This window comes from Chelonoidis abingdonii, chromosome 2 (genome assembly GCF_003597395.2).
Source record: "Chelonoidis abingdonii isolate Lonesome George chromosome 2, CheloAbing_2.0, whole genome shotgun sequence".
Classification (NCBI taxonomy): Eukaryota; Metazoa; Chordata; order Testudines; family Testudinidae; genus Chelonoidis; species Chelonoidis abingdonii.
The window spans coordinates 33,702,028-33,774,116 of record NC_133770.1 but is presented as its reverse complement, the minus strand read 5'-3'; the positions used below and the strand labels follow the sequence as shown (position 1 = coordinate 33,774,116).

The 72,089-nt window shown below is 42.9% G+C and overlaps 2 protein-coding genes across 3 annotated transcripts; one reads left to right on the top strand and one right to left on the bottom strand.

Moving 5' to 3' along the window:
- Positions 1–15,252: 15,252 nt before the first annotated feature.
- Positions 15,253–42,650, bottom strand: MAP3K8 (mitogen-activated protein kinase kinase kinase 8). Of its 2 annotated transcripts, none has more exons than XM_032764141.2 (8): positions 42,576–42,650; positions 32,475–32,829; positions 27,769–27,933; positions 25,994–26,255; positions 21,594–21,700; positions 19,206–19,358; positions 18,285–18,531; positions 15,253–16,689 (listed from the first exon to the last, which is right to left on the bottom strand). In XM_032764141.2, exons 2-8 carry the CDS (start codon positions 32,802–32,804, stop codon positions 16,556–16,558), a joined length of 1,398 nt encoding a protein of 465 aa, XP_032620032.1. In that variant the 5' UTR covers positions 32,805–32,829; positions 42,576–42,650; the 3' UTR covers positions 15,253–16,555. The 2 variants fall into 2 exon arrangements, with proteins under 2 accessions (XP_032620032.1, XP_074918357.1); XM_075062256.1 differs by lacking the exon at positions 42,576–42,650 and adding an exon at positions 38,386–38,784.
- A 579-nt stretch (positions 42,651–43,229) lies between these two features.
- MTPAP (mitochondrial poly(A) polymerase) lies at positions 43,230–70,505 on the top strand. Its single transcript, XM_032764139.2, has 9 exons — positions 43,230–43,412; positions 48,343–48,515; positions 49,165–49,398; positions 52,166–52,390; positions 60,036–60,247; positions 64,343–64,569; positions 66,951–67,043; positions 67,124–67,197; positions 69,598–70,505. Exons 1-9 carry the CDS (start codon positions 43,253–43,255, stop codon positions 69,961–69,963), a joined length of 1,764 nt encoding a protein of 587 aa, XP_032620030.1. The 5' UTR covers positions 43,230–43,252; the 3' UTR covers positions 69,964–70,505.
- Positions 70,506–72,089: the final 1,584 nt, after the last annotated feature.

Here is a 72,089-nt window from a genome sequence, read left to right as displayed (position 1 = left end):
TACTGGAGATACCTGAATACATTTCATTGAAAAGTTTTGAGTGGGGTATTTCTAGGGCAGGGTGGCCATTGCTTTACTTGTCGTACAGCCCTGGCACAATTGGGGCACTGATTGGACTTCTAGATGCTATTGCCATATAAATGATAATACAGATCCTGACAACCGTAGCAGTGTAACCCTGAAGCTGTATAGAGGGCTAATGGAAAGCAGGCATCTAACAGAATGTAAACATGTGGATTTCTGGCGGCCAGATTATGATCTCAGCCACTCTGCGTGTCAATTTGGCCAAACTGGTAGGCTGAGACAGCCTGGAAGCAAAAGTCTCCGAGAGGCTCTCAGAACTTGTGCAAAGATCCACATGAAAGATACAGTGTGCGATCACACTAGAGCAGATAATTTTATATCCATCAAATCGCCAAGTCCCCATCCACCACCCAACACACACCCAATTCCCGCCCAAACCTGCCACAAACTCAGCACTTCCCCTACCCTGTCGTCACAAAACCATCAGTCCCCGCACCCACCACCACACAACAGAACCAATCCTGCAAATGTCCACACAAGTAAATTATACGCATATCTATGCCCAGCAATGCCCCTCTGCTATGTACATCGCCAAAATGGACAGTAGATCTACGGAAAAGGATAAATGGACACAATCAGATATTAGGAATGGCAAATGTACAAAACCTGTAGGAGAGCACTTCAACCTCCCCTGGAGACACTTAGCAGACGGCTTAAGGTGGCCATCCTGCAGCAAAAAAACTTCAGGACCAGACTTCAAAGAGAAACTGCTGAGCTTCAGTTCATCTGCAAATTTGACACCATCAGCTCAGGATTGAACAAAGACTGTGAATGGCTTGCCAACTACAGAATCAGTTTCTTCTCTCTTGGTTTTCACACCTCAACTGCTAGAACAGGGCCTCATCCTCCCTGATTGAACTAACCTCATTATCTCTAGCTTGCTTATTTCCACTACATGCATCTGACGAAGTGGGTATTCACCCACGAGAGTGATATAGTAGCAGCCAGTAGAGGATTATATTTCTGTGGGTGCCTCCTGAGGCACTTGTTGGGGAAGAAGAGCCATGGACTGCAAGCACTAAGTACACATGTGAAAGAGACTAGCATAAAGAAGGGAATGGCCCACGGGGACATGCCTGAGTGGCCAGAGACCCAGTCCAAGTTGGGAGAAATTCCATTGAAATCACACTGAATTCATGCTGGTCTGGCTAAAAGCTGAATCTGGCCCCAACCAATGGTGTTCACAAGGATATTGTTGCCTTGGTCTGAGTGGTTAGCCACTATTCAGGCATTGCCAGGTCATTTCTGTTAAGATAATGGAATCTGGTATTTTCTTTGGTGCAATCCTTTTTATTTACAAAGAATGTACAAAGTTCTGTTTCTCTGAACACAGCAGGAGGCAGTTTCCTTGCTCACAATTTCCCAGCCTTTTTCCAGCCAGCCCTCTGCCCAAAAAAAGCTCGCTCTCTCGGCTTCTCCCCAGGGACACATTCACACTGTTTCTCTCACTATCTGATCACTTTCTCTCTTCTTATGACACACTCAGACTCACACAGCTTTATCTATCAGTGCCGCAGTCCCTGCATTTGCAGTCTGTCCCAGGGAAAACCTTCTTATTCTTCATGAGTTATTTTTGTTCAGGCCCTCCCAAGTAGTCCAATTATTTGGGTGGTAGCTTCTGTTGTTTCAGGTACCTTTGTCCATAAAGGAGCTTAATTGCTTCTTCTGTTTAGCCAGAACAAAAAGTGACTAGCACATCCATCAACTTCAGCAAGGTCTGAGATTTTTCATAGATCAAAGACTTGCTTTCTGATAGATAGCAACATTCTCCAGCATAATATGTTAGGAGAGTTTAATTTGCATTTTCACTGTAGTTCTTCCATAACTTCTCAAAATTAACCAGACAAATCTCCAGTCCTGGGTATAGCTCACTTCCCAACCCCAGAGCATAGAAACAGCAGCAGTTTTGAAAAAGGAGAAGGAACAAGGGTGCAACAGTTTTGTTCCCCTCCTCTGTTCTAGTAAGAATTTGCTTACCAGAATTTTCTGTAACACTAGGAACTAAAAATCTCATCTTTCTAAAACAAGGAGTACATACTCTCCAGCTTCACAGGGAGAAAGCTTTATTCCTTTATGCATAAAAGAATGTAAGAACTATAAATCTGTTACAAGTCAGATATTTGGATAGCTGGGATTTGGAAGGCAGAATCAACACACAGATTAGGATCTAACAGCAGAGAGGAGCTCACCTGGTGACAAAAAGAAATGGAGTACTTGTGGCACCTTAGAGACTAACAAATGTATTTGAGCATAAACTTTTGTGGGCTACAGCCCACTTCATCGGATGCATAGAATGGAGCATATACTAAGGAGATATATATACACACACATACAGAGAACATGAAAAGGTGGGAGGTGCCCTTCAAACTCTAAGAGGCTAATTAATTAAGAGAAAAAACTTTTCTAGTGATAATCAAGATAACCATTACAGACAGTTTGACAAGAGGTGTGAGATACCTAACATGGGGAATAGATTCAATGTGTCATAATGGCTCAGTCATTCCCAGTCTTTATTCAAGCCTAAATTGCAAAATAGGGAAGTGCCATCCCCTAATATAAATGTTGAGGTCAACAACAGACTTTGGGTACTTTCATAGCACTTGAAGAAGGGGACGGAAATGAAAAAAGGTGGCCCTGACAAATTAAAAGATGGAATGGGGATGATCGGAATGGGTGTTGCAAAGGGGACACTGGGAATGACCAGTAAGTGCACAGGAGGAAAAGTAGCAAACTATACTTTCACTAAATTGGTAAATCAGAGGAGGGAAAAATAGAGATTAACAGACCAGATTAGAAGAAGGACCTATGATTTGATCGGAAGGGAGTGGATAAAAAGAATGTCAAGGTGAAAAACCAAGAGTGAGAAGGTAACACCTAGAACTGTACATTAATACATGGCTTTGCCCAGAAATGGTTAACAGCAGCAGGAAGGGCACTCCTGCAATCCGTTTGACATACAGACAAGCAACAGACACTGGGGAACAAAATCAGGGTTGCAAGAGCAGGTAACAACCCCACTCTCTTCTCAGGCCTGGTCTACGCTACGCATTTTAAACCGATTTTAGCAGCGTTAAACTGATTTAACTGCGCACCCGTACACACTACGAGGCCCTATATATTGATATAAAGGGCTCTTTAAATTGGTTTCTTGTACTCCCCCAACGAAGGAATAGCACTAAAATCGGAATTACCATATCGGATATAGGGTTAGTGTGCCGCAAATCGACGGATTGGCCTCTGGGCGGTATCCCACAGTGCTCCACTGTGACCGCTCTGGACAGGAATCTGAACTCGGATGCAGTGGCCAGGTAAACAGGAAAAGCCCCGCGAAATTTTGATTTTCATTTTCTGTTTGCCCAGCGTGGAGCTCTGATCAGCAGCGGTGGCAATGCAGTCCCAAATCCAAAAAGACTCCAGCATGGACTGTACGGAAGGACATACTGGATTCGATCACTATATGGGGAGACAAATTCTGTTCTATCAAAGCCTCGTTACAGAAACGAAATGCCAAAGCGTTTGAAAAAATCTCCAGGCTACAAGTGCTGCTGACAAGCGTAACGGGAAGCCAAAGACTCAATGGACGCTCATGGAGGGAGAGAGGGAGGGAGGGGTACTGAGGACTCCAGCTATCCCACAGTCCACAGCAGTATCTGAAAAGTATTTGCATCTTGGCTAAGCTCCCAATGCCTGTAGGGTCAAACACATTGTCTGGAGTGGTTCAGGGAATAGCTCGTCAATTTACTCCCTCCCCCACGTGAAAGAAAAGGGAAAGAATAGTTTCTTGACTTCTTTCAATGTCACCCTATGTCTACTGAATGCTGGTGGTAGATGAGATGCTGCAGCATGAAGAGCAGTATCGGCTCTCCTCTCTCCCCGGCGGCAGATGGTGCAATATGACTGATATCTGTCATCACCATCAGCCCGTGAGTGCTCCTGGCTGGCCTCAGGTGAGGCTGGCCGGGGGCGCCTGGGTAAAAATAGGAATGACTCCTGGTCATTCCCAGTAGATGTACAGAACAGCTGGTAACGTCTTCATCATAGACTGGGGCTGAGCTCCATCAGCCCCTCCCTTTCCTGTGTAAAGAAAAGATTCTGTACTGCCTGGACTATCATAGCAGCGGCATGCTGGGTCCTCTCCCTGGCACCGCTTAATGTTCTGCCTGGACTGTCATAGCCGGGAGGCTGCCTCCCCTCATTTTATCTCACTAACAAGTCCCTGTTTCTTATTCCGTGCATTCTTTATAACTTCATGACACAATGGGGGGACACTGCCACGGTAGCCCAGGAAGGTGGGGGAGGAGGGAAGCAATGGGTGGGGTTGTTACGGGGCATCCCCGTGAATGGCATGTAGCTCATCATTTCTGCGGGATCTGACACGGAGTGGCTATGCTCTCTGATGCACTGGTTCTCTAGTACACTGCCCCATATTCTAGGCAGGATGACTCTTTTTTAGAAACCAGAAAGGAGGGATTGACTCAGGGAGTCATTCCAGTTTTGCTTTTGCGCCCCGGCCGGGATCTCAGCCAGGGGCACCCATGATAGCAGCAGACAGTACAGAGGGACAGATAACCCTCATCTCATTGTCAATTACCCCGCAGCAGATGGTACAGAATGACTGATAACCGTCTCTGTATCATGCAAAGCAAATGAATGCTACTGTGTAGCGCTGAGTATCGTCTCTGTCCGCGGCATCCAGTACACATACGGTGACTGTAAAAAAAAAAGGCTGAATGGGCTCCATGGTTGCCATGCTATGGCGTCTGCCAGGGCAATCCAGGGGAAAGGGTGCGAAATGATTGTCTGCCATTGCTTTCGCCGAGGAATAACTGACGACATTTACCCAGAACCACCTGCGACAATGATTTTTGCCCCATCAGCCACTGGGCTCTCAACCCAGAAATCTAAGGGGTAGGGGAGACTGCGGGAACTATGGGATAGCTATGGAATAGCTACCCACAGTGCAACGCTCCGGAAATCGATGCTAGCTCGGACGCATGGATGCATACCGCTGAATTATGTGCTTAGTGTGGCCGCGCTGGCACTCGACTTTATACAATCTGTTTTATAAAACCGGTTTATGTAAAATCGGAATAATCCCGTAGTGTAGACGTACCTTAGAGCCAGGATAAAAACCAGGAATATAGGCTTCCAACCCCCTGCTTTAACCCATGGAGCCCCACTCCTAGCTCAGAGTTAATATATTATCTCTCTTCTCAAATATTTTACATACCAGGTAAATTTTTCTTTTATACTCTCTCTCAGTTTACTAAATTTGCTTTTGCTGCCCGTACTTTAAATAACTTGACAGAGTTCTTTCTCTTGGCTCATGCTTCTCATAGACTCATAGACTCATAGGTCAGAAGGGACCAATATGATCTCTAGTCTGACCTCCTGCACAAGGCAGGCCACAAAACCCTACCCATACACATTTATAACAACCCCGAACCCATGACTGAGTTATTGAAATCCTCAAAATTGAGATTTGAAGACCTCAAGCTGCAGGGAATCCACCAGCAAGCGACCCATGCCCCACGCTGCAGAGGAAGGCGAAAAACCTCCAGGGCCTCTGCCAATCCAGTTCTTTCTGGGCTTTATGATCTAGGTTGTACTTCTCCCTTCCCCCTTTTTGCTTTGTTTTAAAATTTAAAAGTGATAGTTATTACAGAAACCGCAACTGCTGAAAAAGAGGAAACAACTGAAAACAAAACAAAACAACAAATAAAGAGAAAACAAGGTAAAAACTTTACTTTAAATAAGCCCAGTGAATTAATTATTTTAACCCTTCAGGAGTGCAACAGCTGGAAATACTCCTAATTTTCTTGAAGAGATGGTTGCCAACCAACAGAAATGTAAACTCTACCTCTAATCCTAATCCCTGATTTATATTTGAAATATGGGCTTTTCTTATTTTCATTTAATAACATTTTTTAAAATAATTGTATGTTGTCTTGTTTTGTATATTATGTATGTCACATGACCATTTTTGTCTGTTTGTTTTAATTTTTTTTTACAGAAAAAGTCAATGCTATCCTTTTTTTAAATATAAGTAGTACTGCACTATTTTAATATAATGGTTGCAGTATAACCATGATAATACCAATTAAATTTTTTGCAAAACTTACAATGGTCTCAGTTATAAATATATGTGCATATATTTTTGCCTCAACAAATAATGCAATTACGAACAAAAATAATTCTCATTTATTAATCACAGGTTTTTTATTCAAAGTTAAAAATGTAAAGGGAAACCTCAACATTAATGCAAAGGTAATAGTAACAAAATGTTGATTTCTTGTTTGGCCTTTACTAAATATTAAAATATAGTTATAAAAATGTTATAACAAAAATTTAAAAAATGTAACAATATGTACTATATCTGGTTATTTTGCAAAATGTTAAAGTTAACCAAACAATTTCAACAGGTTTCCACCTTTGAATTCCAAACACAACCAAAAAGTGTCATGAAAGTTTAATACCTTCAAAGCGTTTGCATAGACCTGTATTTAAAATTCACTCTGATGCAGAAACTACAGAACCCAAACCAGCAAAAAAGAAAATCGACCTTCTACTGGTGGCATCTGACTCAGATGATGAAAATGAACATGCGTCAGCCCACACTGCTTTGGATCATTATCAAGCAGAACCCATCGTCAGCATTGAAGCATGTCCTCTGGAATGGTGGTTGAAGCATGAAGGAACATATGAACCTTTAGCACATCTGGCACATAAACATCTTGCAATGCCGATTACAACAGTGTCATGTGAATGCCTATTCTCACTTTCAGGTGACACTGTAAACAAGAAGCTGGCAGCATTATCTCCTGTAAATTGTAACCAGTCTTGTTTGTCTTAGCGATTGGCTGAACAAGAAGTAGGACTGAGTGGACTTGTAGGCTCTAAAGTTTTACATTGTTTTATTTTTGAATGCGGGGTTTTTTGTACATAATTCTACATTTGTAAGTTCAACTTTCATGATAAAGAGATTGCACTACAGTACTTTTATGAGATGAATTGACATATACATTTTTTTTGTTATTTACAGTGCAAATACTTGTAGTCAAAAATAAAGCGAGCATTGTACACTTTGTATTCTGTGTTGTAATTGAAATTAATATATTTGAAAATGTAGTAAACATGCAAAATATTTAAAATAAATAGTATTCTATTGTTGTTTAACAGTGCAATTAACCACATGATTAATTACGATTAATTTTTTTAATCGCTTGACAGCCCTAATTACTGAGCAAAGTAAGTTTATTTCCCCGTGACTTTAAATATAGATGAATTTGGCTACTGTGTAAAAGCAACTGTATTATTTCTGTATACTTCTTTGTTAATTGATATACTAGCATCTTATCGGGATTGTGCATAAGACTCAAGGGCTGGGCAAAAGTCTATAGTGGAGTCTGGTGTCTTTCAAAACAGGAGACTCCAAAATCTAGATGAAATTATTGGGTATATTGCAAGATTATACGAATCTGTAATATCCATTTGGAACAGGGGTGATATGAGAAACATGTTTGTATTTATGGGCATATATATGTATGTAAGCATGTGTGTGTGTGTGTGTGTGTGTGTGTGTTAACTATTAATATTAACTATTTTTACCACCAGGCAGCAGAAACTGTCTCTGAACCTGTAATTCATGGTATTAAGGGCTGCCTCCTGATTAGTGAAGAAACAGTACACCATTTACAATGTGCATGAGATTGTCAAACTGTTTAACCAACTACAAGTAAAAAATAACAAACAATTTAAAGGCAAGGAAAAAAACAAATTGGCAAAGAAAGGTTGAAGGTTGTGGCATATACACAAGACTGGGTGTTTCTCTAAGGCAAAACAATTGTACTTTAGAAGGCCCAGCGTGATTGGTGGATGTGTATGTAAATAAAACCCATCTGTTTTGGTAGTAAATAATAACAACACATGCAATAAATAACACAAAACTCCTCACCCATCCTGAAGTAAGCACCTCTATCATAAAGTCTTTTAAGGTGAGCCAGAAGGGACACTGTGGCAACCTCAGGCACTGACTTCCAGTTTTCCCCTGGGGTGCTCAACCTCTGCTTAGCCCTTTTCCCCAAGACCCTACCTCACCTCTTCCCACCCCCCTCCACGCTGCCTCTTTCTGCCCTCTCCCCTGAGCGCCTCCTGTCCCCGCTCTTCCGCCCACCTTCCCAGTCTGCAGATGAAAGATAACGTGACAGAGGCTATGACACACTGTTACCCGCACAAAATTATCTGTTACTCGCACACTTTAGGGGCACCCATCCTTGCCATGTTTCTAGGGCTCAAGCGTAACCCTGTTAATTTAGGCTCAGGGCTTAACCTTACACTCTGCGGGTTTGAGGGGTCTTTTAACAGTGAAAGAGCCTTGCACAGTAATATCCTTATCCTCTATTTATTAACAATTACCAAGCAGAATACACATGCTAAGCATACAATGCTATACTCACCAATCCTGATCAGGCAGGTGGAGTTTCCCTGTGGGCCAGGCAAGGTCAGTCTCATCTGGATTCTGGTTGTTGCATGTCATGCTTGCGCGGAGGATTCTTAGCAGCTTTGATCTTAGGCTATGCCTTAGAGGTGAGTTCTTTTTCTTCTTCCAGGCCTTTCCTTCTTATTATTCTCCTGTTCCTTCTGCTGGTCTCCGTCTTGGACCCCCGTTTATATAGCGAAACTTGAGTCCTGCTTATCTGTACCTTAACCAATGATTTTACTAAAATATTACTAAACAATTCTCTAACCAATCCTACCATATTGTAGAACAATTCTTTAACAATCATACCCCACCAGCTTAATTGATTTACACCTAGCAAAATCAAAAATGTAACAGAGAGAAACAATCAAAGGTCCAGTAGAGAAGTGGGGACCATAAAGACAAAACAATAAAGAAATGAGGCTTTCACAACCACAGCTATTGATAAGTGATTCCTTGCCACACAAATGCTGTCAAACTAAGTTTTCTTTAATCACCCTAAGATCTGTTCCTTTGTCTGGTGATGGCGGATGATATTAGGACAGGATTGCCTTCTTAACAGCCCAATATTACATTGTTTTAATGTCATTTAGATGGAATGCGAGGATGTGACTTTCTGCTTCTTGGCTAATGGCTGCTGCTCTCCAAATATGGCTGCAGACAAAGGCCTTAGGCCTTACAGTACGGCTACAGGAAAAGGTCTTCTCCTTACAAGACAATACCAAATGGGAGTCACTGGTGACTAATCTTTTTTGCACCCAGACCTCTCTTGTCCATGAACACCGCTAATTTGGTACAAAGGAAAATAGGGCAATTGGTGCCCATTGCCCAACTAATAGCCAAGCAACAAGCAATTGGGGATAATATTGTTTAGGGAATGGAGACACCCTGGTGGGCTGCACCAGAGGAGGTGAGCTTGCACATCCTGGTTCGTACTTTAAGCCTAATATTAATGGTGATTCAAATTATTACAACCACTGTGGTTTTGGGAATGTGCTGCTGGGTAATAAACTTGGAGGAGGGGAGCACAGAAAAACAGGAATATAATGCAAATGAAATGAATACTAATATAAAAAGAAAGAAGCAGAGGAATGTAGCTGTGGCCTGGCCTGACATGAGTAATTAACACATGGAGGGAGGCCTCATTTTTTGGAAGATCGGATTAGGGAAGGAAATAAATGATTAAGCTGAAAACAGAACATTTGTGTTAAATAAAAAAGTAAATAGGTCTGTAGGCCAAGAAGACAGAACGCCTGAGCCAACTCAGATAAGAAGGAGAACACTCAGGGAACTATTTGCTGTAAATTCAATAACTAGGGACAAAGAATGTAGACATGAGGTGAAGAGGAAGTCGAATCATGGTCACTGTGTGGACAATGCATTCCTGCAAAATAACCAAGCCAAAGCAAAAATGTGTGATGCAATGTATAGCAAATGCAATGCGAGGTGTAACATATATAAAGGGAGAAGGCTTCTGTGTAACTTTAGAGCTGTGATGTACCCTGCCTCCATCCCTCCTGCATTTGAATTTGATCAACTCAGCATAGCACTGCTATATGTAACTTGCCATTAATATAAACAGATTACCTATTAGTATCACTCAAAATTTGGGTCAGTGACACTGCATTCTAACTAAGGCACATGTTAGTCAAAACAATTTTGTTCAGTGTCAGGTTACCAATATCGAATCCTAACAGCAATATTTGATAAATTGGTTACTGTCCATTCAGTAGGTCATCTGGAACACAGCATCTACAACAAACAAATGAATCTACTTTAACTACTGGTGTATCAGAGAGCAATGCAAACCTAAAGAGCACCACACCCAGCTTGTTATACCAGGAATGTTGTTAACATTGCAACTCCAGTGTTTGGCCACAATAATTGAGGCCAATCCAATGGAACAGAGAAGCTTTCAAGATGGTAACCAGCAGTAAGGATAATCTGTAACATGGAAGGACAGTCCTGTGTGGTAACTAATTACAATAAATTTATACATGAAGTCCTTATTTTTTATGTCACTATTCCCAGTTCCTATTTTACTTCTCATGTACCTAGAACTGTGGAACATATTGTACTAGTGCCTAGTGCAGTTTTTCAAAATGAATTTAAGACTACACCTCTCAACTAAAGTCGTGGACCTAACATTCCCAGGCCCACGTTATGGGACTAAGATCAAATGACTGAAGAAATCTGTCCACATGTCGTATGAGGGAATGTGCAGAACACTGGACACTTGGAGCATGAATGTATGGCTGGGTAAAGCAAAATGGACAAGAAACACTGTTCATGCATTATGCTTTTCTGGTGGGTAAATGTCCTGCTCATAAAAAAAAAAAACCTCAAAAAGCAGGGGAATGTAGTAGAGAGAAAGAGATCCTGGAACAAGGGCTTGATGCAAGCTTGGAGGCCTGAACCAAAGGCTGTGAACCAGAGTAGGCTTGGCCTAGGCTAAATAATAACACTTGTAAATTTGAAATACATTTCAGAACGCTTCTAGTACAGATACACCCCGGTACAGGATAAGCTGGTTTGACAGAACAAAGAGTAGGGAGGTTGTTGCCAAGATATCAGGAACAAGGGGAGGTAACAAACAGATGTCCTGAAACACGTCAGGTGGTATGTAAGTTGTTTATCTCAGTCTATAAATGTTGGGGTACCTTGCCTTGATCCTTTGTGTGGCCTAGGGCAGAACTTCCCAAACTTTTCTCATTGCATATCACCTTCCAGATCTACTAGCTGCCTGCATGCTCATACCCTTCTCATCACTGATACTTTGTGCATTCTTCTTAACGCTACCTGTCTTTAGCCATCTATCCATATTTCACAGTTACATACTGATATAGTTGTAGTGCGACATATATAACTGGGAAAAAAACAACCCTAAGTTCTAAACTCAGTTAGACTTGACAGTTCCTGGGCAACTGAACCCATGATGTACGCTGATTGGAGGTGAGGGTGCTGTACATCAGCAACTCTATGTATCTGTGTTCTTGTTGGTACATCTTGAAGTAAATTAACTGCTGTATTTTATATAATAAATTCCCACAGAGTTTTAAAGCTTTGTCTCAGTAGCCTATTATGAAATAAATAAAATCCACCATTACACAATTTCTCCTGCATACCCCCGAAAAGCTGTCTTGCATATCCCAGAGGTACATGTACCACAGTTTGGGAACCCCTAGGCTGGGGAACAGCAGAGACTCCTGCTGTTGACTGAGCCACTCCTTGCCTCTGGGCACTCATGGGTTAGTGTATCTGTAACCACGGAGCCAGGGCACTAGGGCTGTGCCTTGAGAGCAATAAATCTGGCCGAGTGCCTTTGTCACCAAACTGGGCCCGTGGTCTTTATGAGTAACATCGAGGTCTGATGAATTAGTAGGCTGCATTGTATCCTGTTAGGACAAAACCACTGAGCAGCCTGAACAGCATTACCAAGGCAATGACATTTCAGCCTTCAGTAATAAACCAATACTGTACCTTGCTTAGGACTTAGGTGTGGGACAGACATCTGGATGCCTATGGGGAGGCTGCAGTGTCCATGCTCAGAGGCTGAAACATAGATGATTAAGGAACTTTTACTGCAAAAACTTGGGCTCTGAGGGACTTTGGGTGGCTACGAAGTTGAACGGCAGCTGAGCAGAAGTTTTGTGGATTGCAGTGATGCCTAAACAGGTGTTTGAAATAGCAGTGTTTTAATGCAGCAGTTCTCAACTAGGGGTACATGTACCCCTAGGTGTACTCAGAGGTCTTCCAGGGGGCACATCAACTCATTTAGATATTTGCCTAGTTTTACAATAGGCTTTTTGTTCTTTTGTCAAAATTAATCCAGTATTCTGAACTCTGTGGGTAACTCCAGTGAAGATGGTAAATTATTGTATATTGTTCCCTTACAGGGTCAACATATCTTTGTTATCTGAACAGTCCAGGAGAGGGCTGGACAGTGCCTACAGAATACACATTCCTGGGGGCGGAATTTGAGACTGGGAGTATGCTAGGGTCACCCTGCAAGTAATAACCCAGGCTGGTGGGAGCCAGAGTTTGGTTGGTGTCTTGCTGACAAACGTCTGTAGAGAGAGTTGCTGAACCAGAACTGTGGCCCTACATGCAGGGTGTGACCTGCATGCTGGCAGGCTGTTTGTGAGTGACCCGGGAGGGAGCTACAACAGCAAAGCATTGTGAGGCACCCAAGCTCACAGGGCAAGGGTGACACAGTCCCTCGCTAGTCTGGATTGCACCTCAAAATGCCACAGATTGTCTGATGGTCATGAACCACTCCAGACAGCATGATACAGAGTAGGGAAATTTTGCATACACCAGCAGGGTCTACATAGGCCAGTTAGTGCACAGCACATTGGTGCGCTTTAGAAATCACACCCCTCTAGCGCATATAGCTGTATTGCACAGACAAGCCCTGAGTCAGTTATACCGACAACCTAATCCCTGTTCATTTTGTTAGCCACAGCCAATATGAATGGGAATTCCCAAAATACCGTCTGTGTACACGAGTTTATTAGTGATGTCACACAAACTGTCTAATGTTGCAGTGTTATTCTCACACCAACATTTAGACGTTAGCAAAATGAACACTGAGAGGAGATATGATTGTTATCTATAAATTCATTAGGGTGGTAAACACCAGGAAGGGAGAGGAGCTAGTTAGACAAAAGGACAATGCTGGCACAAAACCAAAAGGATATAAAAACTGGCCATGGACGAACTGAGGCTGGAAATTAGAAAAAGGTTTCTAACCATCAGAGAAGTTAGGTTCTGGAACAGTCTTCCAATAGGAGCTGTGGAGCAAACAACTGACATAGTTTTAAGATGAAACTCGATACATTTATGAACAAGGTTATAGGATAGGGCTGCCTGCTGCACGAGACTGGACTTGATGACCCCAGGGCTGATGGGGAGGAGGTGAAGGGGAAGCCGGTACAAGTTACTGAGGGCCGGCGGTCCAGAAGGGGGCCCGGCTTCCTTGGCCCTGTTTAGCCGGTCTGCCCTTGCTATGGGGCCCGAATAAAAATTTTCACCGGGGCCCAAACCCGCTCTCAGTGGCCCTGGATGACCCAGGAGGTCCCTTCCAGTCTTGTGCTGGATAGAATAAGAGAGAATGATCACGTGATTTTCTTTTCCCCCTCATGAAAGATCAGAAGCCATGAGTTGAGAATCACTGAGCCCACTACATGGCCTTTTCCCCCCTCACTGCTACCACCCCATTCATCGTAGCTCCAAGCAAAGAAGGGTGGGAGTTTTTTTTAACTACTCTGAAAAGCGAAAACAGGCACCTTCTTACCTAGCAGATCTTGTGCAAGTCCACTCAGTTGCAAAAAAAACCCACCAAGATTTTACCACTTTCTACTCCCATTAGTGCTGCACAAACTGGATTTTGTCCAGATACAAGTTTGTGTTGTTCTCCATTATGGAAGTTCCATCATCAATTTGCCAGAGGTTTGTATTGTTAACATTGAAGAGTGACAAAATTTAGGTAAGGAGTTGGGGGATCGTGAATACACTTGTTATTATGAATGTGTCCATTAGCTGCAGAGACAGAGATATGCTTTTGTAAAGTGACAGTCTGTTGGGATAGTGAAAGGGCAGCTTTTTTCTATGACATCCAAGTGCCTCTGTGCCCCCATTTCCCCTCATTCTTGGGCAAAATCTTCCCTGAGCTGGTATGGAGATTTGACCCTCCAACCAGTTCAGAATTCCTCCATTTCTGGGGCAAACAAAAGTCCAAATGATGAATCACAACTATCCCAAGTCAATCCTTGTCTTCTTGGGGCAGGAGTATCCTCTCTCCACTCCAGGAGGGGCAGCAGACATTTGGGGGAGGCCATAGCCTCCCTCTGCCATGGGTTGCAGCCCAGAGACCCTAAGTAATGAAGCAGCTGTCCATTTCAGTCTCAAACACCAGAGTCACTCTTCCTTTGGGGCTACTTCTTACAAGGGAGGGCGGGGATCCCACACCAATTCGCAGCTGTAGGGTGCAGTTCTGCCAGTACTGCCACTAATGGCTCTAACTCCCTTCCAGCTGACAGCAAGCTGTCTCTGCAGCTGAGCTGGCTCCCAGGCTGAGTAGCCAAAATGTCACCGTCCCAAAGAGAGAGAATTTGATAATGAGAGTAGGCTAAACACAGGATTGAGAGCCACAGGCTCCTGGGTTCAATCCCAGCTCTAAAGCTTGGTGACTTTAGTTAAGTTAATGCCACTGCCTCCAATGTACCATGTGAGAAACCAGAACACAATTCCTCACATACCAGCCCTTGGAGGGGCAGGGTGATAAGCAGTTAATGTTTGTGAAGTGATCTATACAGCTGCCTAACATTCACCAGAGTGCATACAAGACTTAGCACCCCAAGACCTCCCCTATCTCCATCCTCACCAAAGTTTATTTGAAAATTGGTACCTTGGAAACTTTTCTAAATGTTGGCAACTATTGATAAGCAGATGGCAGGAGATGGCATGAAGATCATTCCTTTTTCCCTGGTAGTTCAGAGGTTTGGGAGCACCCACACAACTGTCACACTGATCTTCCCCCAAACCCTCACGTTGTCGCTGGACAAGAGTAATTTATATTGGCAGGGAAAAGTGTAAACAGAGTTCCACAAGCCGACTGTAAGCTCTCCCAGTTGGCTGTGCAATTCAGCCAGAACTAAATATCCCGAAAGAACTGACAGAATGAACACTTCTTAACACATCGGATTTATTCATCCAATCATACTGGTATCAAAGTGAAAATAATCAGTTTAAGATCAATCTCTTGGATAGGCGCCATCAAATAATTTACATCTAAAAATGAGGTCTTGCTTCATAAGGGATTTGCTATACAACATACATAGTATGCCATCTTTAACAAATGTTTAACAGAGATATGATCCTAAGCATTGAAGAGTTTTATAAAAGTTTACATTCTCATCCCATGGGATGTACAGAACTATGTAGTTTACACAGTTTTACTATCATCCAAAACAATACGTTTTAGATACATTAGGCATAGCGAGAACAAGAGAAATTGTTTCCATAGGAACGTAAACACAGCTTGTCACTATTGACATGCTTTCCCATACATAGTTATTAAGTCAGTTCAACATGTACAGTTTTAAAGCATTCTGTTCAGCTTATTAGTGATTAATACAACAATCAGGAATTCTCCCAACATTACTGGCAGCAAACTCATCACTGCCCTAAATATACTTGCATTGGCTCTAATGTACAGAACATTCAGAATCACATGCAGGTTCAGGGCCAGGATGCTTGGCTTGCGAGGGGAGGTTGCATTGCTTTAATAGCACAAAGCTGGCCTAAAGCCTGTGGAGGATTCTCCCTTCTCAGAGAACCTCCATGTGCTGTGGAACCACCTCAGAAACTCCTACATACCCCCCACCTTTTTCGTGGTGTGGTAAGGACAAAGACAGAGTGACCAGTACACCTCCGTGCCCCAGTGATACATAGCTCCAAGGCCCACTGGTGGCTAGCATGGTTCACATTGATCTGAAGGCTGCCCTAATCTGCCCTGAGAGACTGGCCGAAGGCTGAGTCAGTTGAAGATTGGATAGGATTGCCAAAGATGGCCCAAAGTCTCCCCAGCCAGACTTACAGCGAGTGCAGCTCAGTCACACTGGAGGATCTGCCCCAAAATATTCAATTTTTTTCAGTGAAAGGATTTTTCTACTTGTATAAAATTTAAATAGCCCACAGCATGTAAAGTGCACGTACAAAAAAACCACACAGTGCAGGGAAAGTCTCCAGATAACAATATTCCCAATAAGGTGTTCTTTTCTCCTTCGTATTGTTGGTTTGCTGTCAGGGAACATGTTATTGCTTGTTTGGGATACATTTACCAGAGTCCACAAATTGGTTAGCTTAATCATCTGTGCCGTTAAAAGCAGTTCACATTTTACAGCTCAAAAAGGCACTATTTTATAGACAAAATTAGCTTGAAGAGACAGATTTCCAACTCTGATCAGCAGACACAAGAAATCACTAGAGTCAATCGTATTCTAATGTTGGTGGTCCCCTAACAATGTTAAAGTAGCCAGCTAAAGCGCCAAGGTCTATGTACAGTGACCTTTGCCTTTTTAACAGCTCCGATTCCTCTGAACTCCCCGTACATGAAGATGAATCTGAAAAGGAAAGAGGTGAAATGCATTAATACCTTAGAATCTAAGATAAAAACTCATTTAAAACACTGCCAACATTTTTGAATGGCCTAATTTTTATTTTTACTTTTTTTGGACTTATTCAAAAAAGCTTAAATTTTTAAACAAAATATAGCAAGTCATCAGCATCTCCAGACCAAAAGGGCCAGATTCATTCAGTGGAGGTGAGTGGACTGGAACCGGTAACAACTCCTAGGTTCCCAGAGCCCAGATAGAGCAGAATGAAAATTATATCTAGTCTCTAAAGGCCCATACACCAGATGGGAATTGCCAGAAGGAAGCAGAGCTCCACCATCTCCTGACATTCCCCTAGCCAGGATTCCAAAGGACAGGCTGGCGTAATAGAGGGAGCTCTGCTGGCATTATGCCAGTTGAGGACTATCCTCCACTGGCCACATTACGTCTCCACTTAGGCAGTGCAAAGTGCAGAACTAGGGCTGGGCCTCTGCTTTACTTAGCACATGATTTCATAAATTGCAATGGTTCTGAAGAAGCTATTGCAACCTCAGAACTCCCTCAAGCACTTTTATAATGAGTGTCCTGGGCACTCACACACTGAACTCAGAGTCCCAGATTAATGGCCAAATGCCCCTTGATTGTCAACAGAACCCTGCCTCTGGAGTGCTGTAGCGGCCAAGGACTGTGCACCTAACAAAGGAAACAGCAGGATCCTGCCATTATAGAAACAATTTTATTTTTATTTTATTTACTTTAATGCTGTTGGGGCTTTGTTGTACCGTATTACTGATTACGCACGGGCATAGGTGTGATTTAAATAATTTAGAAAGAAAGTAAATAACAGAACGCGTTTCATCAGGGTTAGGGCTTTTGTTCTGTTGTGTTTTGTTTTTTTAAGTGCCTACTGCCAGAATGCGTCCACCAAATTTTACAAGTATTTGTAGACCACAAATATTTTAAAAGAAAGGAAAAAAAGAGAAATACAGGCTGTTAACAGCTTGCCGGTGCCAGATCTCCCTTCGGATCTGATATTATATTCTTGAACCCTGTAAGATTTTAACTGGTTCATGCCTCACCCTTCATAAGCATGTATCGCACACAGTATGGTGGCTTGGTATGTGCACAATCATTTGCATTTTGTTTTTAAACCGTCCTTTTCAGAGGCCTTGCATGTCAGTGCTGACACTCCTCAACTTCATGGTCAAGGTATAAAGAGTTTTTAAAATAAAACAAAGTCATATTAAAAAACTCCCAAACTGAAACCTAATAATAAAACGGCCTTAGTACTGGAGAGAGTTCAAACAATTCAGTAAAGTAATATGTACTTTTAGAAGACTGTCCTGGAGGACTGCCACGGTTTTCTGGCAAGCTGATTCTTCGGGAATTACAGAATTTAGGACAAATTCTGGTCCTACTGAAGTCAATGGGAGTTTTGTCACATATTTTATTGAGACCTGCATTTGACCTCATCTAGTCAAGATTTTTACTGAGCTCTCTTGTCAAGAGGTCCCGGATTCCTTTAGCTTTATCTGTTTCAGTGAATACAATGTAGATGGGGAATAGAGTATAAAAGTACAAGAGCAGGATGCTTGCTGTTGTACCTGCAATGTTTTCTGGCAACTCCAGCTCCTTTCTTGTCAGCAGCCTTTTCCTTTCAAACAGGGCTGAGTCCAGACTTTGGCATCGTGGCTGGTCCTCTGGTGGAGGATGCAAGGCCTCATGTTTTAGTAAGTCTGCAGCAGAGAGTCTGTGATTAGGGTTCCTTTCCAGAGCGGCTTCCAGCAGCTCTCTCATGCTGGTGCTGCAATCCTCTGCAATGTCCTCTAACGGGGGCGCTTGCTTGTGTATCTAGCAAACAAGAAAGAAAGATTTCTCTGCATTAAGATGATAACTTCCTCATTGCCATTGAGGGTTTCGACAATTGGGAATTCCCCTCTCATAACTCACAAGTTATAAAAACTTGCCACTCTGGCACTGTTCTGAACAGTCACAATGGAACAATCCTGCAAACCTAACCTGCTTTCAGGTTTAAATGTAAACCGAAGATTCAGACTGGTTCAGCCAAAGGCCTGTAAACCTTTTAAGCAAACTGGAGCCCATTTAAGGCATTGTGCATGAGAAATTCACCAGGCTTCAGTGCAAAACTGGGTGAAATTGAGAGGTTTTTAGTTAATTTCGCTCTGGGATTTGTTTGTTCAAACCCCATAATGGCAACAAATGTGAACCCACGTGCACTTGAAATGACTGAGTTTTGCAAACTCTAAGGTCATCCTCACAGAACAGCCAAGTGCCTTAGAACTGTAGCCGTTTAATCTTAATATTGGCTCTTTCTCAGTCTCCTAAGTTATCACAACCTGCTTTTTTACTTTATAATATTTCTTTCAGAGCTGGGCTAATGGCATCATTTCTCTGGCAGCAAATACTTTCAGACTCCTCTGGAAGGTTGGGGATTTACCAGCAAGAACCCAGCGGGGTCTCTCTTTCTTTGGCTGGCTGAGCTAAGCTGTTCTATGGATACTTACTATATAGAGGTACGATGGATATGAGGTGCGAGGGTATCGATTCACCCACGGTGGGCTGCCAGTCTGCATGTGAATGATGGTAGCCCCCATGCTGTAGATGTCCGCTTTTGTTGTGTGGCCTCTGCAGAGTATCACTTCGGGGCTCATGTAAATCTGGGAAGGGCATTGAAAGGAAGGTGAGCCTTTGCTTTTGCCTTCCCCTAGGTTAGGCACCGCAATTACACAGTGACATGCCCCCTCGTCATTTGTTCAACTGTACACCCTGTCCTCAATATGCAGCCATCACACTTTCCAGTTCAGCCTGGAGAGAACTTCACTTGGAGCCATTAGCTCCATTCAGTAATCATCTGGCCCAGCTGCCGGAGGCACTCCCTCTTGCTGGGGGATGAGGATGCTGCCTGCACAGCACTCCCAGAGCTCATGGGCCTGGGGAGTTAAATTTCAACAGGCCATTGCATTGTTCACCCATTAAGTTTGCAGGCCAGTATATTTGCTTTAGTTTACATTATCCCCTCATCCAATGCTCTCTGAACAACTGGTAAAACAATTGGTATTATCCAAAAATCACCCTGCAACAAGAACTTGACCTTGGAATGCTCTATGTGGCAAGTCACACACAGCATTACCACTCAAATAACAGAGCTGTGATTGCAATATAAATACCTGCCTAGACAGAGACTAGCAGTAACCATCCCTCTAGAGCTTTCAGAGGTGACACAGATGGGTCACTGGCAGCTAGGCCATCCACTGATGGCACAGCAACCTTGCAAGCCAAGCAGGCACTGCTGAGGGTGGGGTTGGAAGGAGATGAAAGCCAATAGGAAGCACAGCATGAGTCTTTCCTTCTAGGCTCTAAAATTCATGGGATAGCCTGTGTGTATTCCTACAAAGCTTTACCTACAGTTTGAGTCTCCCCGCCCCCATTCTCCATGTCTGTCATGAAGCTGCAATGAACCAACAGCACAGCAACCACCGAGGACCACTGCGCCCTGAGTGTCTGTCTCCCCCACCACCCCCCCACGATGGGTGGAAGATGTGTCTATGGACTAAGGGACTAGATGAATTTGCATATGCCTTGTGAAGGTACAGGACTGTGAGTATTTAACTGGCTTCACACTACAGAGTCGTTTAATCAATCCTACATAAATAAGCAAGTGTGTTTTTCCTCACTAAGCAGAACTTGGCTCATGCACCCTTGGTCTAATTCCAAGCAAGCCTAACTCCACCTTTCCATGCCACGAACCTAAATATTCCCTATTTACACACATCTTCTCCCTCCCTTGGAAAGTCTGCCTCAGGATTTCCCTTCTTTCCCACCACACAGCTCCATATTCAACATTGTCATACAGAATGAAAAGGCATTTTGTCAGCTTAACGGCAAGGAGCTAGTTATTTTTAGTAAGGTGAAAGTATCTCAGTTCTGAACTCTTCTGACTGGAAAGCCAGAAAAAACGTTCCAGCATCCTCCTGAAACAAAATGTTCCCTGAAACATCAATTGCGTCTTTGAAACGTACTAGTCTGTGCTGCCCTTGCAAGTAGTACGTCATTCCTCTGGAGAGGGTTACATAAACGTCTTCCTTAAACACATACTTAATCTTTGCTCGGAAAGGCTATCAAAATGACAAGAGAGTCAGCATTCCAGTGAAAACATTTCCTGTAGCACAGCCTCTTTGGCAGTACTGAAAAAGGCTATGCTTTCTTCGTCGATCCAAGCCAACTGCCGCTTCTCGTTTGCTAAGCAAGACCCCAGTCCTGGGAAGACTTAAACCTGTGAGGAGCCCCATTGGCTTATCCAAGAGCTTACAGCTATGCGTAATTGGGGCCAAACATATATTTTAGACACCTGTATGGGAGAATGCCAGGTTTGAGGATCCTGCTGGGGCTTAAGCAAGAGCTAGGCACCAGGTGTCCGGATGGAGGTGGATTTGCGTGTGCTCACCAGCAGAAACATAGACACCTAGGAATTTAGATGTCTACAGGATTGGCTGCAGCTGAGCAGGGGGTTTGGCATCCAAATTTTGGATTTGTGGAGCTATCCCTTGGAGTGAAACCTGAGCCCTATTGAGGTCAATGGGAGTTTTACCATTGGCTTTAGTGGGACCAGAATTTCACCCTTGGATCTGGATTTAACCATAGTTAATAAATTGACTAGTTTGAGGATAGATAGTAAATAAAATTTACAAGATAGAACAGTTACACGTTCCCAGTCACTAATCTAAAAAGTCAATTGTAATTATGACTATGTCACAAAATGAATTAAGTGCGAGACAAAAATGATTTTTAAAAAATAAGACATTAATTTCACTCAAGTCTTCTGGAAAGTCTGAGAATCGTTACAACGCAATAACAACGCAATCACAGGGCTTTCCTTGTGCACACATTCTTACCTCTGTTCCTCGGAGGTCTTTGGGGTAGTAGGTGTCGTCTGTCATCTGAACGCTTAGACCAAAATCCACCAAAACGGCCTTAGTTGACATGAAAACAATGTTGCTGGCTAAAAACAAACAAACAAAAAAGACAAGGGTTTAGGGTCTAGCAAGCTGGTGCCATTTATTGTGCAACATAAACATCTTGTACAGAACTAGAATGGGAAAAGGGAAGACAGTCCAAGCTGTAGGCGTATATTCAGCCTATATGTCACATCACAGATCAACACCATCACCAGCAGTAAGTTATTTAGCTCTAAGTATTACATGGATCTTATAGGTCAGACTATTTTCCAACAGTGAAAGCCATAGGGATGGCACCGACCATTCTACAAGGGTCACCTCGAGGTGTTTGGGCTTCATGGAGCAGGTAAATGGCAGAGCCGCCAAATCCTTAGGGATCCTAGGATTCAGAGCAGAGAGCGATTTCACACGTAGGATTTTTCTCTCTGCAGCGCTCTGAGCTCTCAGCCTCATTGGCAGCTGTCACAATTCAGTTGGCACAGTGCTACTGGCTTCCCTCACCACCCCTGTGCCTCACTGCCTCTCCCGTACATCTCAGCAGTGCAGAATCGAACTGAATACTGTTCAGACCAATAACTTCCTGATGATTTTCCTTGTACAGTAACTCCTAGCTTAACGTTGTAGTTACGTTCCTGAAAAATGCGACTAAGCAAAACGATGTTAAGCAAATCCAATTTCCCATAAGAATTAATATCAATGGGCAGGAAGGAGGTTCAAGGGAAATTTTTTTCACCAGACAAAAGACATATATTATAAACACACACTATACACAGAGTTAAACAAACAATTTAATACTGGTACACAGCGATGATGATTGTGAAGCTGGGTTGAGGTGGTGAAGTCAGAGGGTGGGATATTTCCCAGGAAATGCCTTACCGCTAAATGCTGAACTAGCGATTGATTGAGCCCTCAAGGGTTAACTCATTGTTGTTAATGTGGCCTCACACTCTACAAGGCAGCACAAATGGAGAGAGGGAAGACAGCATGGCAGACAGACACACACCGTGCGTGTGTGAGAGAGATGTGCATTACTCCATTAAATACGCTGACCCCACTCTAAGTACATTGCCTTTTTAAGTAGATCAGCAAGCTGAGACTGCAGCTGCTGCCAGGAAGCTCCTTCTGTCCTGAACCCTGTTGTGTGTGTCCCCTGCTCTATGGAAGATGGGGTAAGTAGGGTGCAGGAGCAAGGAGGAGGGGGCCACCCTGACATTAGCCCTCCTCCCTCCCCCCTCCTGCACAGCAATCAGGAGTTTCCGGGGAGCAGCTCTATGGCAGAGGGCAGGAGCAGCACATGGCAGTGGCAGGAGGGACAGCTGAACTGCCAGCAATTGATAGCCTGCTGGGCGGCTGCCACACAGGAGACATAGGGGAGCAGGGAGCTGATAGAGGGAGCTCATAGGGGGGCTGCTGGTCCACCCTGGTTCCAAGCCCCCACCAGCTAGCTCCAACGGGCTGCTCTTTCTGCAAGCAGTGGACAAAGGAGGCGGCTGCCAAATGACGTTATAAGGGAGCATTGCACAACTTTAACAACATTAACTGGAATGACTTTTAAGTGAGGAGTTACTGTAAAAATTATTGGGAACAGAGCGCGGACGAAGTGGCTATGCCCCTGGCCACAGGCCTGCTCCGAGTCTCTTCCATTATTTCCTACACCCATGCAGAATTGTCTTTTAAATCAGAGTGCAGGTTACATGCTACAGTAGTTATCCTGGAACCTGAATGCAAGTACCAAGTAATCTGCAGAATCACATATTTATTATGTAGTTGTATTTTTCAGGGTGTTGAACACAATAGTTTAAGCTGCAAGAAAAATCATTAGTGTTGTTTCCAATTGCTCAAACTCAAAATAAATATATAAATAAAATAAAATAAAACAACATAAAAACAACCAACTCTTTGGGGGATGAAACTTTCCATGTTTAAAAACAACCTATGGGTTGAGGTTGTTTGTTTGTGTGTGGAAAGTCTGAGCTAAATCCTTTCAGCCATTATTCTTTTCAAATGAGTGGCGGAAGATATTTGTATTTTAAAAGGGGATTTTCTGCTTGCCCAAAACTCAAAAACCAAAACCGCATCCAACCTTGTGGTCCCTGAGAATCTGCCCTCATGCAAGTTGAAAAATGAAGCAGACTCGTCATTTTGCACCTTACTGGTTCTTCAAATGAGCTTTCAGCTGTTTTTCTGGTTATGAGTCTGCTGTCTGCTTTCACAAATTTATTAACATCTGTTAGCACAATTGTGAAGACACAGATTAATATAGTACGAAAGTGAACAAGAGAGTGACCCTGCTAGAAACACAAGTAGTAACTGAGATAGGTGCCTGAACCGACACTTATTGTTCCATAGAGTAGATTACAAAGTTTGAGATACGTGCTTGAAATCTTATCTGGGTAAGCTCTAGCACAAGACTTCCAGTAACTCCTCATTTTGGAAGGGCTGCAAATACCAAGGGCCTGATCCTGAGCTCACTCAAGTGAACGGAAGGACACCTATTGACTTCCATGGGCTTTGGATTGGGCCTCAAAAGAACAGTTTCTTGATATCACAGCATCTTAGCCAGGGGTTAAAAATAAGGAGCTCTGAGAGGTGCAGCTGAAAGCCAAGGGGGAGTTTCTCCTCCTGACCCTCGCCTAGTGGAGCTCTGCTCCCCTGAATTTCTCCTCCACTGGGGGATGGTGAAGACAGGATTTGCTGGTAGGGGAATCTGATGCAGATCCTGGAGTTTGAGCTTTCTCCACCAACAGAATCTGGAGGAGAGTCCTTTTTGACCTCTACTCCCTTAAAGAGAGATTCATCCCTTCCACCAGTGCGCCCTCTCTTCTACCTGGAAGGCAAGAGGGAGACACCCACTGCAACCTGCTCCTCCTCCAAAAGGAGACAGGAGACTCCATTGCCAGCTCCAGAGATTTTACATAAATTCACCTCTGAAACTTCAACTTGTAGAATGGATGAAATATCTAAAAGCTCCAGGAAGCAGAGACAGTCTCCTACTCCACCTCCATTATCATTTGGTTTTGCACCAATACAGATTCTCCACCATGATCAAGCTCTTCATTCAGAAACAGGAGGAGGTGACCACCACTGAGATCCCTCTGCCCCACTCAGTACACTGCACACACGTGCTTTTGTCTGGCTAGCTGCAGGCTGCTTGGCTCCTTTCAGACAGAATTCTCCTCTTATCCCCATTCTCTTGCCAATGATGCATCTCATCACCACCACACAGCATCCAGGCCTGTGGGGACACCAATCAAAACTGGTGCTCTCAAGCCCGTCTTTTGATCTACCTAACCAATGCTCCTAACCCAGCCCAAACAGGGAAGTGAAAAGTTGCTGGAAAATTGGGGAAAAAAAAAAAAGACTTTAAACTCTTTCAAATGTCAAATATGTATCACTCATATGTGATGTTTAGAAAGGTTTTTAATTAATTCCATTGTTACGGTCAATGACTGAACAGATCTGGAAGATATTTACTAGAAAAAGACACAAAATGCAACTAGGAAAAAAATGATTTAACTTAATAGTTGCCACTGTTTCAAAGTTTACTTGTAAGATTACCAAAAAAAAAAAATCATATGCACAGATTAAGCAGCTCTTAAACTACTGGGGCCACCATTTTGTGTACTGTTACTCTAACGGTAAGTTCAAATGTTTCAAGTCCTACTTTTAAACCCCCACGTTTAGCAAGAATCAGCAGCAAAACAAATATTAGAGGCTAAATATTAATTAAAACCCATGCTTCCCTGAGAAAGTAGGATTTGACCTCTGTGGTGTTGCTGGGCAGAAGTAATATTTATAGGCTCTAGCATTTGCAGGTGCCTTGACAGAAGGTAAACTATTATCCCCAATAAAAAATTAATGATGTGCCTAGCTCAATTACAGAGTGGGAACAAAGTCTCAGAAACAGCAATGCAAAGCCACAACACAAACACCAACAATGCAAAAGTAAAACAGAAGGGCAAACTGTTTACACTGGGACAAAACAGACAGAAAGAGGCAAAGTTTTGGCCCAGTCAGAGTGTTTTGTTTGAACTCTTCAGGTTCTTTTTTTCATTTTGTGTTGGATTACTTAAGGGGCGCTAATGGTTCCCCCTGGAACAAACAGTGATGTTTCAGCGCACCAGAATCATTAAAGAAAAGCAATAAAAAGATCAGTTTAAATAGCTTCTATTCCGAGGGCCTGATATTGTGAGATACTGAGTGTCAGTCAGCCAATTCCTCTCTAAGGCCAGCACCTCAAAACTGTCCTCTAAAGCAGAAGCATTAAAAAAAAAAGTGTAAGTATTCCACGTGTAAAAGGAAAAGAAATAGCCTTTTAAAGAATGAAAGATACATACGTTTTATATCATGATGGATGACTCCTTTTGAGTGAAGGAAATCAAGTCCTTTGAGGATATGCTTTGTCACCCAAATGATCTCGAATTCTCTCATAGGCCCACAGCTCTCCAACTTTTCCATGACAGATCCTCCCTCTCCTGCTTCCATAAAGAGATGGATAGTCTCATCCCACAGAATAGCACCATATAACTCTGCAATGTTCTCATGGTGGAAGCGGACCTGGATTTCAACATCTGATGGTTTGAACTGTTCCACTGGGACCTAGCAAATTGAGACAAAATGAAGATAGACCAACTTGAACAAAAAACTTATTCTGAAGTTAGCTGTTCTATGGCTAGGTTTTTTATATGTTAACTAAAAACAAAGGCAAATTCAACTATTTACTCATTAAAATAGGCTTATTTTTGCTCTTGAATTGTTCCTCCTTTCTGTTTCAGACACATCCTGTATAAAACAGATACAGCTTTTGGACTTATGCCCAAAGGGATTGTAATGTCCGAGACAAAAGCGATTTAGCAACATCCATTCCCATCAAAACCTAAAGGAGTAGCCAAAATTCTGACCAGACTTCCTGGCTTAGGAGAAAAAAAAAAAAAAGAAAAGCTTCATTTTCCCATTAGCCATCTGAAGTCTCATCTATATGCTGAGAATCACCTGCTGCTGTTAACATCTGTCTGAACAGGTGTGTCTGCCCCTACTTACACTTGAAGCTAAACAAACAAGTGCCAAATTAAAGAAGACCCGGTTTGGGTGTATGGGGCAGGAAAGTGCATGTGAGCCCCTCCTTCCAGGTCTTCTGCACAGGGGAAAGCCAGGTCCACGTTCCCTGAGCAAAGGCAAGGAGGGCACCCACTCTTGGCACTGCTACATGGCCCATAAGGGGGGATGGGAAGACATGGAGCATGGCTCCACCTGAGCCTTAGTTTGGCCTGACGGGTTTATTACTAAAGACAATGTAGTACTTTGAAGATAAATGCAGAGTTGTTTTCATACGAGAGATGGGCCTGACACAAAACCCTAGGCTGTGGAAAATCATGGATTTTTTTTCTACTTATCCTTACAATACACTCAAAGCAAATATTGAAATAGCACATATTTAGTCTCACTTAAGCTGATATAGGAAAGCATTTATACATGAGCTTAAGTCCCAGTGAAATCAATAGCATGTAAGTGTGCTGCTGAATTGGGACGCTAATGCAAGCCTTTCCCATTCAAAAGAGAGTCAGGATGAAATCCTGGCTCCACCTGAGTCACCCAATGAGAATTTTGCCATTGAATTCAATGGGGCTAGGTTTTCATCTCCAATGCTGTGTCATACTGATGGCTGTAAGATTTAATGTAAAGACTTCAAGAATACTAGTTAGGCAACAGGTCTGCACAGCACTGCAGTTACACAAATCATTGTATGTTTTCAGAATGCTGAAGCCGTTACCTTTTACATCCCAAAATGAGGGTTTTCCTCTAAAGAAATGCGCTCTCTTAAAAAATGCAGAATGCAACAGTTCAACTTTTTGCTGACAGTATCGCAGGAAAAAAGCCATGCTTAGTCATTCAAACACTAAGCACTCTTGAAAAAAATTTTTATTAGTGCAAATATTAATTGTAGAACATTTCTCTCCTCCGCCCCCTCGCACGATCTAATCCAATAAAACCAACAGCGATACCCCAAGTGGAACTGAAATTAAATGCAGAAGTATCCTCTTTTAATGTGTTAAATATATCACATTGCACGATATTTACTTGGGGAGAAAAGCACCCAAGTATACTAACATACCAGCTTGCATGCCATTCGCTTTTTTGTCTCTCTGTCTTGTGCCAAGTAAACTTTCCCAAAAGCTCCACGAGGAACAAAATCAGAGCCAATATTCCTGTAAGTCAGCTTCCATGGAAACAAAAGCACATCGGAGTCAATTTGATAGCGTCCGTTTTTCGGAGTGATCTATAAAAGAAAAAAAAAAGCAAAGAAACAAACGTTAGAAAGGTAGGTACTTTAACTTCAGAAAATTCTACATGTGCAGTCATCACTTAAGTCTACTTAATTCAGCATTTCCTGATCAAATGCCTTTGCACACATGTGATTCCTATGATATATTCATTAGTCTTTATTTAGAAACATAGAATGAGAATAGCGTGAGGCCTACTCATTACTGGCAGATATATTTACATTTTTATCTAATGATTAATCATTTATAAGTTGCAATTAATTGCCTGGCAGCACCACTACATGTACTGAGACTAACCATGAGGATTGTGCAAGTTTACCTGAAGGCTTGTTTGTTCTTTACTGGAATCTGGTAACCTGTTATGCCACATAGCTATTACTCACAAAGTATCTTACTGAAGATGAGTAAGACTTTCTGCATTTCCTAACATCACATGTAGTGCAGGGGACTAAGACTTACAAATGATAAAGAAATGAGATTTTCTGCAGCTTACTAAAAGGCAGAAATATGGCTTAAACTTTGCCATGTGTCCTCACATTGTTTGAATTACACCATGAAACAAAGTTCTACATGATTTTATAAATCTGTAAATTTTACTGATGATATACTAAGCACCTCAATTTTTGATGCTATTATACTTCCAGTGAATAAGTTTTCAATTAATTAAGTCTTATTTTACTGTAAAGATATATTCCAGATATGGATAGTCTGTTTTCTGGGATTCAACAAGGTTCTGAATTCATATAAAGAAACAAAAATGGACCAATGCAGTACAGTAACTCCTTACTTAAAGTTGTCCGGGTCCCCTGATGATGATGTTTGGCAGCTACCTGCTTTGTCCACTGCTTGCAGAAAAAGCAGTCTGTTGGAGCTAGCTGGTGGGGGCTTGGAACCAGAGTGGACTGGCAGCCCCCGCCCCCATCAGCTCCCCTAAATTCCCTGTGCCCAGCAGGGTATCAAGTGCCAGCAGTTCAGCTGTCCCGCCCCCCCACTGCTATGTGCTGCTCCTGCTTGCTCTGTGTGTTTGTAAGAGGCAGGGGGAAGAGGGAGGCTAATGTCACCCCATCTCCCTAGAGCTGGAGTGGGGACACACACAACAGGGCGCAGGACAGAGGGAGCTTGCTGGGAGCAGCTGCTGTCTCAATTTGCTGATCTACTTAAAAAGGCAATGTACTTAGAGGGACAATGCACATCTCTCTCTCTCTCTGTGACACACACACACACACACTCTCTCTCTTTCTCTCTCTCTCTGTGTCTCTGTCTGCCATGCTGCCTCCCCTCTCTGCATTCGTGCTGCCTTGTAGAGTGTGAGGCTACATTAACAATGAGTTAACCCTTGAGGGCTCCGTCAATTGCTAGTTCATTTAACAGTAAGGCATTTCCTGGGAAATATCTCACTCTCTGACTTCACCACTGCAACCAAGCTTCACAATCATCACTGCTGTGTACAGTATTAAATTGTTTGTTTAAAACTTATAGTGTGTGTTTGTACATATAAGTATTTTATCTGGTGAAAAAAATTTCCCTGGAACCTAACACCTCCCCCGCCCCATTTACATTAATTCTTATGGGGAAATTGGATTTGCTTAACATTGTTTCGCTTAAAGTCGAATTTTTCAGGAATCCAACTTAACAACATTAAGCGAGGAGTTATTGTACTTTAGTTTCACACCTGTGATGCAAGGTGTCTCACATACTGTATTGCAAAGCATCTCAGTTGCACACTACATAAAATAGCATGTTGTGGAGAGTAATGTTTTTTTAAAGTGTCATTCAAGTAAAAACAAATCTGATCTATCTATGCTTGAAATAACGGAAGATGTTTTTCAACAACAAAAGGATTTTCTCAACTGACAAAATTGGTATTTATGTATTGCACCTACCTGAAAGAACGAGATTATACATATTTAATATTAAACTTGTTTCAAGATGTTAAAATAATGAACACTTTTTGTTTATATTTTTATGATTATGAGCAGACACAAAGATCAGTTGTTATATTTCAAATTACACTATACACACACACTGTGGGTAGTGGAGCAAAAACTAATGCAAAGAAGCATACATTTAATGTCCACCTCTCTGTTCATTCCATATATTATTAGCACAGAGGCTGAAGAATTTCATATTTCTCAGGAATTTTTTCATCTTTTAGAAATTAGCAGATACATTTGTAAGAAACTATTATGGCCTCTCCTTCTGCCACAGATCAACCGTGAGTTTTCTCCTTATAAAATTTCTCACATTTTCCGAGACCAAAAGATATCATCAAGAGGTTCTCTCCACTTCCAGAATTCTGCCAGAGCAAACTTTGATGACCCTGTCAGACGGTGCAAAAGCAATTCTGTATTCTGGAAGACACAAGACTTTTTTATCTTGAAGCCCTAAAAACATAGGAATGGCTCCATGGGAAAACTAAGACCAATGGAGCAATAGGTAATTTCACTTTTGTTAAATCTGGCTCCTGGGTTGTTTAGAAAATGGAGATGCTTTGAAGCAATCTTCGGGGTTCAATGATAATTTAAAAAAAACAAGATGAAACTTTATTAAAAATAAACTAAGAATAGAGGCCTGAATCTGTCAAACATCATAATTTCTTGGGTGCTAACCCAGCAAATTTTGTGAGGGCAATTGATCTCTCACCTCAGTGGAATGAGAAACTGAACATGTGGCAAAACATGTTCCCTAAATTATGATCACCGTCGGATAATTTATATTTAATTTAAAGTGGCTTGAACAATACACAGGTAACTTGGTTACTAAAACACAGGGTATGGTAGTAACTAAAAAACATAAGCCCTGTAGCTTTTTCACTAAGAGAATTCCTGCATCCCAGAATGAAGTCCTTGAGGCCAAGCTATGTAAGTGAGTGCAAAGGAATGGGATGGGAGGGACATCTGTCCCACCACCAACTGCATGGCAGGGGAACCACTTTGCTTCCACTGCAGCAGACCAAAGATGACGATCTTTCTGGCACCTTCCCCACCTCTCCTCCACTTTTCAGTGGTCAGATTGGTGGATCCACATAGAGGTGACCTGTTGGCAATATCCTGGGCTCCGCTCCTCAGTTGCCTAACTGGTTGCGTGCACCCACACATCTGTCATCTGCATAAATGATATGCACATAAAATAATCATGTACCTAATTGAAAGTCTATCCAGGTGCGTGACAAACACGCAGCACAATATTTTCAGTAGTTTCTATGTATAGACTAAATAAGCAAAGCCACACTTCAGTGTCATCTAGTTTAAAAAGTGAACATATGTTCACAAAAATACTGCACAGTTTGCAAAACTTAATCCCAATTGTCTCAAATGTGTATGACTGCGCTAATGGCTTGCCAACACAATGGAGAGAACACATCGAAAAGGAGTGTTCTGGTGATGGGGGCCATGCTAATATTTAGATTAGGACAGAGAGGGAGAGAAAATTTTGAACTAAAGAAAAGCAATAGTCACGGTACAGTATACAATAAACAGTGCATTTGAGGGTTTAGATTCATTTGTTTTTCATTCAGGTTTAGAACTAGTCTCTGTTATTTATATATGCTCAATCTTTAACGTGAAAGTCTCCTGACAGCTGGAAGACCACTGTATTAGGAGATTTAAGGATGAGAAGAGCTTTGAGTCAACAGAAACAAGTTCTTCGTATCCCATGACCTAAAGTCAAGAATTAGTGAAACCACCAGCTCTCCGTTTTAGATTTCCACCAACTTCCAGTGAGCTTTTAATTTTGTATCTTAGAACAGGTAATAATAGGACTGCTCTGAAAGCCATCACTCATAGTTATCATTACTCACGGCTGTGAATAAAAGATAGGCTCAAGTCCAGAGTTCAAATGTTCCCAAAGTTCAGATCCAGGGTTTTCAAACTGGGGGCATATATCAGGATAACAAACTTACCTCTCTACCTACCAAGGGTCAAAATGTGGGATGCAAAGTGTGGCAAAGATCCAAAATGAGGGAGACAAAAAAATCCTTCCTGTAAACTTTAAATGCTCTGGGATTCATTTGTTTTGTGTGCACAACTCTTTCTACCACTCTGTTCCATGATGGTTTATTTATGGATATAAGTAGTTTTCAACAACAGACTTCTATGGAATGCAAATAACTTTGGGACCAAAATGAACAATGTACCTCAAAAAGGGGAGCATTTGAGAGTTACGGTAATAAAGCATATTGTAATTCATAAACATTCACTGCATTGCTGACCATTCCTTATTGTAATTTTCTACAGTCTGTAAATAGACTGTGTATATATCAGATTATCAAATTTTGTACCAGTAAACACTAAGAGGGAGAAGTAGTTCTATTGAGAAACACTGTTCCAATATTGAATTTAATCAAAAAGCATCCCCCACAAAAGTCAAGTGGAATAATCTTATTGATCACTTTTTTCCTACAATTACAACATACCTCCTATTGTTATTGTTGGGTGTCACTATGTCAATGTGTGTTTAAGAATTTGCAGGTTTGTTTTTAGTTTGCAGTAATTACATTCAAAAATTTCTATTCTCTTTTTCATGCAAAATGACATACCATGTTTAATAGGATTCCAGATTCTTGTTGTCTCTGTCCATTAATTTGCTTTGCAGTGTTTGACACCTGATTTGCAAAAGCGAGCAAGTCTTCCTCAGTCCCGTACCTGACACATGACAGCAAAGAAACCTCTCTTCTACGGAATAATAAGGATTCTTTACATCCCCCATTTTGATTTGTTTCTTGGCGCATAGTAATCAGACTTTCTTCATAAACTGCCAGCTCTCCATTTGGGTAAAAGTTCTCCATAATGTCTATCACATCAGACATATTTAAGTGCGTTAGCAACAAGTCAATCTCCTTGTCACTATCAGTGCTCATATACTCCATTACTATCCGGTTTTCTAAACTTCACCTGTAAAAGGCAAACAAAAATAAACGTTAGAAGCATTACTAGCATCTAAACAAATAGTTTTGGCTAAATAGGCACTTAAAGAACAGGATGAGGAATGTGTATTTGTTATACTGTTAGATTTTAAACTGAAATCTTTTCTCCACATATAATTAGTAAATCTGCACATAATTAGCAGTACACTGAAATGTTAATAATACACCTTGTTTTTACATCACAAGCGAACAACAGCTTTACAAAAAAGTGTCATTTCTCCTTCACCACTATGACTCCCAAAGAACAAGAGATATCCCATAAAGCATTCAATAATCAAGGATATTGATCAGCAAACAATGAGAGAAGCAAAATGCAGGTTGTGTAACTCCATGGTACAGATTAAATGGTGTATCACCACTGGTGCCTGCCACAGGATAATCTATACAGTATAAAAAAATATGGGGTTTGACTTTAAGAGGCAAGTATATATATGCTACAAAATGCTCAGTATTCAAACCTGTAAGAGCATAAAGGGATACAGAGGAGCCAATAAAATGCTACAGTTCCGCAGTCTGAAAAAAGTATGTCTGTCCTTACCATCCTCCTCTTTATTCCAAGTTTATATATTTTTCTTCATTTGTTTTTCAATTTATATAGAGCACTTTTCCACTAACAAAAATTCTTAGCATTAATTTTAAATTTTTGTATTTCATCTAAATTACTCCCCAACACACAAACACTAAGAACCTTCCTACTCAAACTGCATCCACACACCAGCCTCCTTAAAATCCATGTTAAGTAAGACTAGGGGGCTCTCTTTCATGCAGATATCATTAGCCAATGAACTCGTACCTGAAATTAATTCTGGTTGCACTGCACAAAACCATTACAAAAACCCCCTAATATAATGAGTTAAATCAGATTTTTCTGTATATTCAGTCCCTCTTCACAGCTGACTGCCCAAAATTCTGCACTTTTGTTTGTTCTTTTCAAAACACTCTGCAAACCTGTGCAGAAGTGACAGACCTCATAACACTGAATGACTGCCCCATGCTCAAAGATCATTCACTCCACTGGTCTCATGGAAAGAAAAGCAGAAGATCATAAGGTTCAGATAAGGGGAATTTTTGAAGAAAAAATACGAGTGCACACCAGAGTCAAAAAGATCTAGACTTCCAAGTAGGGTAGGAAATTAGTCCTGCAGTGTTGACTTCCACGTTTTAATTTCTATGCCTGCCATTTGGAAACACAAGAGAAAGGGGATCTTGCCTTTCCCCTAGAATGGAGTAAAGTGCATCCCATTCACAGATGTTCTGTTTGCCTTTTCCATAATCTACCCTGAGTACGTGGTTGTATTAGAAGAGGAAAACCAGAAAGTGACACCTAAACGGACATAATCTGCTAAGACTGTCAGGAAGTGCAGTATGCCTAGCTGTAGTTTCTGGTCAAGATGTTATCTTTGTTCCCCTCCCTGTGAGGTCATGGAACCCTTCTGGCACATATTTCTCAAGTCACACATAGAGAGCACTTACATCAGAACCAGTGTTGGAGAAAAGTAAAGAAAATGACATGGCTGACTTGGCTGATAACTCCAGACCACATGCTGCAGGTCTGAGCGTAGGTCAGGAAAATTCAGCAGATCTGGACCACAGAAAGGGAAGTGGCAGCTCTGCAACACGCTCCCCCGCTTCTCTGCAATCCCTTCAGGCTCCATGGCTAGAAAGAGAAGGGGGCAGAAAGCAGTAGCATCTCCCCATGCCCACATGCAGCATAAATTAATGTTGCTGCATTAACCTAGACCAGTTCAGATCACCCTGTGCCAAGTGAATGCAAGCACATATGCCCCTGGCCTTAAGAAGGGGGCTTTTGGGGAGAGAGGAAAGCATGGCACTAGCAGGAATTACTAGCATTATAAGGGTGGGAGGGACACAAAAAACCCAGCATTTTGTAGCAGACACTGACTAACCAGAGGCAGATATGAAAGAGGAGAGGGAAGGCACATACCAGAAAGGCGGGAGGTAATGCACTGGTATGAAGTTTACCCCAATTACTACCCCAGCCATTGGGGGAAAGGAAAGAGCACTGGGATTTCAACAACAGTGCTGCTATCCTTAGACCTTACTTTGGGGTCTTTCTTTTTGTATCAGACACTGGCAAGAAGATATATACATTCCAATCCTCTCTCCTGCCCACCCTTAAACCGCTAGAAAAGAGAACAAGCTTTCTGATCCTTCCTCCCTGCTCAAAGCTTGCTGGCTGCTACAGATGGGACAGGTCTTCTATTGTAAGGCCAAGTCTTTTTTACAAATCTGTACTGTGTCTGAACACACTTGCCAATCATGTAAACTGGCATTCAGCTAAGACAATTATTGACAGCTATCATGTTCAGATATCATGAAATCTTACAGAGTAGATAAGACCTACCTCTCCAACAGCCTTGGTTAGAAGTAACTCCACTGCCGTTTCTCAAGACTTTCCCAAGCAGCAGCATTTTACGCACATTGACAGTTCTGCTGTTGCCCACAAAGGTCTGAACAGCATGAAAATGGCCAGAATATTGTCAATTTTACTTATATATGGCTTGGGAAAATGCAGACTGCATCAGAGACTTGGGAGTTTACTGCAGGTGGGGGGAAGCAATGAACGACACTTTTTTTTTATTTGGAAGATATTTTCATTACAATAAGGTTTAGAAAGTTTTTCTTTTAAAAAAGGAAAGCTAAAGTTCTGCAGAAATTAGCATCTTAAGCACCGCGCAACAAGGATGGCTCCCATTTGTCCCTGGCAAATTTACTATTTTCCGCCCACGCCTACTTAGTACTGCATATATTTGAATGTGCAAAATTGGGATCAAGTCACTGTCACTTTAATTCAGCATTGTCCAAATATTTGTAGAAATCAAAAGTCTGTAAATTGGTTTTACTCATGTTTTTAAATAGAATTCTGCTTTCACCTACAGAAGCCAAATAAAATAAAATGTATGCATTTATGTAAGCTGACTAAAGTTTAAGCATGAGACTTCCTTTATTGTCTGTCATCACTTGATCATCATCATCACATGAGCAATTAGATGATTTTTCAAGAGCAGTTTTTAGTCACAAGCCTCCTCACGAAACAAAAAAAGAAAATAAGAAAAAAACTGTTGCTTTAACAACTTCTGCATTTTCAGTCATAAAAAGAAACCCTAAACCCTACACACAACTGGAGGTCTCAATTTTCTGAGTCCCCGGGGCACCTGCATCCATGCAGGATTCCTTGCAGAATCAGGGCCTGAAAATGAAAACTAATTGACTCAATGAAAAACACATCTACTTATCTTTTTCCTCATTTAAAAAAAAAAAAGCCATGGTATTACTGTAGTGTGACTGGCCATCAATTATACATAAAAGAGTAAATCCTGTATTTTTACTTTAAGTGCTTTCAAGGAAAGATTGACAGGGCTTGACAAGTACACTCTCCCACCATGGAAGAAGAAGAAACTTTCCCTATAGAAAAGCCTATGCCATTTATTTCTACAAAATTTAGGCTCTCAACAGGGAAAAAAACTTCTAGCCCTAATGATTGTAACTGATAACCTTTCAGATGTGAACCAATACAACTATATCTCCTTTAGTCTGCAGACAGACAGCTCCCACAAAACCAGAAGAAAGACACCTGCAGCAGTGTAAAAATTTAAATGACTCTAAATTGTCTTTAGGGCTGTTCAGACTGGGGAGAGGAGCCATGAAATTGACAAGAACCATGTCAATTTCAATCTACAGTTTAAGGAACTCTAGAGGGGAAATTTCAAACTTAAACAGACTGCTGCTAGACACAGGCTAATAAGTTAGACAGAACCCCTGAATATGGACAGTGCTTTGACAGAAATCCCAGCACCTTCTAAGCAACATCCCTAGGCTTCTTATCAACACATAGTTCCTGGACTTTGTTAGTACCAGCTCATTCCCCCATTTTTATATTTGCTACTAGTTACTGATAGTGGGCCAAATTCTATGCTGAGTTCCACAGACAGACATTTGGTGTTACTTCATTAAATTCTGTGGAGTTATACTAGACTTACATCCATGTAATACAAAGCAGAATTTGTCTGTGTTTTTATCCCATTAATTTAATACAGACAGTGTGATGGAATATTTTCTGGACAGTAATCTTCATTAGGAGACAGGGATCCCTTCAAAAGGGTTTTCACCAGCAAACTAGAACATACCTGCACCTCACTGCTACTTATACAATGTCATTAAATAATATGACCTGCTACAAATGTGGTACCTTGAACGGCCATTTGTTCTATCTATATTTAAAGTGGACCCTGTTTAGAGTTTATGTAGCCTTTAATAACGATGCTTAACATAGTGCTTAACTAATTCGATGGGAGGTGGAAAAGGTTCCTGGGTATCAGGGCTTTATCAGCTAGTTAAAACACAATCCTGGCCAACTCAAGCTTTAAGTGTGTGAGCCACAGACCCATTAGGAGCATACACAGGCATACCTTCGAGCATTACATCAGCTGTGTTCCTCTTTAGCAGGGACATAACCTAATTTTGGAGGAATATGTTTTCTGACTACATCTTTCCAATACCTGATCGAAATACAACTCGCCATAGTAAAACACATGACCAAAGCAGATAATTCATGATGGGGCCATGTAAAGACCTAGAACACATATTTCAATGTGGATCAAAGGAATATTCTTTTTTCCCTCTCCAGAAGACCTTTAAAAAAGCCTTCAGACATTGCCATTTTCCCCTCACAACTGAGGAAAACTGATGCGTGCTAACATGGTGTGACTGGAGCGTAAAGGAAGAGATGTATTTCAGTTGTTTACAGGAAAAGTCTTTCATACGAATTTGGTTTTGAATCCCCATGCTCGTAGCCAAGGAGGCATCGCGCAGGGAGTGCTAATTTGTGAGCAATGCCTCTGCTGGAGCCCCAGGAAATAGGTTGTGTTACACTAAACATTTCACTTCAATAGAAGAACAAGGTCTACACTACTGTCTGCCACACTGTCTCACTCACCACTTCTTCTATCTTTACATGCGTGCGTCATTAAAAGCCACCAAAAGTGTCATGGGGAAAAAGCGAATACTCCATCCACTCTCCTTCCTTAACTTCCCCTCCTCCCCAAAATTCATATTTTTTACACATTTCCATTCTAAGCAACATTTCTTTCCTACAGCAAGGAGCATCCCACTCCAGTACAGTGACCAGCTTGTGCACATATCGTTTCCCCTCCAATTTTGGCAACAGCTGCCAAAGCATTTTACAAACAATACCGATTAACTGCAAATTGGGTTTGAACAAGTGAAATCCCATTGGCGGAGACGCCAGCTCCAGAGATTCGCAGCGTCTGGGAAGCCTCAGTCTCCTCTCGAGAGCAGTTCCTGGACCCAGTGTGTATGGAGGGCGATATATAGGAATGCCCACCCCAAGAGCAGTTACATCCCCTAACACAGGGGCCGATGCTCTCGCCATGTGGGCCGCTATAGGGAGCTCAGGGCGGCCCCTGAAACCAGCGGCTCCATCGCCCGAGGTGGGGATCCCCCCGCGCACACATCGCCCAGCCCCGCTCCCAGCCAGCGTTACCTGCCACTATGCACCCCCGCGGGAGGCAGGGCTCCAGGCAGCGGGGCGCCAGCCGGGCGCATCCAGCGGGGCAGTGACTGGCGCATCGGCAGCGCGGCGCTCCAGCTGACAACTCGGCGAGAGGCGGAAGAGCAGGTAGCTCGGGTGCCTGAGAAGCCGCCCTAGGCGCCGTGACGCACTCGCGGGGAGGGCCTGAAGTAGTTTCTACTTCACTTGCCGGAACCCGAAAGGGAAAGGCCAGCGCGGCGTGAAACTGGCGGAAAATCTGCCACCTCCCACCTGAGCTCTGCTGGGGAAGAGTCTTTCCTAGCCCCGAAGAGGGGTCCGCGGGGCCACAACGCCACCCTTTCTGGGCAACGCATGGCAGGAGCAAAGTCTCCCGTTCCCTCCCGCTGTATAAAGCGCAAAGGAGCTGGAGTGGAGCTGTTCCTCTGTGCGACCCTAAGAACATTGTCCCGACTCCCACCCCGGTGCAATGCAAGAGTGCTAACGGAAGAGGGGGTGTGCCTGACCAAGGGTCGGTGCAATGCGAGAGAGCAGATGGGAGAGGGGGGAGTATTTTCCTGACCCTCAGCCAGGGGGAATCTCATTCCTGACTCCCACCCCAGGGCAGGGCCAAGGAACTGATAGGGGGCTGTACCCCCTATCCACCTGCCCCCAATGCCATGCGATGCAATGCAATGGAGCTGATTGGGGGGTATATTCTCGCCCCCGGGCCTGGTGCATTACAAGGAAGCTGATGTGGGGGTGTAGTCTCATCCCAGTGCAATGCAAGGGAGCTGATGTGGGGGGGTATATTCCCGCCCCCGGGCCTGGTGCAATACAAGGAAGCTGATGTGGGGGTGTAGTCTCACCCCAGTGCAGTGCAAGGGAGCTGATGGGGATATATATCGGGCCCCACCCGAGTGCAAAGCAACGGAGAAGGAAAGAGGCTAGTCATCCTCCCCCATCCACAGCGGAAAGCGCAGATTGTTCTTGGCTTTTGCTGACCTAGTTACCAGAAGTCCCCGCCCAGCTGCCCGGCCGCCGGCGTGACCCTTTCGCAATGCCCGTCCCCGTGATACAAACGAGGAGAGGGAGGCGTTTCAGAGATCCATCATATACACGGGGACCAAATAGGCCAGGGCTCCTGCCTGGGGGAGCACCTAGGTCTGGAGAGCCTGAACAGCATAACCCAGCAGCTCCTCTCCAGCACCCTTAGCTCACAGAACTCCACCCACACCTCTTAACGCAGATTACTAATTAAGTCTCACAACCCCAAATGTTCAAACGTCATGAATCAGGCACTCCAAAAATCATAAGATTCACTTTAAAACAGGGCTTTGGAGCTGAGCTCTGGCTCTGCTCCAGCTCCAGGGAAAAACCTGCAACTCCACTCCAAAGCCCTGCTTTAAAATAATAGATTTGCTGTTCTTTTTATTTGCCTTCTGCTTGTTGAGTCTTTAGGGTGCACCGGGGTCACATTTTAAAGCTTTCTCCACAGCCATGAGGGCTAGAAACTTAGTTTCTCTTTAAGAATGAAGGCTGAAATTATCACATATCCACTTGACTCAAGCAGTGGGTGCTTTAAGGAAAACAATAATTATCATGAGACTCATGACAAAATCATTAGAGCTGGTAACCATTTCGGTTACCACTGAAATGCAGTCACCTATTGGTGGACCAGAGGTGCCATTTAACAGCAAGACACTGGCACATTTAGAGCAGGAAGTGACTACCCTCTTTAGCTGAAACAAGACAGTGTAAATAGCTTAGAATTTGGTAGAAGCCCTGGAGTGAACTACCTTTACTCTTGGAAATCACTCCAAATGTTCAGGATTACAGTTTTACATCTCATCCAAACATAGCAATGCGTAGAGGGGCCATGCAGCATCAAGTGCTCCCCAGATTTCTGCTCAGCCTGCAGGGGGGAGGCGGGAAAGGCTCTGTCCTGCAGCGCCTTTCCCTCGGCTTGTTCAACTCATGTCCCTGGCAGCTGGACCAGCCACTTCTCAGGCTGCCTAAGGGCGGCCGCTGCTTTCTGCTGCATGGCAACTGTCTGCGAGAACCCAGCTGGGGAGGCAGTTTGGGCCTGGCTGCTGGGGACAGGGGCCAAGCGAGCCAGAGGCCTCCCTTCCCCCCCCCCCCTACATTTTTGGCTTCTTCTGTCCCTGGCAGCCGGGCCTGGACGGAGTGTAGGCGGTGGGCTGCTGCCGCCTTCCTAGCCAGGTGCTGTCATACAGCTATCACGCTGCACAGAGTCAGCGACCTGGAGCGGCCATCTTCAGCCAGCGTAAGAAGCAGCTCCCTCCTGTTCCCCACCCAGGATTTGCTGCCAACGAAGTGGTCAAATATGGGGGCAGGGCACAATGGGAGAAGTACAGAGCCCTCCTCCGCAGGTAACTCTGGTGGGGTGGGGAAAGTGCAGCAGGCCTGGGCTGGTTGCAGGGGTTACCGGGGATGGTACCAGGAGTAGGTTCCCTGGCTTCTGGTCAGCCAGATGTAGGGGCATTCCCCAGGCCCCTCCCCCTGCTGAGGTGTCTAAGATTTCCAGGCAGACCCTGGTGCTATGAGTCTCCCCAGGCCAGGGCTGGCCCCAGCCAGGTGCAGAGGCACATGCTCTCCGCTCCTGTGGCCCCAGCTCCGGAGGAGCTGGAGGAATTGGCAGCCCTGGCCCAGGGAGGTGGGGCTGGAAGTTCCCTCCAGAGGAGACTTGGGGGGGTTACATGTTCCCCCCTTTTACATTGTGCCCCTCCAGTTACCAGGACGCACCAGTTGTCTGTGCATCCAAAAGGCAACAGCTCCAGCAGCACAGCTCCATCTAACACTCTGTTCCAGTAAGTTAGCACTTGGTTAGTTAGAGGGAAGAGAGATCCTCCAGAATTACAGACTGCCACCTAGCAAGCACCTAAACCACTTCCTGCAACACTCAGGTGTCCTCTAAGACAGTGGTTCTCAACCAGGGGTACCTCTGGGGAGCACAGAGGTCTTGCAGAGGGTACATCAACTCATCCAGATATTGCCTAGTTTTACAACAAGCTACATAAAAAGCATTAGTGAAGTCAGTACAAACTAAAATGTCATACAATGACATGTTTATACTGCCCTATATATTATACACTGCAATGTAAGTACTGTACAATATTGATATTCAAGTTGATTTATTTTATAATTATATGGTAAAAAAAGAAAGTCAGCAATTTTTCAGTAATAGTTTGCTGTGCCACTTTTGTATTTTTATGTCTGATTTTGTAAGTAAGTAGTTTTTAGGTGAGGTGAAACTTGGGGGTACACAAGATAAATCGAACTCTTGAACAGGGTACAGTAATTTGGAAAGGTTGAGAACTACCGCTCTAAGAAGTGAGAGCTGGGGTACCGAAAAGGGTGGAGTTGCACAGAGGCTAGAAGTGGGGAGGATGAGTTTGAATAACACAGTTTTACTGGTGGGTTATGTACCAGCTATCATGCAGCTGGACCTTAGCTATTATTCAGGAACCTGGTGGGTTTGTTAGTTTTCTTACACCCACAATTAATTTTAGTGAGATCATTTTTCTTTTAGACCAACCTCACAGGAAGAAGAGGAGGAGTTTTGCTCTTAATGGCTTCAGTGAATTTATGAGGAATGTGTCATAGTATTCCAGAGGAAAAAAACACAGTTGCTACATATAGGTGGAGTACATGGAAATGTTCTGGTCACATGGAAGAACAATTCTAGAAGTAATCTTTAAAAGATCTTCTTCCCCCAGTCCCGTGTCATCCTAAAACCAAGGCTAAGATTACAAAATAATTATTTACACTGATATGAATGTTCATCCATGAATTTCAAGGTACTCAGATATTTCCATTTGATAGATGAGGTAACTGAGAATGAGACTGGTGGTGTGACTTGCTCAAAGTCACACAGTCTTATCCCAAGTTTCTGATCCTACAGCCACTCATATGCTTAACTTTATATACCTGTGCAGGGCCAAATGAACCCTCCAAAGAGACCTCTAAAAGATATAACAAAAGGGAATGAATAGCTGTAACGATTCACTATGGTACGGTTATACCACTGACAAAGGTAGGCATGTTGTCATGGCTGTACTCCAGTAAAGGTACAGAGTCTGTATACTGACTTTATTGCAGTAGCTCATCGTGTGTTTACATCAATAACAAGAATAGGGAATATGCAGTATTGTTTCACCTTATCAAATAATCAGATCACTCACAACGGGGTCCTGACTGCACCTTCCCCCAGCCTAGCTGCTTCCTCAAACCCTTGCCCGGCTCGTCCCCTTTTCTTCAGCGTCTGTCTCACACCCGCCTTTGCTTTTGTGTCCCGGGAAGGAGGAGGAGCCCGTGGGCCCGGTCACACTAGGCAGTGACAGGCTGCCCTACCCCGCCCACGGGAGGGTTAGCACGTGGGTTATTGTTTGCAGGACCGGGACCTTCTCTTGTGCCTCCGGCTGGGGGCTGGACCCCAGCGAGGAGCCCCTCGCAGCGCCTCCTTCAGCTGAAATGCCTGTTTCCAAGCCCGGCTCACGCCGGCGCTCTCGCACAGCGGCAATGCGCCGTGCATGAAAGGGGGGAGCGGCTCTTTGTAGGGGACGCCGCCCGCGGGATGCTGAACGCCCAGGGGAGCAGGGGCTCGCAGCGCCCTCCCCCTGCAGGATCAGGCCCGAGCCCGGTGAGCCGAATGGGTCCTGGCCCACAGAGCGGGGCTGGAGGATCGGATCCCGCTCCCACTGAGCCCGGCTGGAGGCTCCTAGGCGCCAGCCAGGGCTGGACTCCGGTAGCCAAGCAGCAGAACTAGGTGCGAGATTTGACTCTCGTGCCGCTCCGTCCAGCGCGCGAGTTCGCGCCTGCGCACGGCGGTTTACCCTGGCCCTCACCTCACGTTCCCGTAATGGCGGCCCGCATGAGCCTGCTGCTGTGGTGCCGGCTGCGCTTCCCTGCGCCCGGGACAGGCCAGACGCGCCGCGCTCCGGGGAGGCCGCGCCTCAGCCAAGTCCGGCTCAGCTGCAGCGAGGCGGCCGCGCAGAGGGCCCCTGGCCGACAGGAGGCAGGTGAGGCGGCGTCCGTGGCGGGGCAGGGCCTGGCAGGGGGGCGGCTGCACTAGGCCAAGGCGGCAGCTCCCGGCTCCGGGGCTGGGTGCTGTCGGGAAATGGGGCAGGAGGCTGCTGGGCGCCGGGGTCTGGCTGGGGCTGCGCCTCCGTCTTCCGCGGGCCAGGGGTGTGATAGCGCCGAAGCCGGGCGGGGCTGTAGTGCCCTGGCAGCTCGGGGAACCTCGCGAATAGCGCGCAGCGGGCTGTGACCCGGCTTCTCTGGGGAGCGGCCGTGTCCGCCCCGCCGCGCAAGAGCCGGCCGCGTGGGAATCATTTGCCAGCCCCTGTGGCTCTGTTTAGGGCTGGGAGGGGCCAGGCTCTGCCCGCTCGAGGGGCTGCGTTGGCAGCTTGTGTACAAACCGGGCGGGTTGCAGCCTCTCTCCGAGCTACCATCGGGAACAGTGGCCTGCAGATTTAAAAGTTTATTAGAAAATATTTAAATAAAGATAATACAAAGAGTTCGATGTGTCAGTCATTAGTCATCGGGGGCAACATATAGAGTATGGGGGGAGGCTGGTATTTGGTTATAGGTTAGCATATAGTACATACAGTCTGTAAAGTCCCCAATGTGGGGTGTACGGTGAGTGGGGTCAAAATATAGTAGAGGAACTGTGAGGGTACATCACTCATATAATGGGTTCACATAGCCATGATAGGGTAAGCGGCCGGGTAATGGGGACGGGGTGACCTCACATGGTGGAATCCAGATCGGTAGGTTCAGACTCAGGGGTATAGTTTAGTAGGGGGTTGTAAGGTTTCCCTTCCCCCCGCGTGGGTGCTGGAGTCACATCGGCTCACTCTGGTATTGGCGGTGGCCGGTGATGTGTTCAATGTAAATGTCTAGACACCGGATAGTGTCCGAGACCATCAAGCGTCTCATGAGTCGCGCTGGCCGCAACGCCCCGCAGCCTAGCACACGTTCGTTCCAGGGTCCCAGGCGCAGCGCCCCGACGATCAGGGCGTCGGGTAAACCTCGTAGCCTTTGCCCGCAAGGTGTCAGTTAAGAGGGTTATTTTCGAGTTACGGGCTCGGGCTTCGCGGAACGCCGGGGTCCTGTTCTCGAAGGGATCGTCACTCGACGAGGTCTTTTTCCGCTCCTCGTCCGGGACGACTATGTCGGGCGCAGGGGCTGTACGGTGCGGGGATGGTGCGGTTGACTGCAATCTCACCGAGGTGTGGGCGATGGCCTTCACTAGGCGGTCCTGGACGGCGTTGTGGCGCAGCTGCCAGGCTCGGCGTGGGCATGCAGCTGCACAGGACATGGGGCAGGGTCCTCCAGGGTACCCGTGCTTCCGCAGCTGCGCCGGTTCCCGTGACGGATGCTCCAGTTGAGCGGCACGACGCAGTTCACGCCGGCGGCAGTGTGAGTGAAACCGCCAGTCGCGACGCGGATGAAGCTCCCGCGGGGAGGAAGTGGGGTAGTCCACTTGCTGGTCACCTCCAAGGCCTTGCCTGGTCAGGTTTTGTCCTCAGGGTGTCCACGTAGAGCGCGTGGACGCATCTCTTCAGGGACTTCTCAAGCACGCATCTGGCTCGGGCTGACGGTGATGCCGCCTCCGTCCCGATCTGCGGCACCAGAACTCCCAGCTCTGTCGCTCCTCGCTCCATCAGCGGCAGCGCCCAGTCCAGCCCTATCGGTGGCGTGGCGTCGCGGCTGCCGCGGGACACAAGGCGAGGCATTGCCCACCTGTCGTCGGGCGAGATTCGCCGTCCAGGGAGCGCTCAGGAAGGTGGCTACATCCTGGCCGGAGAGGCCTGCGATTCGGTGCGTCGTGGTAGCGTGGCAGGCGGTCGCCGGCGACGCTCTTAAACTGTGGTTGTCCGGGCAAGTCAGGAGGTGGAAGGCGTGCGGATGAAGCGATGTCAAGAGGTCTCCCATGCGGGGGGTTGGGCTACCCGTCGTGCGCAATATATATGAGCTCGTTGCGGCTCTCTGAGGCCAGGGACAGGCACTTTTTGACCAGCTCCGGATGGTGTTGTCTGCCTCTGTGAGGGGCAACCTTTGCCAGCGGCGGAACTTCAGGAGAAAGGCGATGTGGGGGATCAGTGGAAGGTGTTTGAAGGCGTGATTACGCTATGGGGCACAAGTGATGCGTCGATCGTTAGGCAGCGTCCTGCAGGATTCTCCGGATGGTGTCCTCTGGGGGTCTCTGCCGGACGCGGACGCTCGCGCGTGCAAGGTGTTGATACTGCTGCCTTACGGCAGGGGAACGACGGGCTTGCCCTGGATCTGGAACTCCGTCGCCAGCACCGAGTCTCTTTTGCTCCCGTTGACGTGGAGGGACGCGCACTTTTTGGCATTGAAGCGGAGACCCATCCAGTCAGCGACTCTCCCGATGGTGTTGAGCATACCCTGGAGCCTCTCGGGGTCGTCCGCGATCAGGACCAGGTCATCCGCATAGGCCAAGACGCTCACCCTCTCGCCGTGCAGGTTGAGGCCGTCAGCGCCGTTGGAGATCGCTTGCAGGAGTGGCTCCATGGCAAGGTTGAAGATGATTGGGCTGAGGGGGCAGCCCTGCTTTACACCGTGTACCTGCCGTGTTGGGGATGGGGACTGCCCTGCCCTGTGAAGTGAGATCACCTTGCAGAATTCCTAGATTCCAAGGCTAGAGGGGACCACTGTGCTCATTTAGGCTGACCTGCTTAACACAAGCCAAGTATGCTCTATGAGTTATTTGGAGGGAGGTATCATTTAAAAAAAAAAACCTAATCTTAATTAAAAATTCCCAGTGATGCAGAATCCATCATGACATTTGCCAAATTACTCCAGTGGTTGATTGTTCTCATTATTAAAAGTTTGATGCTGTATTTCTAGTCAGTGGGCTGCATTCTATGCACGACTATGTTAGAATGTGGCAGAGCTGTCACTGTCTGCCATATACCAGTTCCTGAATATGCATCACTAAGAGCAAAAGAGAATAACCATCCTATTTTTGTCAAAATGGGGGTGGGATGGATATGTGTCCAGGAAAGATGTGGTACTAAGTGTCTAGTTTTGAAGAGCATTGTCACGTGCGTTACTGTTCGTGTTGAAAATTCCAGTGTTCTGTTTCAGACTCTAATCAGGACTTAAATTGTATCGGCTTATATTTTAATAGCTTTTGCCTTGCATACCAGGCAAGTTAAAATATCTAATTCGAATCTCTGCAAACCAGAAACAACCCATTTGAATACATCCTATCTTGACTTTTTCCCCAGAATAGTCATGTTAAGAAACAAAAGTCTAAAAACTGGAATAAACTATTTTTACCATCTAGTGGCTAGGGTTTTTTTTCCAAGATTGACCTTTTTTCTCATTAAGCATATCAGTTGAACTTGTGTAAAGGTTTTTTTTTTTTTAAGTTAAATACAAAAGACTGAAAAAAGTTCAATATACTTCTTCATAGAGTTCTACCAGTTATTCCTAGAAAATTGTTCAGGAATCATTGAAAGTTGAGTTTATTGAATCTCTGGATTTCTCAAAAGAGATGTTTCATATGTTAAAAATAAACAAAAGTCCCTACTAGGAGTAGCTTTAGAAAGCATCACATAGAATGGACAGTGATCATATTTGTCATGTGTTTGCGCAACATGTATTAAGGGTTACTGTTAAAGTTCAGTACCACTTTGCTACTGTGTAAACCTGATAATTTGTTTTTAAACCCAGCTGCAGTGCTGCAGATAGTGGCAGCAACTCAACCTCTTTATTTCTGTGTGTTTTCCCACCAGCTCGTCTTCAGGTGACTCTAAATAGCACTGTAGCCTGCCAGCTCTGTCCAACAGGCACAGACAGTATGCAAGGAGCAGAACTCTCTAGTGCAGTGATTCTCGACCTTTGGGCAGCCCAGTCAACACACAGCTGTGGCCCATGTGTCATCTCAGGGCCATACAGATAGTATATATATTGTGTGGATGAGGCCCACATAACACACAGAGAGCTGCATAAGTATCCCACAATGGTAAATAGGGTAAGAACCACTGATCTAGTGACAGAACCTGCAACAGATAAAAAGTGGGAGAGAAAAATAAGCATAAAGTAGTTGGGAAATGAGGGAGAAAAAATCCGGGGGTGGGGGGGAGAGAGAATAAAAAGCAGAAAGCAAAACTGAAAGAAAGATAGAAAAGGGAAAAAACAAGGACGGGGGGAAAGAGAAATAGTTGGGGCATGTCAGAAAAAGCGAGATGTGATGACTACACTAAGACATAGTGTATTAAGGGGGAGTTGGCATGGGTTTCCAGACCCAGTATCATTGTGTATTCTGTATAGAGTTTAATGATCAAGGAAGGACAGGAGCTACTGGTCCGGGCTGAAGAATGTATCACTATCTGAGTGTTGTGCGTTTGCATGACAGCTGCTCTCAACTGTAATATGCTCTGGCTCAGTTTAAGTAGATGTTTTACATAGAAAATATCAAGCCAGTCGGTAATGTCAACATAACAGGTTCACTATAGAAATACATTTTCTGTGGAATGGGAATTCATTGTTGTGGGTTTTGCCCCCGTATCTGACTTAGTAAAATTGTGGAAGAATTGCACTTACATTTCATATAGCACTCCTGTGGGTTTTTTTTGTTGGTGCTTGATTGGTTTTGGGTTTTTTTGTTCCCAGTTTCACTGTGGCTCCTGTCAGTGCCATTGGGGAAATACTGTGTGCTGAAAAAGGGCACCAGTGCAAACCTCTTGGGAGTGCACACATGGGAGGAGAAGACAAAACTAGAAGTGAACAAGTAAAACAGTAGGGAGGTGAAGAAAAATTGATACAAAGAGGAGAAAGAACCTCTCTTTTGGGGGATTGCCCATTAGTAACTTGGTTTTTAAAACTGAGTTCTGTAGATTTCTTAACATCAAGCTACCAGAATCTGTATAAAACCTACATTTTTATGCAGAATTTTTTTTCTCCCGCCTCCCACAGATTCTAAAGTCGGTACCCGAAAGAAGACATTTCCTGAGGTGCAAGCAGAAAGGCTAGAGCAAGCACAGCGGACTGTTTTAATTAACTGCCCAGCCAAGATCAGTGAGAAAAAATTTCTCAAGTATTTGTCCCATCATGGAAAAATTAATAGTCACTACTTTTATGAAAGCTATGTACGTACTTGGAGTATTTTAATTTGAAATCTTTTGTTAAAAGCTGTATTTGGGCAAAAAGAAATGTCAGTGACTAGTTTGCAAGAAACTAGTTTTTGTCTCTCTCAAAAGTTGGGCATCTTTCTTTGACAAATTACTTGTGTGTATTTCTTTTCATGTTTGTTAAATTTTACAAGATGTTATGTAAATTAAGAATATTTATTCCTACTTCTCAATGTTTCAGTGAAGATTTGTTTCTTTTAATTGAATAGTGACACCCAAAATGAGTTGAAGATAGCACACATTTTTGGGCGAGGCTAAAGTAACTTTCATGCCACATGTTTGCTTGCCTAACAACAGAACATATTTATTTGCACTCCATTCGCTTCCTAAATCTAGCAGTAATGGAAATAAATATTTTCATTAATTTGCTTACTTTCTAATGCAGAAATGTGCTCGTTATGTCAAATGGTATACAGCTTAAATTCTCTTTTTGACAGCTTGTAAAAGAGTATAAAGGTGCTGAGGTATGAATTAGTGTGAAATGCATAGGATAAAAATCGTATTGTAGCTGGACAGCTATGATTACTGTTGCAACGGTAATATCAGTGTAATTGTTTATGCCTTGTACCAACTATTTTACCATGTCTCCATTTTTTAATGCTTTTAGGGTACCTACGATGTGGTAGAATTTTCTGAAAAAGACAGCATAACTTCACTGCAGGATGTTATCCGAACCCCAGGCATTGAAGAGGAATGTGCTGTTCCATTTAAATCTAGACTTTTTACTTTAACGTTGAAAAACCCATCAACTCAAGCTGCTGATCAGGCACCAGTTCACTGTCATAAGCAATCCACCATTCTAGTCAGTGATCTTGTTCAGAAGCTTTGTAGTGCTGACAGTGTAAGTCTATGGAAGGGGTGGGCAAACTTTTTGGCCCGAGGGCCACATTGGGATTGTGAAACGGTATGGAAGGCCGGGTAGGTAAGGCTGTGCCTCCCCAAAGAGCCTGGCCCCTCCCACTTCCTGCCCCCCTCAGAACCCCTGTCCCATCCAACCCCCCCGCTCCTTTTCCATTGACCGCCCCCTCCCGGGACTCCCTGCCCCTAACCGCCCCCCAGGATCCCACCCCCATCCAACCCCCCATATCCCCTGACCGCTCCCTCCCAGGACCCCCTGCCCCTAACCACCCCCCTGAGATTTCCCCCATCTGGAACACTCCCTTCCAGCCCCTTTCGGAATGTGGCCCTACGAGCATGGGCGGAGGACTCAGGAGGAACAGGGGCAACCGCACAGCTGGAGAGAAGCAGCGGTTTCCCCTTTAAAGTACCGCTTCTCTTTGGACTGCTGCAGCTTCCCTGTGCTCCTCCTGAGTCCTCTGCCCGTGTTCCTGCCACCCGCACTGCCCCTGCTCCCCTGAGGCGCCAGATGAACCTCCCTCCCTGCTCTCCCCTGCCGCAGCAGAGTGAGGTGAGCCTGCGGGGGAAGGGGAACAGCAGGGGAGGGGCCGGGGGCTAGCCTCCCCAGCCGGGAGCTCAGGGGCCAGGCAGGACAGTCCCATGGGCCAGATGTACCCCATGGGCGGTACTTTGCCCACCTCTGATCTATGGCTATAGCTCTCTTAAGGGTTTTTTTTTCTTTTTTTTTTTAATTTTGTGTATGGAAATGGAAAAGCCATATTGGGCTTTTACAGCTTAATTCCACTGATCAGAAATATTTATCTGAGCTATTAGGGGGTTTTCTTGGATAAATGCATTTCATAAATTGAAATAAATATGTCAAGTGGTTACTTTATTTGTTGTGACCATTAGTGTGTATGAAGCAATCTCTGAATGAGATGGTCTACTTCTGTTCAGTCTTGCAAATTTTTTTTAGCACCTGTTTGTATTAAACAGTTAACTCTTCAACAAACTGATATTTATTTCCACTATTCCCACACCTTGTTTTGAGGTTTGAGATTTCTGAGCCCATATCAGAATCCATCAGTAAAAACAGGAAAGACTTGGCCTTTCTGATACTTCTAAGCTTTAAAAAGTAGAAGCAAAAATAGTGGAAAGAAGTGGAGGGGAGAGAGAGGTGAATGTTTAAGTAAACTACTCTGACAGTAGGACTGATACCTTGAAGCATAATGTCTGAGTAATGCAACATATCAGGCTAAGACAAGAACATAGAGGACTTGTGCAATTTCACTTCAATTTTTGAGAGAAAAAATTATCAGAAGTCTTACAATACATTAATATTTACCTTTTTTGAGTCTTAGTCCAGAGCACATTTTTTTGCTCTTTATTTATTACTCTAAGTAAAGCTTCTATTGAAGATAATATGAGTGAGGGCTTGGGGAATATTACAATATGGGACCAGGTTCCTAAGCTATAAGTAAAAAAAACACCTATTAAATGTATTTTAGTTTAAAAAAAACAAAACAAAAAAAGGTGGATATATGTACTGATCAAGTCAGAAGTGACTGGTGGACTTAGGATTCCATGGAGGAAAATTGTAGAGAGGGGCAATGTTCCCTATATGGTAGCAGCAGAATTCCTGATTAAGCATTCCGTACTACCCTATCGCAGGAATGCAGGCAGGCGAGTGAAGTTACTCGGGATTTATAGTGGTGTAAGAGCGTAAATCCAGACTAACTCCATTGACTTGTGCTGAGTTACTTTGGCTATACAGTGCAGTAACTGAGATTGACTGCCCACTTTGGTTCATATATGGTGATTAGATCCTTGAATGATGGTGAGCAATGAGTATGCTCGGAGAGCCCCAAAGAAGAAAGTCTTAGCCATAAGCTAAGTAGGACATTACTTACAATGTTAATGTCTGAGAGACCTATGGAATACTACCAGTATTGTTCTACAGCTGAGGAATGTATCCCTCTACCTTTCTTCGTGCTTCTCTTATTTACCTGTGAATTTCTCTTTGATGCACTGCTGCTCTCAGTACAAAGATATTTGGGATACCTTTCAGAGCTGAGCAAATGGCACCCACTGCAGATGACTGAACAGAAATGGGGGCACTCTCCTGCAGTAGGAAATTGCACCAGTAATGGACTGGATGGCTTGATAGGATGAAGGGATCTGTGGAGGTGAGGGGCACATTCCATTTATTCTTCAAACCAAAAAAACACTTCTTTTTTTGTTTGTTTTTTTGAAAAGCCATTACCAAATTGCAACACCACAGGAGAGGTACTCTGGATTAGAGTTAGATTAACCCCTAGTGGTGAGTTGAATAGCCTGGGAATTGGGGCATTCAGGATGCATTTGCATGATTTATGGTGAATACTTTGGTATCTGATAAGAGTCAAAATGCTGGATATCATGGCCAACAGGCTTCATGTTTTCATTTGGATCTATTATCTTCTTTTTTTTCTTTCGGTTTTACTTTGCTGCTCCATAAGGAAAAGTCCTCAATAATATCTCTAAATGTGTTGGGGGGTGGTTTCTGAAATGAAGGAATTGGTGTTTAAAGCTCTAGAGGGCATCTTAATTTGTAAATATTTTATTTACTTCTATAGCAATGTAAGTGACATAGCACTAACATTCATTTTAAGAAGTTGAAGAATAGCCTCTGAGGGGGGTATTAAATTAGCTCAGAAGGACTGGATGCTAAGCAAAGAAATAAATAAGAAAATGGAACTAACGTATTTTGATGTCTGTTTTTTCTTCATTAGGTAAGTAATCAGTTGTACACTCTAATGGATGAATATCAGCTAACAGAGGAGAACATTAAGCTCCGGTTTCTAGCCTGTTCTCTGATTCAGGAAATTGCATGTGCATATTTCCCAGAGTGCAGAGTGAAGCCATTTGGCTCCTCAGTGAACACCTTTGGCAAATTAGGATGTGATTTAGACATGTTTTTGGACCTGGATGAAATTGGGAGGAGCCCTACAAGAGCGGTAAGAATAAACTGCATGTCTCTAACATGTAGGAATTTTTTGACAGATTTAATCACATAAAGATATAAGTAAAACTGGATACGCTATACTGAGGTTTTCAAAAGATTTCTGATAGTCTCTCACAAGAGTCTGTTAAGAGGATTTGGTGTTTTGTGGGGGTGTACAGAACTAGAGACTTTAATGAATTAACAACTGTGATCTGGAAACAGAGTAAGAATAAACAGGTTTTTCTCATCATGGCAAGAAGTAAACTGCTGTGTCCCCTATAGTGTTCACTGTACTGTACAGCAACTGCACTCCATAGTTAATGCTGAGGCATTCAGATGCCACAGTGACAAGCACCAGGACAAAACCCTTCGGGCTTAGAATAGAAGTCTGTACTTTAAACCCCCAAACTGAGCTTGCTGAGTGAAGTAGCCAATTTGTTTGCAAGTTGGCTTGTTTAAAATAAGACACAGAATTTTTTTTGTAGAATTTGGAGCATGGAGGTTAAAAATTAATATAAAATTGTTGAATTTTCCATGCATGTCCTAAGTTTCTAGGACACCATATTTTGTCTATAAGACTAGGACTATTTTACAGTTAAATTGCTACAGCAAGGCCACTGTACTGCTTCAGTGCAGACACTCACTACAGTGAAGGGGAGGTTCTCCTGTTGCTGTAGTTGATCCACCTCCCCAAGAGGTGGTAGCTGGGTTGATGGAAGAATTCTTCTGTCAACCTAGAGCTGTCTACCCTAGGTGTTAGGTCAGCTTAATTATGTAACTCAGGGATGCATACTTTTCACATCTCTGAGCGACATAGCTGTATCAACCTAACTTTCTAGTGTAGACCTGGCCACAGTTTAATGACTTCTCACTTCAGCTTTCCAGCCTTCCTTTGTGACCCACCTCTGATTTTTGCTACTGTATTTCACTGCCATGTGGAAGTATATGAATGAGTAGTGCTTATTTTTCCTATTATTGGCGCTTACCAGTGGCAGTTGGGGAAGTTTATACTGGGTTTGTATAACTTAGCGTACTTTACTGCACTAACTAACTTCATTAATCAGGACAAATTAAGAAGACATCTGCCAATAAAAATGAATGCAGTGAATGTACTGGACTGTGGCAATTTGCATGCATAGTCCCTCTAAATACTTTGTTAGTCAGTTGAGCTAAACTCAAGAACTGTGTTCCATAGGTGAACCTCCTTCTGTTGAAATCTGTCTCCGCCATTACCCGGGATGTGAGCAGGTCTGAGATGTCTTGCTCTGGATTTTCTTTAGTAAATCAGTCCAGCTGGCATCTAGCTCTTTAGTGTAATAGGGTAGATTGATTTAAATCAGCAAGCAGGAAATCTTGATTTAAATAATTTAAATGTGGTTTGCATTTGTACTTAGCTATTTTCCTAAAAAAAAGTTGATACTTCATTGGTTGGTAACCATTAAAAATGTTGATTTGCAACTAAACATAGCCTTTACATTAAAACTGATACTGCTTCTTACTAACCAGGAGGATAGACTTTATCTATGAACATTTATTTAAGCAATTTAAGCTTAGCATATATTTATTCATTCTTATTTTTTGCATTTTGTATTGTGTTAGAAATTTGAGAATTATGTATTTCTTCTTTACTAGATTTAATGTTTTGCTTGTGATTTGTCTCAAGCTCTATTTGGAAATTGGAATTAACTGCATAAAAAGTGTTTTTCAAATAGTTTAATTGATAAAAATATTTTAAATGTGCTGCATACAAGAGGAAAAAATGTAAGTTAAATGCAAAAAATATTTTGATAGAAACCTAACTGATTTTTAAACAAAAAAAGTATATGTAGTTAGGGAATTGAACTGACTGTTTCTGTTTGCCATGTCCTTCAGGATTTCAGAACTGTAGATCTCATCTCACAATTAGTTTTTGTTCATAGATTGGAAGAGGAAAATAAGCTTTCCTAGTTCAGCTACCAGTCGGTTTCTTAAATTTTCACGAACTAGTCATTGAACTGAACTAGTGAAATAAATTGAAATTAGGAAAATATCTTTCTACTCCTGCAAGAAGGCTGTCAAAAGCTGGTTTACATGTGCTTAGCCGTTGACTTCCACCAGTTCAGTAGTTGTGACTTTCTTTGGGCTTGGCTACACTTGCAAGTTGCCGCGCTGGTGAGGGGGTTACAGCGCTGCAACTTACTCGGTGTCCACACTTACAAAGCTCAGCCGGAGCTGCTGCAAGCTGCTCCCTTTAGGGGGGCGCAGCCTGAGACGCTTTGTCTGTTCCTATAGTGTCTGCGTACTGACACCGGAGTCTGCATGCGCTACCGAACCCCGCGCCATTGTTATGCGAATCCCGCTGTTGAATGCAGTACACTGTCAAGGGACCCAGCAACAAACGTGAGGAGACACGCTCAATCAGGAGGTGGAGGGGTGGACACTCACCGCGCGTTACTTGTTCTCCAGAGGTATTAAGCGTATCCAAATATCTTTGTTACAACAAACGCGAGGAAGACCCCCGGAGCTACAAACAGCATCATCTTGCTCCACGAGCGAGCCGGAGCGAGCAGGCTTATTTTCACAAGCTGTTGCTTGAGGAACAAACAGCGCGGCGGGGGGGAGGGAGTCGTCGAGAGAAGCCTGCTTATCTGTCTGAAGCTTTTTACATTTAAGAGTGATTGGAGAGAGGAGGGGAGAATGGCCAGAATTTGGCAGGCAGCGAGCTCATGCAATTCTGCTCCAAAAATCCGCGCTCGATCTGTCTCCCGACGCTCCTCTGTCACCCATCGCACTCACCCACCGCCTGTTTGAACTTCAGCAAGGGAGCTGTCACAGATGCTGTCCTAAAAATATCCACTCCTCTGTCTCCCAGAAGCCTCCTGTCCCTCCACCCCAACCCCCTCTTTTGAAAAAGTCACGCTGGCGACTTGATAGCTGGGATACTGCCCCACAATGCACGATCCCAGACAGCGCATGCAATAATCTGCAATGTGGCCGAATGCAGCGGTTTCCTACAACTGATGAGTCTAACCAACAGCGTGTAACTCCCATGCATGCAAATTTATAGTAGCCATAAGCCTCTTCTACACTGGTTGCACAAACAAGTATTGCCTGCTCAATATGTTTTTCATTAATTAACTTGTTTTTAGATTATCAAAAATGTACTCCATTTAATGGGAACTCTATTAAATGAAATCAAATGTATAAAAAAAATACAATTAGTTACGTTTCATCCCTGTGTATTCTAAAAGGTAAATACAAGTTGCTGCTTGTGATTCTAACCACTCTAATGGTTGCTGATCGCTATTTAGTAGCGCTCTTAAAAGCTCTCTTTTTAGGCTAATGCATGTTAATTTGAGTTGGCGATGTTGACGCACATTCTCATAGGGCTTAAAGCAATTTTGAGTTTTCTCATTGCCAATCCATTAGAATATTGTCAGATTAGTACAACAATGGACACTGGATAAAACAGTGTCTCTTGTAATGATGATTTTGTCAAAGAAGAAGAATAGATATCAATTCTGTCATCACTGCTGATGTAATCATGGGTAATTCTTGCTGTGGTTGACACCGCTGCTGCTGATGCGACCTACATGGTTGATATAGCTGTCATAAAGTTAAATTACCAAAATATGACCTTAAGGTCCAAAATTGGTCTATGCATGAACTCTAAGCTTTACAGCAGCATTGATATTGCTGCCCCAATCAAGGATTTGGTAGGACGCCCTATTACGTTGTCTCCCCAAAACCTTCTCTGGGACCCTAACTCAGATGCCTTGGTTCACAACAAAGGGAAATAACCTTTTCCTTCCCCTCTTTACCTCCCCCAGGCTTCACTTCCTGGGTTACCCTGACAGATTACTGTACTTAACTCCTTGAATTACAAACAGAGAGGACAAGTCACCTTCCCCCTCCTTTTTTCCCCACCCATCTTTTCCTGAGAGATACAGTATCTTGCACAGAATTCCTATCCCCTGACCTCAACTAGAAAAGAAATCAAACAGGTCTTAAAAAGAAAGTTTTTAAAAAAGAAAGAAAAGACATAAAAATCATCTCTAATCAGTGAAAATTACAGGGTATATTTGCTATATAAAAAAATGAATAAACAGCCTTTTCAGAAAAAATACAATGATTAAACATTTCCAGCAAACTACACACTTGCAAATACAAAAAAACAAATAAAAAACCTATATTGTCTTTCACCTGTACTTACAAATTGAAACAGAAGATAGATTCGGGAGATAGTGTGATCACTCTCAGAGACTAGAGAGCAACTGACTCAGAACAAAGGACCCTCACCCAAAAACTTCCCTCCCTTGAGATTTGAAGATATCTTGTTTCTGATTGGTCCTCTGGTCAGGTGTTGTTCCTTGTTCTTAACCCTTTACAGGTAAAAGAGACATTAACCCTTAACTATCCATTTATGACAATAGCAGGTTGTTGTCACACCCCTTATCTGCACCGGCTGTGACAAACAATACAGCTTTCTGAGCTTGTAATTTGGGATTCATGATGCCATAACTCACTGTCACAAAGTGCTCATATTCTTGGGTTAGTGTTGTGCAACTTGTTAGTTTACTGTTTGGATTGTTGGATGGCATGGTCTAGGCCCATGAAATTCATTTTCTGGCAGTAACCTAATTGGTGTAATGTTGTTTTGCTATGTGCTGGCCAAAGATATGGATCCGCCTGTCCCTAATTACCAGAATCTAAAACTGCTTTTTATGGAGGCAATGATTCTTTTTCATGTGCCTGCACCATCTACTACCAGAAGACATTGGCAGGGGTTTCAAAGGCTATTTTGAGGCTAGAGAAGACAGAGACAGTGAATTGCTGTTAGAAGTAGCATAGCAAAAGTAATTCCACAGGACCATCTGGACGCGGAGGCATGAACTGAGCGGGTATTATTTGTAATGGCAGATGACCTCTACTCAGACCACTGCTTCTGGGCCAGGAATACAAACATTTTCTGGTGAGACCTTTTTGTGATGGAAACATGAGATAACTAGCAGTGAGCCCAGAACTTTCAAATGAAGACACATTTCATGGAGCTGTGTGAAGACCTTGCCCTTGCAGAGAGCATGAGAGCCAGTAATGGTCCTGAATTGTGTTGCTCTTTGCTTTGTGAAAACTGACAACCTCAGACTGATACAGATCTGTTGGCAATCCATTTGAGTTTGGAAAATTTACAGGGAGTTCAGTGATCACTGAAGTTTGCAAGGCACATAATGATGTATTGTCCTCCAGTCTTGCCAAAATTGGAAATATTCCTGAAATAATTGCAGGGCTTGAACAAATGGGCTTCCTGAACTGCACAGGTATGATTGATTTGGACATATATACCCATCTACCATCTCAAGGAAGCAAATGTATTAATAGGAAATGATACTCTACATCATTATGCAGGCTTTTGTGGATCTCCAGGGCATGTCCATCGATACCTACATCAGATGCACTGGCTGGGTTCATGATGCCAGGGTGTTCTAGAGATCTGGCCTGTTTCAACTTGGGCAAGCTGATACGTTATCTCCTCCCTGTCCCTCTCCAGGAATGGACCAAAATCATATACAAAATAAACTGCCTGCACTGGTGGCATGGGGTCTGAACATACAGGTGTTTGGGATAGTGGTGAGTGCCTTTGAGTACAATTTTACGGCAGTTTATATTTTGGCCCGGTTATGTCCACAAACCTTTACACTTTTTAATGTTAGATGCTTTCATTAAAAAAAAAAAAAAAAAAAGCTTCTGTCTTCAGCCACTGTGAAGTTCTAATTTGCATTCTTTTTCTTTGCCTATATACCATTTTGATGCATGATTGGAAAAGAGGGATTGGGTGGAAGATATTCAAGCATAATGGTGCTGCATCCACCCTTAACTGAAATCAAAATTAAGATTATAAAATAATGTATGTATTTTGTAATATTCTGCATAATGACAAAGATGACAGCCTCCATCTTACTGGCCTGAGATTCTGAGTCCTTCATTACTTCCTTTGCCTGGGATGTCTGTACCATGTTGTGACTTCCTGGGATGTATAAGGGAACAGCTCCTGTAAACTGGGGCCAAGGTTGCCTCCCAGGCTAGGGCCACCTTCATCTTTCAGTTCCTTTGCTTCATCTCCTTGATGGTTGTCCAGGAGAGGTAGGGTTGTATCTTCACAGACATGACGGTTCCAGACTCCCTCCCACACTGGGTCTAAAGATGAAATGGGCTTCTCTCATGAGAGTTCTCAACACATCATAAAATGGACAGGTTTTGGGGACTCTCACCAAATTTCTTATTTTTATTTCTGGCCTTCTAGTACCTCATCTTGTGTCCCATTTATTTTCTCCCTGTCCTGCTGTCCCATCTGATCAATCTCATGATCAACCAGCAACTATTTAGATACACCTTCATACAGTGTGATATTTTTTCTCTGGTATTAAATGTGGATTTTTCTCACTTTAGCCCAAAGTTGCACCAAGATTCTGGTGTGTTCATATGGTCAAGTGGCTGATACACCGGCTTAGGGGCTGCTATTCTGTTGTTTCAAACACCAGAGGTGGACAGGTGTGGAGAAACTCCAGGTAGGGTGGACCATGGATGCTGAGCAAAGGGATATGAAGATAGACCACTTCCAGTCATGCGTCAGAGCACCGGTAGATGGCAAAGTAATACATAGGAGTGGAGCCCAGTGAGTTTATGGAAAGGTATTGGAGGACCATGATATCTTGATTTGTTATGGGCGTTCACTTCATTAAACCTCGTAGTAGCAATACTCATTAAAAGCTGCCTTATGGCTTAGCGTGCGGTGGTGGCCTTGTGGCAGACGTGGATGTGTGAAGGCAAACCATACTAAGGGGGAAACAGGCTGACCACAAGGTTAGTATGCAGTGAAGACAAGGCCTGAGAATTTTTTTAAATATGCTAGAACAGTTATTTCACGAGAGTGAATAAAAATTTATTACTGTAACCTAAACTAGACATGAATTAGCAGGTATAAGGACACATTATAGGAAAATACGCATTGGCTTGGTTAGAATACTGCTATAGAGAATTGTACTGACTCTATAAAATACGTAGAACATTAGCTTTCTTTTCTGAGATAATGAATTTAAGAGTCGTCAAGAAGCTGGGCTGCATTATGAGGTAATGATAAACCAATGTGCTGAAACTCTGGGATTTTCCAAAAGCTAAAAGGAAATGTTCTTTAACAAAGAACCTCACAAATGTGGTTGGTACAAGCTAACAAACACCTTGGTCAAAAGAGAGGAAATAACATGTTTTGTAGCTTGGTTGTACTTCTTGTTTCTAGTTTTTTTCTATTAAATTAGGTCACTGAAACAGTGTGCTTCATCTTGACCTCTCTGTTTTTACATTACTGAAAAAATCCTGGAAATTACTGTACTACTTACTTGTATACAATAGTGAGATTACAGCATTCATATATTTATCTAAGCAGTTGCATTTCTAATTTCCCAGTTGTTAATCTGGAAAAAAATATAAGAGAGGGAAAGATAAAGTGATGTTTTAAAATGTTTTCTTTTATTGAGTCCTAAAAACTACTTGCAATGTGTGTTTTTAAAATCTTTAATCACAAACCATTCCTTGCAAGTGATTCCAGTTATATTTCAGAAGTGTCCCAGAATCTTATGTCATTTTCAGAACTGGTAATTTACCTTCATCTTTTTTTGTGTTAGAAAACAGGTCCCTTTTATATGGAATATCAGATGAAGAGAGTACCTTCTCAAAGAATAGCATCGCAGAGAATCCTCTCTGTGATTGGTGATTGCATTGACAACTTTGGCCCTGGCTGTGTGGGTGTGCAAAAGATACTCAATGCTCGCTGTCCATTGGTGAGATTTTCCCATCAACCAACGGGGTTCCAGTGTGACCTGACAACTAACAATAGGTAATGAAATGGCAATAGCATTTAAAAAAAATTAAATAGAACAATAATATGTATGTGGAAAGCTATAATGAAAATTACTTATATACACTTCTCTATGTGTGTCCATTTATCAAACAAATGATACATTTAAGAAGTTTTTTCCTTTTCTACATGAGCCTAAAGCAGGAAATATATTTGACAACTCTTTTTTAAAAATAAAAGAAAACAAGCACCACATTTTTGAAGACTAGTCTTATTTAATTTAGCAGTAAAAATACAGATTATAAATACTTTTTTCTAAAACTAGAGACATGAAAACTTACAATAATAAATGGATACAAAACAATATAATAATATGGATATGAAATCAAGAACATACTGTTTTTCATTAACTTTTCAATAACTTTTTTGATTCTCTGTTGCTTTTAGGACTAGGCAATTGTATAATACCAACGTTAATTTATATTCCTGCATTAACCTGAAGTCTGATCACTGAAAGGCAATTTGAAGTTGTCTTTTTCTTGGACTGAACACAGGCTAACACAAAATTATTTTATATTAGCCTAGCATTCAGGATATATTGCCATCTAAGCAGTGCAAACAGGCAATTATTTTTAAGAGAAAGGAAGTGAGACTTGATGTTTCTGTACTTGATGCCTTTCATGATGATGCCCAATAGAGGGAGTAGATTTCTTAAAAATAGCCCTATGGCCTGCCACTTCTCTTCCTAGTTTTGCTTTAATTTTTTGATTACATGTACCAAATAGCCACATGATTGCCAGTGAGGCATGTAAATGTTTTGTTTTTATTGATCATGGGTTGGGAGAGATCTGGTGTGCTGTTGAAGACACTGGAACAAGCTCCTGAGTTATGCCTGTAATTAATTTTGGTGTTCCTCCTCTTTACTTTTCTGACTTTTCCTGAGACTGTTGCATCACCTGCGGTATTTACTTGTGATATCTTGTACATTAGTGATAAAAGTGATTATACAAGAGAGGAAGAGGAGAATAGCAAAGCAAGAAACTTCATTTAATCACTGACTATGGGCCAAAATTTAACTATACTGTATGGGTAGTATTGTTGTAGAACCAGATGAAGTTGTCTTCTCTTGGTAACTGCAAGACTTAGTGTCGTTTACAATTAATCAAATCTATCAGTATTTTAAAAAAAGTATGCTTACTATTATTTGTATTACTGTAGCTAATAACTTCTTGAAAGCTTCTAGCTGAAATCTGTTTCTTTACCATTTCCCTGCTGTCCATTGCACACTTGTTTATTTTAGTTACATTTCTTTTGACTTATGAGCTGCTGTTTTCTTTTATGCATATAAAGGTACACACCCAAACCTATAAAAACACAGGAATATATCCAGTGACAGTGGAACATTTGGAGAATTTAGTTGCCAAATTTTTGCAAATCTCTACTAAGTATACGAACAGATTTTTCAAAAGTTTATAACTTTGGCCACATTTGGGTGATATTTCATGGGAACAGAAAAAGGCACATCCTTGACACAGTGCAAACCCCTTGCCAAATTTCAGGTCCCAACACCAAAGCACAGAGGCACTAGAGATGCTTAGTGGAATTTGAATTTTAACATAGGCAAAACCGTGTTTTTTCCCTAGTCCTGTTCTGGGAAATGGCTGAGCCATTTTCGCTGAAACATTCCAAAAAAATGTATCATAAGGCATACACCTGGCATGGAAAATTTCTGCCTGTTAGTTTGGCAACTGAAAACAGGCTCTTAAAAATTGCCTACTACTGTAGTTTGTACACCACTTAATTCTTTCACTGCATTATCATTTTTAAGTCAGAGTTAAACTTGTACTCTTCCCTGCTCCTCCGATTCTTAACACATTCTACTTGTGGACACCCATGTTAAAAAAGGAGAATGTGCTAACTGAACTGTATATGTAAACTGATCTTTTTTTTTTTTTAATAACATGATTATAATCCCCCTTCCTTTTTTTAAAGTACATATAAACTTTAGAGAGAAACTCCTTTGCATTTTTTTAATCTTGTACTCGGCTAAGAGGTGAATTTTTTTTAAAGTTAACTGAGTACAATGTGTGCCATTATTGAAATTTTGACATGCTAAGGGTATGTCCATGTTGCATTGTAAACCTGGGTCTGTGGGACCTGGACTTGTGGACTTTGTTTCCAAGCCTGCGCTTGAGCATCCACAGTGCATTGTAAATTTCGGGTTAGTATAGCTGAGAGCCAGGTCCAGTAATTGTAACACATCCATTCTGTGCTACGCAGACCTTCTCTCTTGGGTCTGCAGCTTAAGTTGCAGTCACCATGCAGAATGACAGGGCTTAGACCAGAGGTGGGCAAACTACAGCCCAGGGGCCACATCCGGCCTTCCAGAAGTTTTAGTCTGGCCCTTGAGCTCCCACCGGGAAGTGGGGTCTGAGGCTTGCCCCACTCAGGTGCTCCAGCTGGGGAGCGAGGTCGTGGTCTTGCTTCACTCCACATGGCTCCCATAAGCAGCGGCACGTCCCCCCTCCGGCTCCTATGTGTAGGAGCAGCCAGGGGGATCCGCACGCTGCCCCCACATCAAGTGCCACCCTTTGCAGCTCCTATTGGCCAGGAACCGCAGCCAATGGGAGCTGCAGTGGAGGCCCCTGCAGGCGGGGCGGGGGGGGGGGGAGTCAGAGGAGGGGACATGCCACTGTTTCTGGGAACTGCTTGAGGTAAGTGCCACCCGGAGCCTGCCACCTTGACTCCTTCACGTGCCCCAAACCCCTGCCCCAACCCTGATTCCTCTCCCGCCTTCCGAACCCCTCGGTCCCAGACCAGAGCATCTTCCTGCATCCCCAGCCCCTCATCCCAAGCCCTCCCGCACCCCAACCTCCAATTTCATAAGCATTCATGGCCTGCCGTACAATTTCCATACCCAGATATGGCCCTTAGGCCAAAAAGTTTGCCCACCCCGGCTTAGACCTTAGTCATGGTGAGACTCTCTGACCCACCCCACTGGCAGGGTCCTAGAACTTTGGTCCTAAGTGCTTACTGACCGAAGTCAGGCAGATTTGGGTGTGGATGATACGTGGGCTTGGGCTCAAATCTGAGTCAGAGCTTGGATTTAGTATGCAGTGTAGATATGCTCAGTGAGGCTGTGGAACAAGCTAAGACTGCAAAGTGTGGTTCAGTAGTTTTGCATGTAGAAAGCTTCCCCTCCCTCCCCCTCCTGTTTTGGTGCATATACAGATGGAGGAGAAATTGTCTTCACTTTTACTTGTTTTAAAATAGCATAGAACATTGAGGCTAGTGTAAAGCACTTCAGCACAGTCTAAATTTTAAAAGAAAAGTAACTTTTCTACTCCCAAAATCTGACTTAGACTTTATGAAGCTTATGTTTGTCCTTTTGAGGTGGTGCTGCATAATCTAGAGAAGTATGTGCAATGCTGGGAGCGAGTAACTCGTGTATCCGTACCTGCCACTTGTGGTATTAATGGTTTGCTTTTAAAAAAAACTTTACACTGGGCTTTCATAAACTTGGGGATGTTTCACTTTAAACCTTCATAATTTGAAAACTGCTGAATTGACTTTGTTCAAATGTGGCTTGTTTTGTAGATCTCACTGAGAGTTAGTAGATCTCATTGAGATTAAGATTTTACTTGATTTTTGAATGCATTGTATTGTAACCCTTTGTATCCAAGGTTATCTAAGAAATTCCAGATTGTATTTGGTTTTGTATTAGATAATTTATGACAGATGTTGTCTATTAAGACACTCAGAAGCATAAGAGTCTCATTTAAGTCTGCACTTGGAAAGTTAATTTTGCATTTTCTGACTCTGGAATGCTTTATTTCTCCCTTGTAAGGTTGCATTAATTTTTTTATGGACATTTTACACAATTCCACTTCTAAAGCGTATTGATAGTATTTCTCTTTCACTGTACTTAAGTCCTTAATTATAGGGCCATCCAGAACTTCATCTTAGACATTTTCAGGTGTTCTCTCCTACTCTTATCATATGCAACAATTTGGAAAAAAGATCCTCTTTCTTTATAATTATTACGTCTTAGAGCAGCATGAGTTATGGTTACATTTGACAGTTGGTGATTCTCTTTAATATTTACAATTTGTTCCTTGGACTTGTGCCTCACAGAGTTGCCATGAGAAGTTCAGAACTCCTTTATATATACGGTAGTCTTGACTCACGTGTAAGAGCTCTTGTGTTCAGTGTGCGGTGCTGGGCCCGTGTACATGGCATCACAAGTACCATTCCCGGTCCCTGGATTACGAACTTCTCTCTAACAATGATGGCCTTGTTTTTCCTTCAAAAGAGAACACCACCTATCATTCCAACACTAGACCAACTTAAAGATCTAGCAGGTAAGAACATTTCCATTTTGGAGTAGGACTGCACTAGCTCTCATGTGTTTTCTCTCCACTCTGGTTTCATTGAGTTTAATGTGAATCAGTCACTTTTGATGGTCCAAAATAATCTTGCAAATGCCATATATTTGAGAGAACATCCAAGTCGTTGAACATTGGTACTGATTCACTGTTGCAAGGTGAATACTTTGGAGAATCAGACACTTTGATTGATTTTTGGCTTTAAAATAAATTTTCCAGTCACAATATTAAATTCCACTGACAACATTAATTTAATAATAAATTATTCATTTAATCCCAGTAGGAGGGCTGCAGTACTTATAGAAAAGCTTTATTTTAACTGGCTCAGAGAGTGGGATTGTTCTGTGCATTAGGCAATTAAAAGTCAGCATTTTCTTAAAAGTCCAGGTTGTTGTTTCTTCTGGTTTGTTGATCTTCTGTTCTCAATAAATTAACCATAAACTACCATGTAATATTATCTTTTCACTGTCATTTGGTATGATATGTTATTTTGTAGTCATCAACTTTGACATCAATATCACACTTTTAAAGAAATTAAAAGCAAAAGATATATTTCTGACTGATAGCTTTTACTGAAGAGGGCTCACCGACTTGCAAATAATTCTCACAATGTCCCTGTGAGGTAGCTTTTACTCATTTTGTTATACCAATAAAAACTAGCAGGATCTTATTAAAGGGGACAAGACATTTGTCACATTTATTGTAAATACCATAATAAAATAAAAGATAACAGCAAACAATGTTGTTTGGCTACTTATTCCTATGATTACTTATATATATAGATATAGATATCCATTCACACAATCATTCATACAAGTTCTGTATAGATATTATCGTTACCAGCCTAAAGTTGCTTGTGACAGAATACTGGCCAGATACCCTGTACACAAGAGTGGAGCCGAGTCTGGATCAGGTGCACCTGATGCTCCTGGAGGCTGGCAGCAGAACCATAGACTCAAAGTCCTCAGTCTTCAGAGTCCAGTTTTATAGGGATTTTTCCCTATGTTAGTTCAGAGGAGTTATTTCATTCTGTTGTTGCTAGATCAATCAGCAGGTGGCTGGCTCCATTCTGTCAGATGGTTGTTAGGTGCTTGGGGTGGATTCCAGTTCGCCCTCCGGGAGTCATCTGGTTGATTCCACTTGACACCTTCTTTGGCAGACACTGAATTTTTCAGGCTGGTAACTCCCTAACCATTCATTCATCGTTTAAACTAGGCACTCATTCACATGTACTCTTTATCTTAATCCCATATATTTCACTGTCTCTTTAACTTTCGGGGTGTTACCAATTTATGTGAGACTCCCTGTCTTTTATCATTCAAAAATAAAGTGAGATGAAAACTTACAGAGGGTGGGGTTCTCTATCTAAGTAGCGACTACAAAGTGTCACTTAGAGAAGGGGCACTTAGAGTCAATTAACGTTTAAAAAGTTTTATACAAAGTATTTCTTTGAGCAGGCTTCACAAAGACACAGCTGGTGGCTTGCAGATTAGAGGCTAAATCTCGGGAATCACATTTATCTCTAATATAAACCTTTAGTTATAAAGTATCAATTAACAATAAATTATTTTTAACAATAAATCATTTCTCACATAAACTAAGTTTAATATAAACCTTCTTTAATATCCCTACAATTTTATAGATGCGTAAATGGATTAATTTTTTTGCCCGAGATCAAAGAAGGTATGCCAGTGAAAAAGTGCGGAATAGAATCCAAAAGGCCTGACTTACCAGTCATCTGTTCTAACCTTTAGATGTGTTCCCTCCCAGACTTTGAAGTGGAGAATAAATGCTAGGGTGCATGCTGAATTTTAGTAGTTTTTGAAGTGAAAACAACTTTTAAAAGCTTTCAAAATCAGTTTACCAACAAGCTTTATTTTTGAATTCCCTTTGAAATTTCGAATGTGGAAATTTGAAATATTACAAGAAAAATCCCAATGCACTGTGGTAAGTATCCGAGAGGAGGGATACTGATCATGCAACCCTTACTTGTGTCTGTAACCTCACTGATTTGTGATGGTACAGGCCCTAAGTAGGGCCTCCTTGTGTAAGTGTCTTAGTGGCTGATTTTCAAAGGAACAAATAGGATTCATGCACTTACCCATTTGTGCTTTTAAAAAATCTCCTGTTTAGTCCTAAGCACTTTCCCTCCTCCATCCACAAATTTAAACCATTTAAATCTTTAACTAATTTAATTGTAAAAAGTAATTTACCTTCTGTACCACTTGCACTGATTTAAGGTACTGCTTTCTTTTTGAAAAGGATGTCTGAGTAATGCTTAATAAATATGGGGGACTTTTTTTTTTTTTTTACAGTATATCACATTTAAACACATTGTTCATAACTTGTCATTTCAGATGCAGAAGATAAGCATATAGTCGAAGGTCATGACTGTACCTTTGCTAGCAATCTAAACAAAATTAAGCCTACAGAAAATACAGAAACGTTGGGTAAGTGGATCTTCATTCAGTGGTTTTTCCATTTCTGTGAGAACCATATCCCCTTCCTTATTTTACCTTTTTCTTTTCAGATGTGCTGCTGAGTGACTTCTTTGAATATTTTGGAAATTTTGCTTTCAATAAGAACTCTATAAATATTCGAAAGGTAAATGCATTTTAATCTCTTCCCATTACTCTTTAACTGTCACAGTTCTCACTATATGAGAGAGGTAGAAATATGCAATACTGCATAAAGGGCCAAATTCTGCTGCCCTTAACCATTTATCCTACTAACTAATACATGACTAACTGTTTAATGTACATTTCTTCATAATCATAAAAAAATAATTTTCTTATCATAAGGAAATAGTATCGTTCAGGAAACATTTTGTGTTTTGCAATTGCGTGGCACGTTTTGCAGTTGCAGAAATTACACATAGAATACCTGTAAACTGATTTTATCCATAAACTTGCAGTCAGATTCACAAAGAAAGTTAAATTCTGCACAACAAAGCAAAACCGCTGATTACTTACTTACTTGATAGTGCTGCAGCATTAATTTATTTGTTGTATTATAAAACACTAACTATAAGCCAATAAAGCATCTCAGCTGAATGCTCTGTTACATGAGAGGTGTCATTGTTCATAGCTGCTTTCTTTGTCTCACTTCTGTGGTTAGAGAGCTTTTTAAAAAAAAAACAAAAAAAACTTGGACTGTACAACACAGTCCAACATTTTTTTGGTCTTCTTACAAACAGTGTATCCCTAAAGGCTTTGCAGTTTTAAATAACTGATCTGGGTTGGGAACCCAGAGTGTAGACCCCCCTCCATACTTCAACTTTTAACTGAGTTTGAAACTATTTACTGGCATGGCTGTTCACCACAGTTTGTGTGCACACACATAATGGATAAAATTTCGTTAGTAACTGTGACAGTTAAGTGTTTTGTGTCTGCTTAGTGACCTATGCTGGCGCATGCATTTCTTCATGTAATTCATTCAGCACAGTTGTTTGCAATGTTTACAGAACTCCCTAACCATGTTTATGTAACTGGCTTAACCAGTACCTGTTTTACTAGCTCCTTGTGAGATAGGAGATCCCAGAGTATATTGTCCCATGTGCTGCTACGTGGGTGTACTCTTTGGGCACTCAATTTCCTGTTCACGCACTAGGAGATACCTACCCAGATTTTCTCAGAAGACACTGACACAAACACTGCTGGATGTCGTGGACTTATCAGTTGGTTGAAATGGCAGAAAAGTTACTTTGCAGATACAACCTGAACATGTTAACTTGTGACTAATTAAGATAATCCTTTTTTAGAATTTGCATATATCTAAATAAATAAGACAGCCATGCTCCAAACTGCTTACCTATATCACATTTAAAAGTAGCTGTGTGGATTGGGCCTTCAGCTCATCTATGTTGTTGCTTTCTGTTACATGTATAAGGAATCCCTTGCCTCTTTCTTTCAAATAAGAGAATTTGTTGTTTGCATGTTACCTATTACCTATGTGTAATTGGGTAAAATAGACAGGTAAGGGTTAAGGGCTACCTTCCTGTCCCGTGAACCAGCAAGTGATTTAAAAGAAGGGTATGTTCTCCTTTCAGTACTGAGAGAGCCAAGGAAGAAGCCTTCAAGGACTGCAGGGCATGGTTGGCAGGAGAATTGCTTAGTTTTGGTGTTACGCATGAGTTTTTTGTTAACCAGTAAGTTGTGCCCTGAAGCAAGGACCTGAAACAGACTCTCTGGCATGGCATTTGTTCCTTCCTTAGTCTGTGAGAGAGCCGATGAGCTTTACAGTGTGCAGCAGTTGGAGTTCCCCAGACAGTTCACAGGAGCACTTTAATAGGGAAAAGGCACTCAGGAATACCGATTAAAAATATACTTCAGTTTCGACAACATGCTCAGCACTGTAGAAAATACAAGAAGGCAGATTCTGCTGTGAAAAGCTTCAAATCTGAGAGATGTGCAAAGGGCAGGAGGCACTCGGGGAAATCCAGGGGAGGAAATAACACTGCTTTTAAAAAATTATGAACTCTTTAGTGGGCATTGTGAAAGAATGGAGTGTTTTGGAGGGATTTTTGTAGCCGTGTTGGCTTAACAAATGGAGCTATAGAAATCATTCCATGCATGAAGGACACCATGGGAGAAGGTATTCATTCCATGCATACAGGGCACAATGGGGGCAACAGTAGAAGGCTGAAACTTGTCTTGCTGGTGTAAAAGAGAGAATGAGAGAATTGCATCAGAGACAAAGTCTGAGATGTGGGGATGTGCATTGCCTTGAAGGAGCTGAGACATTTAAACATGCTATGGTGAACAAGTAGTAGCCATTGAAAGGGCACAAAGAGTGGGAATGACATGGTCAGATTGACAGGCTAATTAAGTTGATGAACATTTCCTTTCCTTTTTATGAAAGTAATTCCTTATTAGGTCAAAGGACCTTTGCAATCAGGTGATAATATTTAATATTGCTGTAATAACTTAGCTGAACTGTTCTATTTGCTGTGTGTATAATACCCATGTGAAATATTTGTCTTTCCTATCTTTAAAATATCTGCAGGGAAAGGAGCAAAATAAGCCTGAGCCTTCTCCTCTCTACATCCAGAACCCCTTTGAACAGGCCCTCAATATCAGCAAGAATGTTAATCAAAGCCAGCTGGATAGATTTGTAGCTTTGGCCAGAGAGTGTGCCTGGATTTTACAGCAGGAAGATAAAGGTCATTCTTCATTGAATAATAGCCAGCCTTGGGGACTGGCAGCCCTACTGCTACCATCTGTAGCAAGTAATTGTATCAAGGGCAAGAAGAGAAGGGGGGGACCGGCAAGTGAACGAATCAAAAGCCTGTTGGACTCTTTGAAGATGAATAATGCAAACAGTTTGGTGAACAATGGTGGGAAAAGGACCTTTAGCAATCAAACACAGTAGCTGCTACTCTGTTGTGAGAATTGCTTGTGGTAATAATTGGAAGAACATTACTTGAACTTAGTTTCTACTTGAGGTGAGATGGAGAAAATTACTTCCTACTTCCGCTGTCCTAAAACTTGTGCAGGACTATTGAGTTTCTCTGGGCATTATCTCCTCTAAAGCCCTCCTCACTCTTCCACCTGACCTATGGATGAAGACCATCCAGACATCAGCTTTCATATCCACCTTCTTAGGAGCAGCCTTATTCTGGGTACAGTTCAAAAAGCAAAACAGATTGGGCCTGGGGAAAGGACTTCTGGAATCCTGTCAGCTAATGGATTAACAGTGCTGACAAAAAGAAGTGTCAGAAGCAACTTCTTTCCAATGAAATCATGGCTTAAAAGATGATGCAATGCTAGCGCAGGGCCGCCCCCCCCCCCCCCCACACACACACACATTAATGCACTAGAAACTATTTTAACTCAAAGTACTTGTATGCCTTTTTGTAACCGTTTTTCACACATGTAAACGGTGCAAGATACAATAAAGCAACTGGAACTTGTTAGTATAGTTAACATGTAATTTCATATAGCAGTGCTCTCAAGGCATTTCTTAACCATTTTAAACTAAACAAACAAGGGTTTGCTGCAGTGCATGCTTTGTCAATCCATGGGTCATGACGCAAAATTGGGTTGCCTTAAAGCAGTTATCAAGAGGCGTCCCCACCGAAATGCCACCGAAATTCGGCGGCATTTCGGCGGGTGCTCCACCGCCGCAGTGGTCTTTCGTCTGGCACCCGCCAGACGATAGTTGGGGATCACTGCCTTAATGCATCAAAAGATCCCAGGGCTGCTCCTCATGATGACAGGAGAGCGACTGGACCAAATTTGAGTGGTACTGCAATCCCATGCGCCAGGTCACATGCCTCCCCTCCCCGCTCCCCCCTCGGTCAGAGGTGCCAGGGTGGTGCTCTGACCCTGCAGGTAATGCTTGGAGTGGGGAGCCAAGCCCACCTAACCCCCCAGGATAGGAGCTGGGAAGGAGCGGTTGGTGTCATGTTTTCCAGTAAATACTGTTCCTCTGATATATCCCTTCCTCCATCTCAGGTGACTTCCCCTGTGCCATACCACCCATCCTGGTCCCCAGCACCCTACTTTACTCCCAGCACCCCAAATACTCCCACTCCTTTACCCTCTGCCCTCATGACTTGTGTGGGGAGGAACTGTGGTTTTTTGGGGAGTTATTGACTTGCTGCCCCTTACCCTCTGTATCTTTCTCCCAGAAGTCCCAAAACTTTTTCACTGTATTTTCAATCTCCCCACTTCACCTCCAGGCCCCCAAATTTCCCCCACCCCTTACCTTCTGTTCCCAGGGGCCAAGAGGGGGAGTGCTGTGTAATTTTTGGGAGCTGTATTGCTCTCTGTCCATCCTCCCACAATTAGTGGGGAAGGTTCCTCAGCTGTTCACATCTGGCTGGAGCATCTGGAATCCTAGCTCTAAGCCCCTCCTTCCCACAGACATCAGGAGGGGGAAGCATCAAGTCTGGGGGTGTTTTTGGTGGGGACAGTCTCTGGGTTGTGACAGGTCCTCAAGGTTTACAAATGGATCTTGAGCCCAAAAAGGTTGAGAACCATTGCTGTACTGTACACCAAAACTAAAAAGTAATATTGACAATGACACTTTGATACCTTCTTTGTACTTCAGAGAAACAGCCATAATTAGAGCATCATATAGCCATGATATTGAGATGTCTATTTACCATTTATTTTTAATATTTCAGACTTTTCAGAGTTGCAGTGGTATGGCTTAGGCTTGATTTTCCTTTCTGGAACTGCAGTCTGATCTGGTATTGTAGTATTAACTGCAGAAAAACGTAGTTCCTCTTGCCTGAGGTGTGGTGGCTGAAAACAACACGTTTCTGTACAGTCGTGCACATCCCACACAGCAAGGAATACTACTTTTCAACAGACACCACTATAATCTGTTAGGTTCTTCATGTGAGTTAAAAGTTCTTTATTAGATAAATTTCATATTAATATAGTTTTTAAATAGTAACATCCATCTGCACGTATGAATTTCTGATTCACAAATGCTTTGTCAACAGAATGACTTTTCCTTTATTCATCATCTTAGCACTTGAAGTTAAT

Bases quoted from the DNA above. Each gene is read 5' to 3' on its own strand.
- MAP3K8 (XM_032764141.2), bottom strand. From the start codon at position 32,804: ATGGAGTATATGAGCACTGATAGTGACAAGGAGATTGACTTGTTGCTA. The intron at 21,701-25,993 runs GTATGTATCTTT...GTTTGTTTTTAG, and splicing joins CATCCATCATGATATAAAAC to CCAGCAACATTGTTTTCATG. The intron at 16,690-18,284 runs GTACAACAGCAA...TTTCCTTTTCAG, and splicing joins GTTGCCAGAAAACATTGCAG to ATTCATCTTCATGTACGGGG.
- MTPAP (XM_032764139.2), top strand. From the start codon at position 43,253: ATGGCGGCCCGCATGAGCCTGCTGCTGTGGTGCCGGCTGCGCTTCCCT. The intron at 48,516-49,164 runs GTACGTACTTGG...TAATGCTTTTAG, and splicing joins ACTACTTTTATGAAAGCTAT to GGTACCTACGATGTGGTAGA. The intron at 49,399-52,165 runs GTAAGTCTATGG...TTTCTTCATTAG, and splicing joins AGCTTTGTAGTGCTGACAGT to GTAAGTAATCAGTTGTACAC.